This window comes from Azolla caroliniana, unplaced genomic scaffold (assembly GCF_043228905.1).
Source record: "Azolla caroliniana isolate FFs.n. ecotype wild unplaced genomic scaffold, voAzoCaro1.0.p SCAF_14, whole genome shotgun sequence".
NCBI classification, from domain to species: Eukaryota; Viridiplantae; Streptophyta; class Polypodiopsida; order Salviniales; family Salviniaceae; genus Azolla; species Azolla caroliniana.
Window position 1 is genome coordinate 3,611,478 of NW_028230449.1, and position 72,089 is coordinate 3,683,566.

At 39.8% G+C, this 72,089-nt stretch overlaps 4 protein-coding genes and 1 pseudogene across 7 annotated transcripts; 3 read left to right on the plus strand and 2 right to left on the minus strand.

The window, feature by feature from the left end:
* Window positions 1–11,464: 11,464 nt before the first annotated feature.
* Window positions 11,465–14,081, plus strand: LOC147855310 (uncharacterized; annotated as a pseudogene).
* Window positions 14,082–15,781: 1,700 nt separating this feature from the next.
* Window positions 15,782–18,579, minus strand: LOC147855311 (uncharacterized protein At4g18257-like). Its single transcript, XM_087330442.1, has 3 exons — window positions 18,280–18,579; window positions 16,823–17,140; window positions 15,782–16,617 (listed from the first exon to the last, which is right to left on the minus strand). Exons 1-3 carry the CDS (start codon window positions 18,561–18,563, stop codon window positions 16,413–16,415), a joined length of 807 nt encoding a protein of 268 aa, XP_087186568.1. The 5' UTR covers window positions 18,564–18,579; the 3' UTR covers window positions 15,782–16,412.
* Window positions 18,580–25,184: 6,605 nt separating this feature from the next.
* Window positions 25,185–29,002, minus strand: LOC147855312 (RNA polymerase II subunit B1 CTD phosphatase RPAP2-like protein). 3 transcript variants are annotated; one of them, XM_087330332.1, is made up of 6 exons: window positions 27,403–29,002; window positions 27,153–27,313; window positions 26,791–27,048; window positions 26,238–26,396; window positions 26,057–26,161; window positions 25,669–25,743 (listed from the first exon to the last, which is right to left on the minus strand). In XM_087330332.1, the coding sequence occupies exons 1-5, from the start codon at window positions 28,964–28,966 to the stop codon at window positions 26,057–26,059; spliced, it is 2,247 nt and encodes a 748-aa protein (XP_087186458.1). In that variant the 5' UTR covers window positions 28,967–29,002; the 3' UTR covers window positions 25,669–25,743. The 3 variants fall into 3 exon arrangements, with proteins under 3 accessions (XP_087186459.1, XP_087186457.1, XP_087186458.1); XM_087330333.1 differs by lacking the exon at window positions 26,057–26,161 and having other exon boundaries at window positions 25,185–25,743; XM_087330331.1 differs by having other exon boundaries at window positions 25,185–26,161.
* A 4,722-nt stretch (window positions 29,003–33,724) lies between these two features.
* LOC147855313 (two-pore potassium channel 5-like) lies at window positions 33,725–46,017 on the plus strand. Of its 2 annotated transcripts, none has more exons than XM_087330054.1 (2): window positions 33,725–35,241; window positions 45,476–45,661. In XM_087330054.1, the coding sequence occupies exons 1-2, from the start codon at window positions 33,779–33,781 to the stop codon at window positions 45,519–45,521; spliced, it is 1,509 nt and encodes a 502-aa protein (XP_087186180.1). In that variant the 5' UTR covers window positions 33,725–33,778; the 3' UTR covers window positions 45,522–45,661. The 2 variants fall into 2 exon arrangements, with proteins under 2 accessions (XP_087186180.1, XP_087186179.1); XM_087330053.1 differs by having other exon boundaries at window positions 33,727–35,241; window positions 45,493–46,017.
* Window positions 46,018–48,194: 2,177 nt separating this feature from the next.
* On the plus strand, window positions 48,195–50,836 carry LOC147855314 (pentatricopeptide repeat-containing protein At5g16860-like). Its single transcript, XM_087330052.1, has one exon. It carries the CDS (start codon window positions 48,344–48,346, stop codon window positions 50,387–50,389), a length of 2,046 nt encoding a protein of 681 aa, XP_087186178.1. The 5' UTR covers window positions 48,195–48,343; the 3' UTR covers window positions 50,390–50,836.
* Window positions 50,837–72,089: the final 21,253 nt, after the last annotated feature.

The following is a 72,089-nucleotide window of genomic DNA, read 5'->3' on the forward strand; positions in this document are numbered from 1 at the left end:
TACCCCAAGCAAGGTGAGGACGCAAGCCCAATACTTTTCCTGCATTATCCCGAAATAGAGAATTGGCAAGCATAGGTTGATTAAGTAATGCATCCCAAGTTTAAGGTTTGTCCTTTAGCAAAAATGATTTAATTGCATCCCACGCTCTTATGATTCCTAGCAAAAATCTATTGGATGCAAGATTTCTCCTTGGTGTTTTCATGTCATTCAAGAAAAACCACTTTAAAGAGGGTGACCATACTCCTCCTGCCTTAGGAGTTAATTGCATTAACTGATTTTAAAACATTCCTTTCCAAGCTTCAGATCCTGGCAACAAACCTCTTATAACAAACTTAGTCAAGAGAGCTCTTGATTGCATCAAAGGATCTATCAAACCCAACCCTCCATAAATTTTAGGTTGAATCAACACATTCCACGCAACTTTGGTTACTATAGGAGAGCCATGTTTTCCCCCCCAAAGGAAATTCCGGATCAAGCTTTTCACTTTTGTCATTGCTGATCTAGAAAATAGCCACACATATGCTATAAACCACATTGATGCCAATAGTATTGTATTTGCTACTACAACGCGACCCGCAAAAGACAATTGTTGGGCATCCCAATACAATAATTTACGTTTTATTGATAATAGCAACGGAGATAGCATTACTTTTGGCCTTAAATCTATTCCAACCATACATCCTAAATATCGAATTGGCTCACCACAATGAAGCCATCGGAAAGCATGACCTGGATACCACTCAGGATGATTTTCTACACCAACCCAAAGGCCAACTGACTTATTCCGGTTAAGTGATGCACCTGTAGCATCTGAGAAAACTTGCAAAGCATCAACATACAAGGTTGTATCATCTGCAAATTCAACATCTAGTACAATGGATTGTGTAATAGGTAATACTAATCCTTTGATACCAGTAGTTGATGATCTTAGGTAGGAGGACAAAGCTTCCTCAAACAAGATAAAAAGAAATGGGGCAAGAGGGCATCCTTGCCTAACAGACCTGGATATAAGAAATAGTGTCACGTATTCTCTAGTAAACAAAACAGAACTAGAAGCATGCCTGTAAAGGGATGAAACACCTTTTATCCATGTGGCTGGAAAACCTAATCTTGATAGCACTGCCTCAAGAAAGTCCCAATCCACTTTATCATATGCCTTTTCAAAGTCAAGCAATAATACTGCAAGTTGTTGTTTATGTTGCTGAGCTAGTGCAACCATTTCCCAAAACAAAAAGATATTATCAAAAATACTTCTATCTTGTAGGAAGCCACATTGTGTATCATGAATAATAGACAGCAATACAAGTCGTAGTCTAACTGCAATAGTTTTTGCCACTATCTTATACACAACATTAAGTAATGTTATTGGCCGCCACTTCATCACATTGAGCATCCGATTTAGGAATCATATATATGATTCCTTCTGTCCATTCCTCAGGCATATTACCCGTTGAGAATATTAAATTAACTGCTCTAGTAATGAGAGAACCAATAAAATCCCAATAATGCAAATAAAAGCCAATTCCTATTCCATCTTATCTTTCTTCTCTTGCAACCTTGTTCACTACAAATTTATCAATGCTTAGACCAAAGAGTCTAGGTGAGAGTGGATTGCTACACCCCCATGTTTCTTAGAAAGTATTTAAAAAATTCACGATTGGTTTTTAATTGGAATCTACCTTGCTCGTGCAAGTATGCAACTACTCTATGCTCAAATGAAATTCCAATCTCAACCATTCTATTCCAAAGCTCACTACTATTGGTACAGTATCAAAAGCTTGCTTGAAATCAACAAAACAACAATAGAGTGTCTTTCCTAGTACTCAACTTTCCTCCATAAGTTACTCATAGCATAACCAAACAATCCACCATGGTGTATTTTGGTTGAAAGGTGGTTTCCCGAATGTTCACTTATTTTGTCTTTCAACTCATGCACTTATCATTCACTCCATGATAACAATATACAATTTAGCAATACTTAAGCTCGCCATGATTGTCCCATATTTGATACTTGATTTTGGCCTCTTGCTTTATAGATCGGTTTAATCAAACTCATGAGCCAATCATCTGGAAAACATTATTTAATGGCTTGATCCATAATAGTTGTGATCTAACAACAAATATCTAACCGTATCCATTTTAAGAGCTCTCTTGTGATAGAAGTTACATTTGCAGTAAACATTCGGTTAAGTACGCACTTTGAACGCAAGGAAGAAGTGTGTACTTAACCGAGCCGCGTACTTAGGGCTTTTTACACAATTTTTTTTCCCCAAATTTTGTTTTGTCTGCACATTTTAGAGAGCGTAGCCCCAACAACCACCGATCAAACCCTGTTTGCTTCTTCATTGATCACGCGTAGCTGCATAGAATACTATTTCTTCACCTTATCTCTTCTCAACACACTATTTGTGCTCCTATCGTCTTCTCCGGGTACGTAGATTTTCTGTGCATTTCTAGGTTTTCTAAGACCGAGGGTTTAGGGAACTAAAAAATAATTGGCTATGGAAGAGTATGTGATGCATGTGTCTTGTTTTTATTGCTTAATCAGATTTCATACAGTGATTAAGTTCATAAATTGTGGGTTCCTTAGATCAAGGGTTTAGGGAATTCGAAAATTATTGACTATGGAAGAGTAAACGATGTATTTGTCTTGTTTTAATTGTTGAATTGGAGTCCATATGGTGATTAGGTTCATAAATTATAGGTTTCTTAGATCGAGGTTTAGGGAAATGAAAAAGAATTGATTGTAGAAGAGTTTATAATGTATTCGTTTGGTTTTTATGGCCGAATTAGAGTCCATATATCAATTAGGTTTACAAATTATGGGTGTCTTAGTCCATGGGTTTAGGGAATTCAAAGATTATTGACTGTGGAAGAGTATATGGTGTATTGGTCTTGTTTTTATGGCTGAATTAGACTCCATATGTCGATTAGGTTCACAAATGATGGGTTTCTTAGTCCGAGGGTTGAGGGAATCCGAAAATTATTGAATGTGAAAGAGTATGTGATGTATTTGTCTTGTTTTTATGGCTGAATTAGACTCCATATGTCGATTAGGTTCACAAATGATGGGTTTCTTAGTCTGAGGGTTGAGGGAATCCGAAAATTATTGAATGTGAAAGAGTATGTGATGTATTTGTCTTGTTTTTATGGCTGAATTAGACTCCATATGTCGATTAGGTTCACAAATGATGGGTTTCTTAGTCTGAGGGTTGAGGGAATCCGAAAATTATTGAATGTGAAAGAGTATGTGATGTATTTGTCTTGTTTTTATGGCTGAATTAGACTCCATATGTCGATTAGGTTCACAAATGATGGATTTCTTAGTCCGAGGGTTGAGGGAATCCGAAAATTATTGACTGTGGAAGAGTATGTGATGTATTTGTCTTGCTTTTATTGCTGAATTGAACTCTATATGGTGATTAAGTTCATAAATTATGGGTTTCTTAGGTTGAATGTCTAGGGAATTTGAAAATGATTAATCGTAAAAGAGTATGTGATGTTATTGTCTGGTTTTTATGGCTGAATTAGAGTCCATATGTCGATTAGGTTCGCAAATATTGGGTTTCTTAGTTTGAGGGTTTGGGGGAATTAAAAAACAATAGATAAGTCAATGTGAAATTAGCTAATTAGCTTTATTACAGAGATGAATTCAACCCACAAGCGAGGTGTTGGACCTCGTTTGAATGATGAACAAAGGCTACAAATTTTGGAGATAGTGGAACAACTATCAGCTCCTTCTCTTCGCAAAATTGGCAGAAAATTTGGTGTGAGTGAAGGTGCAATTAGAAGTTTGATCAAGAAGAAGGATGAGGTACGAATGTGTGTCCAATTAAAAGATCATAATACAAGGAAAACAACTTTTCGGGGATCTAAAGGGAAATATCCAGAATTAGAGGAGTGCTTGTATGCCTGGATTGATGCATCTCGTAGATTGTCGATTGCATTGCCTCCATCAGTTATTATGGAAAAGGCTCGACGACTGGCTACACAAATGAATATTTGTGATGATGATTTCAAAGCAACTTGGGGTCGTTTAGGAAATTTCGTCATCGCCAGTGTTTGAATACTATTAGTTTGTATGGCGAAGTAGGGGCAGTTGATCAAAATGACCCTCAATTGTTGGCTTCTTTGGAAAGGTTCTATGCTATAGTTAACGAGTATGATCCTCATTGTGTTTACAATATGGATGAAACAGGCTTGTTTTTTCGATTAGTTCAGAGATACACAGTGCTTTTGCCTAGTGAAGATCCTACAACAATTCGGGGTAAGAAAAAATTGCTAGATAGAGTTACCTTAATTGTTTGTTGTAATGCGACTGGAACTGAAAAAGTTCCTATTACAATGATTGGAAAGGTTAAGGAACCTTCTTGTATCGTTGGAAATTCTTGGCCATTACCTTATTTAGCACAAAAAAATGCTTGGATTGATATCCCTACTTTTAATAAGTGGTTTGATCATGTGTTTGTACCTTTTGTTCGTTCTCGAACTAATCGCAAAGTGCTTCTAATCCTTGATAATGCTCCTGGACATGCCGAAGCATTTGAGCGTGATGCTATCAAAGTGATTTTTTTCCCATCAAATGTCACATCATGGAAGCAACCAATGGATATGGGAATTATTGCAGCTTTGAAAAAGAGGTACAAATATCATTTGATAAGAGAAGTTTTGACATATCATGATAGTCCAGAAAATGTTAAGATTCGTTTGGAGGATGTAGCTAAACGAATGAGAAGAGGTTCTGTTGGTTTAGCTTTTGGAAAGTCGGCACATTTGCTAGATGCTACCAATCTCATTGTTATTGCTTGGAATGAGATCACACAAGAGACACTTTTTAATTGCTATAGAAAGGCAGATATTATTCCATCATTCCGTATTAATGATGTTGAAGTTGTTGAAATGGAAGATCAATGCCTTGATGATCTTGTTGCTTTGTTATGTAACTGCAGTTTGATTGAAAATGCACATAATGTAGAAGAAATTCGAGAGGAAATCATGGAATACTTGAGTTCACCATGAGTCCGGTATCAACAATATTTTGCAATACTTTAGGAATAATCACATTGTCTTCCTTTAAGCATCCATGCATATCTTGCATCTCAATAAACTCAGAATCTGAATCGTTTTCATCATCTGCAAGTGGTTCATTAGTGTTGGATGCTTTTGAATTATTGGAACATAGTTTCAATTTGGTTGAATGTATTTTTTTGCAAAACAATGTAATTTTTTTGAACAGGATTTTGCCATCTATAAAAAACGTATTTAATAGAATGGAGTACTTAATTGGACACGTACTTAACCGAATGGTTACTGTATTGCTTTGACAATAACCATCTTTTTAGTTCCTTTATAGACATCTCAAATATCCACACATATATTGTTAGGCCTTTCAATATTTACAACCAAATGGGAGAGAAAGAGAGAATTTAACAATATATATGGGGTGAAAGCCTATGTTAAGAAGGTGAACGACATTCCTATGTGGAATTTTTGGATGTTGGGGCATGCAAAGATCATTTGCTCAAATGTACATTCAAGTTTTCTAATGGCTTTACAAGATGTCCCTCTGCCTACATCATAGTACGTAATATACTCGAATGCATTAGCAAACATTCTTTTTCATACAAATGCAAATGAATGTGTATGTTATCAAAACATTATTGTGTTTTTTTTACACTTTTTACCTTAAAAAAACTACCTTATAATAAATAATGAATATAAAATTATGGTATTTACCATACTTCAAGGGTGTTTACCATACTCGAATGCAAATGTATGTATGGTACATATGGTTCATACTATGGCCTATATAGCATGGAAGCAATGGTCCAAATGGCAGACAACGAGATAGGCTCTGACATGTATCGATGTCTATGGTTTCCCCGTTTTGCGAAGAATACATTTGTAGTTAGGTGCAACATGTGTAGTATAAATCTTTCCTTCGAAGAGAGAGAGAGAGATTATATTATCTTCTTCGGAGGTCAAATATGACCTATGGGACCAAAAATATTACATTTCACATGATACATGTGAAAGTGGGTAGTGACTCTTGATGTTCAAGAACTTTACCAATGAATGTTGCAATCGAGAGTGCACATTGTGGTTGTGAGAGAAATTCGTGCAAGGATTGGGCTTGGTTGAAGAGATGTGGAAAGCATGGTCGAATATGATCAACGGCAGAGAGCATTGTATCAAAGTGTGATACTTGACTCTTGAACTTGTTTAGGGCAAAGTGTGCATAGCCGACCACTCTCATCACTTCTGCCCCAATGCCTTGTCTCACATCACAATGCATGTGAGCTAAGTCGCATGGAAGCAATGGTTTGAATGGCACATAACATGATGGGCTCTAACATGTATTGATGTGTACAGTTTCCTCGTTCCGCAAAGAATATGGTCTTGTAGTTAGGTGCAACATGTGTAGTATAATGTGTGAAGCGTGAGCCTCCACATTTGTCCCATGTCATGATACATTGGTGTTGCAAAAATGCCTCATTTACAGAGGAATCTAATGATGCATCATGAAGCAAGTGTCTCGCATCCCATCTACCAAACCATTTTTCTATATCTTGCATCCAACCGGAACACAAACTTTTGCTTTTATGCGTCTTTTGGATCTTTTTGCTTGCTTCCCATGCAATTCTAGCAAGTCGATGTGAGGGACTTTTTTGAAACTTGAGCATGTATTCAACAACCCCTTCCATGGCCATGATCTCAATGGGAAGTGATCTCGTCTCAAGGAGCAGGATGTAGGGTGTTTGTTTCTTAACTTGTAGAAACTTTGTAAGAAAATGTTTTTGGACATTTTCAAACTCTTTCCACGTAGATTTAGGGATGCTACCGCCCATACTTCCACCCCATAGAGAAGAACCGATGTCACCAAAGTGTTGAAAAGATATTTCTTGAGGACCCAACACTTAATATCTCCATTGCATGTGTTCTCAAATGCATAGTATGCTCGCTTACCCGCCTCTGAGCGGCGTGTAGCACATTCATTCCATCTATGATTTGAAGGAACTTCAAGGCCAAGATATTTGAAGCTTTCCACACATTCAAGTGGCTCATTGTTGTACATAATGCATGATTTATCTCTTTTTTGGCTCTTCACAAGCATAATCTTTGTTTTAGAGCTATTGACACTTAATTTAGTATCCATGCAAAAAAATTCCAATGCCTTCATAAGCTTTTGTGCATCTCCTAAAGTATTTGCAAAAAGCACTACATCATCTGCATATATCAAAAGCATAATCACAACATTCCCAATGGCAACTTCTTCAACACGTTCTTCCTTTGCAAATTTGGTAACCATTTCTTCCAATTCATCAATGCATAGACCAAATAGTGTTAGTGAGAATGGGTATCCTTGCTTAACACCAATAGTGTTATTGAAAAAATCTTAAAGTCTATCTCTTATACGCACACAACATATAACCTTCTCATAAATTCAGGAAATTGCAAGCATATATTCACTTGGCACCTCAAGTTCTTCCATTCGCCTCCAAAGATGCTCACGAGGTACCATATCAAAAGCTTTCTTAAAGTCTATAAAGCAACAATATAAACCTTTACCTCTTAAGGCGACTTTCCTCCATTAATACTCGAAGGGTGACAAGGTAATCAATGGTACTATGGTGTTTTCGAAAGCCAGCTTGTCCATAAGCTCTCTTACCATTTTTTACAGCCCATACATATCTTTGATTCCATTATACATCCAAATAGTTTTGTCATTTATGAGCCAACCATTATGGTTCGATAGTTGTTTACATTATTTACATCTCCACCTTTATGTAAAGGTTTGATCCAATTTGTAGTCCAATCATACGGCATACCATGTTGCAATGCATCATTAAACATATCACTTATCCATACATATGCTTCCTTTCCCGTCCATTTGAGCATTTCAACCTTTATACATTGAAGATCGCTTGCCTTTCGAGAGGCTAATTTCTTGCATATATCTTCAATTGTAAAGAAGGGAGACATATGTGAAAGAGAACCATAACACGTCATCTTTCCAGTAAGAGATGACGCATATAAATTCTTACAATGCATAAACTAGTCGTGAAGAGTTAAGTCACCATAACTCTCAACACGTTTCCCCTTTAGATTTCCTTAAAATTTAGCACATGCATGTGCTTTCTCTTGCATTTGGATAAATTGTTGAGTAACTTCCCATATTCTTCTCTTTCTTTGAATAAGCCTTTTATACTCATGCAAATGCTTTTGGTAATTCTCTTTATCCTTAACTACATCCAAAACCATAAGGCACTTTCGAGCTTCACGACATTCTTTATCATACCATTTTTTCCTAAGTTTCTTGGTGCATTTCCAAGATGTGCAGTTAGTCGAAAAACATTTGTTTGTACATGAGAGAATGACTTTCTTGGAAGCTTCCCATTTGCATTCTAGTGTGGCACCATGTTGTATCTTTGTCATTTGTAACATATCCTCAACCATCTTGGAATACATGGGCACTCACTTAAGGTTCGTGCTCAAGTGCAGTTGTTTATTATCTTCAATAGCCTTCTCACAATCAAACCTATGCATACACTTGAGATCAATACATAAAGGCCTATGATTGGATTCTGGTGTCTATTCACCAAGTGAGAATTTATGTATACGATCCAAAATACCTTGGGAAAGTAGCACATAGTCAATCACACTATTTCCACTGTGTTTTCTACAAGTAAAACCATTAGTGTTGGGCCATAAGGAAATATCATTTGCAATAAGCAATCCGGTACTATTGCACATTTGTAGGAGTAACTTCCCAAATTGGTATGGATCTTTTTCATGGCTAGAAGAGCAGTTATACATTTGCATATCCTCTTGCATCCTTGAGATATGTGGCATGAAAGATTGTTGTGAATCAAGTTGGAAACGTCGTGCACGAGCATTCATGTCACCAAAGACAATAACTTCCCCTTTGGATTTGAAATAAGCAATATCATCTTCTAGATTGGCAAAAGGTTGATCTTTATCCAAACAAGCATAAAAGTTAGAATCTTGATAAGGAATGTAACATCCAACTACAAAAGTAGGAAAATCATTAGGTGTTTTTATTTTGAGCCATATGTAGCATTTATGTTCATCATTTTTTATGATTGACACATATTTCTCTATTTCCTTCTTAATCAAACATGCCACCCCTCCTTGTCCTCTTCTTTGTCTTGGATTTTTCTCCCATATCAAAGAGTGTACATTATAGTTTCCTAAACATTGAATCCTTTGAGTATCATGCTCCCATGTTTCAACAAGAATTGTGATATCTAAGTCATTGGGGAACTCCTCTATGCTAAATCCCGCATTCCATGGGTATCCATTGTAATTCCAAAAGCATAGTCGTAAAAGGCGTGGGTTAGTCTCATAGCTCATCTGTCCCTATTTGCTTACATTCCCATTTTTAGGCACATCCTTAACCTTATTTTTCTTCTTCATATGCTTTACGACGAGCATTTTGTTGTGAGATAGTACGATCTTCACTCATAAAGCATTGCGTACCTTTGAGGTATACCCAACTATTTTCGAGTATGATCCGCCACTTTGCATCATCTGTCATTGTGCATACAATAGGCCTTTCTCCGAAGCAAGTAACACCATGTTTCCCAACTCGGTGTGCCCCATATATATTCACATCTGACATCCCATAATGCATGCTAAAAAATTCACCAATGGCCTTTCCGAGGGATGCGGGTGTTTCCATACATACTCTCCTCTTTAATCCCACGGATGACAATGTTCTTTGATTGACATTCACGTTCTTTCAATTCTTGGACTTCTATGCTTTCTATATTCTTCTCTTGATGCATGGACCAGTGTTGGGCAAAGTCCCAGGAACAGTGTCAACCTTCCGGTTGCATTGGGACTTTTGCCGGCCAAGGTGGGGGAATGTCGGAATTGATTCCGGCCAGGTTATCCTACCAACAGGAATCTAGCCGGTTGATATTTTTTCAACCGGCTAGTTATATAGTTTTTTAAAAATATAGGTATGTATATATAACAAAAATATAGTTTTAACTTTCCCCCTCTTTCCCCCTCTTTCCCCCTTTCTTCCCTCCTGAGAGTCAAGAGTCGAGACTCGAGACCTTACGTTTCTTGATCCCTGTTCGCTGCTCACAGTCGCTATTTGCTTATCCCTATTGTTGCTTCCCGTTCCCTGCTCCCTATTCCTTGGTCTCTACTCTTTGATCGATACTCCTTGTTCCCTGGTCACTGCTCCCTACTTGTTCTTCCCTATGCACAAACCACCACTCTCAGGTATGGATTTTGCTCATTTTTCTTATGAGGTATGTATTTTGGCTTTCCTCTAGCTAAACAATGTCTTGTCTCTTGAGGTTGTGCTCATTATTGTTGGAGATGAGCTATAATAAAACATTCAATTATCTAATTCTTTCATAATTATATTGCATGTTGAGGTCTTTATGCATGGCTAATAAAAGCTCTATTTTTGTGCAAAAATGAAGAAATTAAATCCCCATTGTTGTATATATGGTAGTAGACTTCATAGGTTTTTTCATGTAAGAATAACAATCATATTGTTCCTTCTCTTCTTCTTCTTCTTCTTCTTCTTCTTCTTCTTCTTCTTCTTCTTCTTCTTCTTCTAGCATTACATCAAGGCCTTCACAAGATTTGAACCTCCTATGTTGATGGTGAGGATGCTGCATTTTAGGTTTTTGTCTTGTGAAGTCATTATAAGGTTTCCATAGAGGTGAATTAGCCTCTCGATCAAAGCAAGATTCCAGATCATGGATCCTATTAAAACATAAAGACCTTTCTATATTTAGAGGCTTTCCTCCTTCTTGACCAAGACCAAGACCATGACCATCCCAATGACCATGACCATCATCAATATCATCATCATCATCATCTAATCCTTCCATTAGCTCCCATGCATTAATAGTTTCCAATTGATCTACACCATTATCAGCATGAATGCTATGTTGATCAGGGTGACCCATACCTTCTTGCTCTTCCTCTTGTTCTTCTTCAATGGTCGGATTAAGCTCTATTCTGAATGATTTGAGGTTATTATAAATGTGGCCCAAATCATCCTTTTTGTCACTGAGCTTGAGAAAACCATAGCTTGATCTAGAAGCAAGGGGAACGACATGATGCCTGTCTTTCACTCTGTTTCTCTCACTTTCTTCTTCTTTTTCTTCATCTTCTTCTTCAATATGATGATAATTTATGGGTTCTGATACAGTTCTTGAAACAGGGGCATACCAGCTTTTATTCATAACATTACTAGAGTTAGTAGTAGTACTAGTACCATTAGTAATGGCTTTTTGTGGAACAAAGTACTCTGTTCCTCTCCTCTTTCTTCCTAACGACTTTGAAGATGAACAACCCATACTTATAATATGCTTAAATCTAGTATGTATGATAAAAAGACAGATTTTTCACTAGATTACTAAGAAAGTTTAGTCATTGCATAGATGTATGGATCTCATTAATATCAGTAGTTATGATTAAGGTTAAGGTGGGGCGATAAGTAATAAGCCCAACTTTAGCGTGAGGGAAGATCATGGATGTGAATCTATGAAATGTAAAGTCCAGTAGATTGAGTTGGTCGCTTGAGGCTCCTATGTTTAGCATAATTTTTAATCCTTTTTAGAAACATGGATTGTGTATGTAGGTTTCGCCTTCTTATATTATGTTAGTCAAACATTCTCTGCATTATTGTTACAGACTTACAGTATGTCCCAAAACAAAAATATGAAAGGCAAAGGAAAGCAAATTAGCCTCTTTACAATGCCCGGCTTTAGGAAAAACTTGCCATCTAAAGAAGATGTGTCTCTAGAAGAGCCTATAAAGGACCATCAACACTTTGAAGAATTACTTCATGAGATGAATAGAATTAGTAAGGCCAAACTAAAATTTCAAGAAGATTGGCTTACTAAATTTAAGTGGCTTCAAGAGGATTTAGAAACTGATCTTTTATGGTGTAGTTATTGTAGGAGTGATCCTCATAGTAAGTCTTCATTTGGCAAAACAGGTGCCAAAAACTTTAAGACTTCCGCATTAGAAGAACATGCAAGAAGTGTGGCCCATCAAGATGCCATTTTGTTACAAGAACGAGACAAGAATGGTCTTGAAAAATGTGCATCCAAAAAAAAAGCAAGTGTGGATGTAGCAATTGAAAAATTGTTTAAATGTGCATATTTTATAGCTAAAGAGGATTTAGCATTTAGAAAATTGGAAAGCCTCTTACGATTGTTAAGAGAATGTGGTGTGGAAGGCCTTCCACGAATGTATAATGATAATAAGGCTTGTGCAAGCTTTATCTTGCACATTAGCAAGGCTCTTGAAGTTGAGATCTATGATAGGTTGAGGAAAAGTCCTTGGTTTGGGCTTATGGTAGATGAAGCTACCGATGTAAGCGTAACCAAGAACTTGATTCTTTATGCTACATTTGTGGAAGGAAGGCAAGTAAGAACCTCTTATTTGGGGTTACTTGAAGTAGAGGATGGTACATCAAACACAATAATAGAAAGCACTTTAGCATTGTTAAAAAAGTGGAACTTAGATGTTAGAAAAATGATGGGATTCGGAAGTGATGGAGCATCTGTTATGGTAGGTATGTCTACAGGTGTTGCTACAAGATTGAAGTCATATAACCCATTTATGACTTCCTTACATTGTTGTGCACATCGAACAAACTTGTGTGTGCAAGAGGCTTCAAAGAACATTGAAGTCAAAGAAACATGTAAGCAGTTAGATGCCCTTGTGAATCGGGTGGCTGCACATTTCTCGAGGAGCTCACTACGCCAAGGTGAATTAACTAAGATGCAAGATGCACTAGAATACACACATTTGCATATTCTTGGGATTGTGAAAACACGATGGCTTAGTCGGCATGGTGCTATCATGAGGGTATGTGATGTGTATGAACCCTTGATGAAGACTTTACAATCGCAAAGTGATGCATACAATATATTCTTAAGTTTAAGAAACTTCAAAGTAGTGTATATGCTTCACTTTCTTGCAGATGTACTTAAGATCATGTCAACGTTAAGTATGGAATTCCAAAAGGAATATGTGGATGTGACATGCATTGGAGGTTTGGCTATGATAGCAATTGGGGAGATCGAAGAACAATTTCTCCATCATGTTATGATGGATCTAAATGGTTTTGAGAAGGATAGCTATAATTATCCAATTATTCCAGAATATGGTAGAGAAAAAGGAATGCTTTGAGTTTTAAGAGATGCTATTAAAGGTAATATGTATAAAAGCATCCTCATGGATAGATGTATTAATGGTGAGGACTTGATTGAAGCCATACAATTCCAAACTTTGTTTTCTAAGGCATTAATAGAGACAATAAAAAAGAGGCTTCAAGATCCGGTAACTCTTTGCGCATTGAAAATGTTATCACCAATGAACATGTCTACCGGATCTACAAGCATTTTAGCACGAAAAACTATGGGTCTTAATGAGTTGAAAACAATTGGAAATTTTTATGGCATTCAAAAAATGGTAGATGGGAAAGCGTTTTCTCCCATAATTGATAATGATAAATTGTATGATGAATATGCAATTTTCAAAAGGCAAGCTACCACGGAATGGCTTGGAAGAGATTTCTTAGATGTTTGGGGTATGATAAATTGTAATGATGTATGGAAAGAAAAGGTACCCGAACTTCTAAAGATTGCATTGATAGGTTTAATCCAATGTGCTTCTACAGCAGCATGTGAGAGAGGCTTTAGTCGCCTAAATCTAATAAAAAATAAGTTTAGAAATAGGCTGAAAAACAATGCGGTTGATGCATTGATACGAATCTCTATTGAAGGACCTGAACTAGAAGAACATGACTTCAATGCTAGCATTTTGTTGTGGCGAGAAAGCAAGGCATATCGTCATATTTTTACAGGAACTTCTCATGAGCATGATGATGAGATCGAGGACTTCATAGAAGATATAGATTAAAACTTTATAAATGTGATCGATTTTGTTTTGGAACTTTCTATATATTACATCTAATTTGATCTAATATGTTGTTAATGCTACTTTACAAAGGTTTGAAAAGTGAATTATGTTTATAAAGTTAGAAATTTTTTTGGTAAATATATATCTTTAGTTTTTGGGTTCCAAAATTTTGTGATTGATTTGATTTGGTATTGCATTAGATTTTTTTTGGTTATGCGGCCAAAAAAAATTTCAACATGTTCCGGTTGACATTGTCATTGGTAGGAACGTGGCCGGCCAAAATTTTAAAATTCCGGTTAGGTTCATGAGAAGCAAGAAAATTTCCGGTAGAGGCTACAAACTTTGCCCAACATTGGCATGGACTATAAAAAAAATCTTTCCTTCCCCATGGACAAAATCGAGGCATATATTGCATAAATAGGATGTTAAAATTATCTAGGAATCTAATGCTATAATAATGGGTAAAAGTTACAATATCATATATTAAATGCTACAAAAGTCAAGGCTTCCTAAGAGTATGAAGAAAGTCATGTATTAGAGTGTCCCCAAAATCTAATCATGGCAATGTAAGTGTGTGAGGGGTGGAAACAAACCACAATATAATGTTAGAACTACAGCAATATAAATTATAATGAATGCAACATGGAACCTCAATGCTTAAGTAGATTTACCACTTAAATATTGTCATGTTCATTAGTGGAAGATGATATATAAGTCTCTTAAAATCAATTTAATTAAGCACAGACAAGGCAATCCTATTTCACACTTGTCTTGGTGACCAATGTGAATCGAGTTGGAAATGAAGTGTCATTGCAAAAGCAACAAGTGGAAATCAAGTGTGAACTAACATAGCAACAATCAAATAGAGAAACATAGCCTCTCATGTCAACACACAATTTCCCCTTGCAAGAGTGGCAATATGGTTAAGTCTTCCACACTATCCAAGATGCGTAATGGTCTAGCTTCAATAAATTTGGCTTTTACTACTTGTAGCCCACTCCACCCTGATGCTCCTTAATTGTCAAGAGCTCAAACCCTACTAGGGGCGATAGAGGGAAGACATAAACCTCAACAAGCATAATATATGACCAATGAAAAGTTGTCATTACCTTAGATTCATCTCAATTAGATTAGGGTTACCTCTTTATCCTCCTAGAACTAAGACTCATGGAAACACGGTACAATATATTTTCAACGGCCAAAAAGATGAAATAAACATTTCAAAATATTTGCCCTTACATAAACAGGCAAGTTTGTATATCTTTCTTTCGACAGAACTAATATATACATATCAGAAGTTGAATTTCCTATGATGCACAAGAAGGAATCATGCAAAATAATGATAAACTCACAGTTTCAAAGATGAAGGAAATAATATTCAAAGCTCAGGCTATTTTTAGGCAAAATGTATATCTTTCTTTAAATAAAACTAACATATACATCTCAGAAGTTGAATTTCCTATGATGCACAAGAAGGAATCATGTAAAATAATGACAAACTCGCGGTTTCAAAGATGAGGGAAATAATATTCAAAGCGAAGGCTATTTTTACTCGGTTATTCACAAATGTACTTCATTTCAAGTTTCTCAAGTTGTTTGCAATACAATTTTACACTTGAGGACAACTGAAGCGGACCAAAGCGGATCAGGAATGCATCAACGTATTTACTTGATCCCTTGCCCATAAAAGCATACTTGGAACTTATGTTTCGGAGTGGCAATTATCAGTCTATTAGGTTGAACTAAACTTCTTTTGAAAGACAGAACAAATTTCTTATCTCATAACAAATTCTCCAATTTCTTGATAATCTACTTCCCATGAAACATTTTCCAGTATTCATCGCCCTCAACTATTAAAAGTATTTCTTCATTCAGTGTGTGTTGCTCATACAAGTAGCCCCACGTCTAAAGAAATGGAGTAGTAAGTATTAACAAAGAAAAATAAATCTAATCCGGAACAGTAATTGACCTAGAGCTTCAAGATCTTGCAAAGTCTTCACAAATCCAGACATCGAATCCTAAGATTCTCCACAAGGAAGTATTTTAATCTTGCTAATCCAAATAATACGAGTATGAAAGGTTTGGTCACCAATCGTTGCTCTTGTTAAAAATGAACATTGGACTTTACCAAAGATCTGCATGTATATTGTTGTTCCCACTTGCAAAATGAGTCATCCCAATATATGACACTTGCCTTCACATTGGAAAACAAGTATACACCCCAATCAATGTTACACTGGCCTCTCGGATGAATTCATGCCAGCACATTGTCAACCACCACCAGTTTCATGGCTCACAGTGTCTGCTTGTTCATATGATATACCGAAGACCACATGCATGTACTTCAGAAAACTATCTTCTTGGCAAATCTCAGAAAGTTTAGAGGATTTTGTGGGTATGCCCATTTGATTATGCTGATCAAGAAAGGTTGAGTAATCACCAGAATCTGGAAGAGTTTCCAATCATAGTAACTTAATAGAATATTAGCCAGTTTGTTCCATAGTTCCTGAGTTACTCTCATGTTTCTCGGATCCTCTTTCTTTTAATTCAGCTGCTTTCAGCTTTTCTAGCTTCTTCTTCAGAAATGCTTGCTTTAACTTTTCTCTATTTTTCTGAGCTTGGATCTGTCGACGTTCCTTCAAGATCATTGTCTGCTCTCTTGCCTCAATGGTTTCCTCATTGACTTGTCTAGATATCACAGCAATACAGTTTTTAACTTAGACACTGTATATGCATATTTGTACTTCTCACAAAACCATAGGTTATTGAGAAGGTCAATTCAAAAGGCTAAAAAAATGGAAATTTCTATATAAGTAGCAATCATCTTTTTTTAACATGATGCCATTTGGGTTTAGTCAAGCAACACAACATTTGCTGAGGGAAAACTGCATACCTTACTAAGAGCTTGTGTTCTCGAGTGATGCCTCCAACTTTATCAGTATTCCAACCAATGCCAGTTCGCCTATCAATAATTGACACTTCAGGTGACCCATCTTCCCTCAGTTCACATTTCTCCTCTCTTCCCTCAGTCTCGAGTTGTTTGAATTCATCCTCCAGATACCCTTTCCGTAAGAAATCTACATTGTATCTTTCTCTCTCATCTTCATCAGAGAGTTCACCCCTCGCAAGCTTCTCGTAAAGTTGAGCTTTCTTCTCGAGGGCAGCATAGCTAGCAGACCCATCAGTTTCAGCTTTTAACTGCAACTTATCTCTGCAAAGAATTCTGGATGTAAGCCTTTGAATGCTTTCATTTTGAACTTTTATTAAAGAGGACAGAGTACAGATGAGAAGAATCTATTGTTTCTTTGTGGACTTAAAAACATTCGATACAGTACTAGGATCTAGGCTCATGCAGAGACCAGAGAACATTGGCATCTGTACCAAACTGCACGAGAAAAGGGAATTGAGTTTTTCCCCTGTAAACCCTAAATCTAAAGAAGATAAAATAGAATCTATACCAGAAACCCTTAAAGAATTTCAATAAAAACCTGTACTCTCATCTCATTTGAGAACTTATGGAGAGCAAGCTCAATCCAACTGTCATCAACAAAAAAAGATAAAGCATGCGGATCTCAGGCCTCTGACCTAGAGTAACCTAAATCAAGTTCATGCCTTGAAGCACAGCCACCTATAAACTCTTGCATGTATCATTCTTCTATAAACTCTTAAAGAGCATCGCATGGAAAGTTATGAGGCGTCGTGATGCTTCAAAGCTCTAGCATGTCTCCTCCATTCAGGAGCAGAGTTTCCCTATGCCTCTACAGTCCAAATTGAAACCCATTGGAAGTTGGATTATAGACAATATAGTACTATATATGTATTTACGAGTGATGCATAGAAAAAATCACATCGGGGTGCATGCATCTTATTTTGGCCATTCCTACTCAAAATGGTATCATGTACAAGGTTCAAGGAATTAATTGGCCCTAGCGAACAAGTAATATTGTTGGAATGCGAATGAATTCCTTACAAATCTGTACATACCATTGCATGTGCACAGATCGGGCCATAATGGATATATGATATTGTGCTCATTTCTGACTCTCCTGAGGGAATGAAGTTTATACCTATTCTGACATTGCACTAGTTTCCAATTCACAGAAGACATTCAGATGTTTCGCAGTCATTTTGTATGGAGAGAGATATGTCGATGAGTCTAAGGAGAACATCTCTCATGGTCTTTAAACACAAATCAAGCGAGCATAAACTGAGTAAGACCATCAATCTCCAAACAAATAGAGACATGTGGTCAACATTTACATAACATCAAAATTCAGCTTTCAACAGAGGCACTGTCTAAATGTGATAACTGTCTCAAATAGGTTCTATCCAGAAAAAAAAGGGGCCTACCTGTTGGCTCGCTCTTCCACCCCGACATTCTTCTTGGAGAAGGAATCAATCTTCTTCCTGTGGGATCGAGCTTCTTTAGGTTCTATCCCACCTCCTTCCTTGATACGTTTCGCATCTTCCTGGGAGCGGAAGAGCTGGGCGCGGAGCTCGACGATGGAGGAAGCGCCAACGCCTTCGATGATCCTCTGCTTCTTGGGCATGACAGATGATTCGGTGAGCCATCCTAAAGACTCTATGCGCTGCTGCGCTCTCCCGGGAAACCCCTGTTCCTTCTCCTCCGCCATCGCTCCTCTTCTCTTCTTTCTTTCACACAAAATCTCTGTTTATACACAGATACATATACATATACATATACGTGTATACATGTATACATATACGGTATACATATACATGTATACATATACGGTATACATATACATGTATACATATACGGTATACATATACATGTATACATATACGGTATACATATACATATGTATACATTATACATGTATACATATACAGCATATACATATGGATTATACATATCCCTGCAATCCATCTTTTCCTTAATCGCCCACATGCCCTCCCCTCTTCCCTTGTGTTTTGAGTTTCATGAGTTATCTCGCACTATTAGAAGAGATGGGTGTGTGCTGGCATCGATCTAACATCTCTCGATGCCTCTTGTTCGCGTAACATATGGATTTTACGTGTTTCGTAAATGGTCATCCGGCATTGATTTACCAAATCTTGTGGCTCGATACTTTTGAGAGATTAGCTCTTCTGCCAGAGGTAGATTCGCGAGTCATTACTCTTGGGTAAACCCTCAATCTTCTATGTTTCTCTCTCTCTTTCGTGAAGCATACAATTGTATTAATTTTCATGTTACAACCATCATTACAACCGTGTTAACCCTCTCTCTCTCTCTCTTAAGGTAGAGGAACATTTTGAAAGAGGCCCCAAGTGCCGAAAAATAGAGCCTTTTTCCAACCACAAATTCTAAACATTCCAAATCCCTCTCAGTTCAAGAGATGAGATATTAGTCCACGTTGCTTTAGAGCTAATACCAAAGGCAAACCCCCAATCAAAACTCTCCAAATGAAGACCTTTGCTACAGGTGGCAATTTAGATTGCCAACTACGTTTTAAGATCAGCCACCATCCATGATCAGAGGTATGTATTTTCCATTCTTCTCTCTCTTTCTCTTTCCAAGTTAAGAAACAAACGTCATACACCCTCCTCCTTGAGACATGATTACTTCCCATTTAGTGAGGCATAAAAGCAAAATTTTGTGTTCCAGTTGGATACAAGATATGGAATAATGGTTTACTAGATGCAACACACTTACTTCATGATGCATAGATTCCTCTATAAATGAGGCCTTTTTGCAACGCCAATATATCATAACATGAGACAAATGTGGAAACTCATCATTCATATATTATACTATACATGTTGCACCTAACTACAAAACCATATTCTTCACGGAACAAGGAAATTATACACATCGATACATGTTAGAACTTAGAACGCATCCCATTGTCTTCCATTTGGACCATTGCTTCCATGCGACTTACCTCACACACACTGCGATATGAGACAGGACATTGGGACACAAGTGAGGAGAGTGATCGACTATGCACACTTTGCACTAAACAAGTTCAAGACTCAAGTATCACACTTTGATACAATGCTCTACCGTTGATCATATTCGACCATGCTTTCAACCCATCTTCGACCAAACCCAATCTTTGCACGAATTCCTCTCACAACCACAATGTGCACTCTCAATTGCAATATTCATTAGTAAAGTTCTTGAACATCGAGAGTTGCTTCTCACTTTCACCTGTATTATGTGAAATGTAATATTTTTGGTCTCATAGGTCATATTTGACCTCCAAAGATAATAATAGAATCTATCTATCTATCCATCTCCCTCCTTGAGCTTTGACTCGCTTCCCTAATCTTGGATATACGCTGTTAACATTCATCTTAAGTACTTAAGCTCCATCCTATTGGAAGAGCCTCATTGGCCTAAACCACTTGTATGATAATAGAGTTGTAGACTTTTTCATTTCCTTGTGTGTGGTTGGTTGATTAAGTGCTTAACTAATACCTAAATAGGTTAAATCTTTAATCTACTTCTTTTGATTAAATGCTACTTGAGGGTGTTCCCCCTAATGCTATTACATCCACATATGGTCTTAAGATATGTAGTAGAATAAGAAATGGAGAGAGAAGAAAACAATTACATATCCAGCTTAAAAAGAAGGGATTGTTGGAGATAGATCGGGTTATTATTTCATTCATAGATTCTCAAGAAGTCTTCAACGTGATTCCACAAAAGAATGTAGGCTTGTGGAACAATCTCATTGCATTTTACATGAAATATGAGCATTATGAAAGGGCATTGGAAATTTTTAAACAAATGTAGCTAGAAGGTATTACTCCTGACACCATCACATATGCATGTAGCTTGATGGCTTGTAGCAACATTGGCGTCATTCAGAAGGGCAAAGAAATGTACATTGTGTGATCGAAAAGGCATCATTTGTAGACAAACACCCAGTTATTGGCAACATATTGGTTGATATGTATGCAAAAAACGGTTTCTTAACACAAGCACAAGAATTGTTTGACAAGCATCCAATCCAAAATGTAGGTTTGTGGGAATCCAATGTATATATTTGGATATGTTGAACATGAAAATGATTAGGAAGATTGATTTGCTTGGAGCATATGCAAATTCATGGTATTTCTCCAGATGCTATAACTTATTGTGGGCAAATTTCTCTCTGAGATAGTGATTTTGGCCTTCAAAGGGAAAGCTCACCCATGGATTTAGGTTAGCTTCTTGGTCTCTCTGAGACAAGATTATATGCATTTTGCAAGCTTATAGGAAAGTGAATAAGATATAAAGGTACTAACTGATGATAGAAGTGAGGAACGGAAATTTAGTCTTTTGACAACATGCCAATCAAAGATGTGATCCTATGGGCTACACTAATCACTGGTTATGCAAAACATGAGCATGGTGAGGAAGCATTAAACCTCATAAAGGAGATGCAAACACATTATATATTGCCAAATACATTTGTACTTGTTTTCATTTGAAAGTTTGTGGTGATACCAGAGGCATCAATCAAGGTAGTGTAATATATGACGATATTGTGAAGAAAGGGTTACAGACTAAGACCTTCATTGCCAATAACTTAGTGATATGTATGCCAAATGTGGTTTTCTCTCAACAACATAGGAAATTTTCAATGATCTTCTTGTGAAAGATGCAATTTCATGGAATATATTGATTGCAGGATATGTGGAACATGGATATCTCTCCCTCTTTGAGCAAATTCAAAGATTGGGCATCCTGCCAAATATTGTCACACTTGTTTGCTGCCTGAAAGCATGTCATAGCATTAGAGCTACATTAGCAGGCGATGAAATTCACAAGGAAATTGTACAAAAAGCTATTGAAAGAGATTATTTCATTGGAAATACATTAGTAGATATATATATGCTAAATGTGGGTCACTTGTCGAGGCACATGTAGTATTTAACCAGCTTTCAGTCCAGGACTACATCTCGTGGAATGCACTAATTGCAAGATATGCTAAGAATGAGAAATTTGAGGCAGTACTCAATCAAATCTATCAAACGAATGATTCATGACTAGCCATTGTCTTACACAAGGCGGGCTTGGAAAGGATAGTCATTTCCTTTCCATCTATTTTGTATTTTATAGCTGATATGCTTTTTAAAACTAATGGAAGGATTTTTTTTTTTGAAAAAAAAGTATTTATCCTACTTCTTTATTTCTATTTATGTTGTGAGTAAAGAGTGAGAGAAGGATTTTAGAGTTTTTTAAATTGAACTAGCTAATTTTCTTGTGTGCTTAAGAGGAATAGACACACTTTCTCTCATCTAACTCGCATCAAGAGGGTGTTACCCTACCCAATATGGTCTTGGTTAAGTGTAGGTATAATTAAGGTATTAGTTAACATTCTCGCACTTAATTCCAAATGTGTTCAATTATTTGAGTACCCACGATCAATGATGAACAAACATTTGATACCAATAATATACAATTTTCATGACTAATACATACAAATTTATACATGAAAATGTGTGCTACCTCCATATTGGTAAGTATACTTTCGATGCCAATAAACTTACTCATTTTGGTGAGCTTATCCACCATAACCCAAATAGAGAGTCCAACTCGACATGGGATTTATTCTTCTCACATCCATCCTATATTTACTCACACATGGGGGCTATACATTGACCCTTAAACATTCATGTAAATATGTGATTGTCATGTTGTGACTATCTTAGTCCTCACAATGTACTTTGCATAAAGAGGTGTTGAAAATATTAAGGGATTTTATTAGCAATCTATTTATTAATAGTAGGTATGATGATGCTAATTGAGGAGATGGCCAAAGGTCAAAAGCAATCAGCGCATGCAACTTGCTTTATAATGGATGAACATCTAACAAATGTAGTAAGGCAACATATGGCGAAGGCTCAACTAGTTAAGTAATGTCAACCAAACCAAGGTTATGAAACAAGAAAATACAAATGAAGGCTCAACTTGTTCGTAGGAAATTCCGAAGTAGCATCTTTTACTTTATAAATGTGGAATGATGATTAGAATTAAAGCAAATTTATGCATTATATGAGACTACTCAATTATTGGGTTCATTGGTCAATTTTGTTTTGAAAGATAGTAAACTAGAATTGTGTCAAGAAGTCCAACAAAGTTTAATTCCTTCCATTCCCATCCTTGATAATAACACCTTCTACTAAATAGGGCACTAATGGGATGAGCATTGGATTATTATTATTAATGGCGGAACACGCCTATGGTGACACAGGGAGGAAGTGGCCCGAGGTGGAACTACCAGCCCCCACTCTGGCTGTTTCCGGCTCACTTACCACCCTCCCTCGATTGTCGACCCCGAGAGTTGTCTCGTACTAGCCATCACTGCAAGGCACTGTTTTAGATGTAGGTACTTACACTAAGTAGTCACTCCGAAAGGCAATGTAACTAGTCTCAATTTCTTGAACTTGATCAGAGGGGGATTCCCCGATCTCTGTTGAAGCCTCCTTGTACAGTCTCTTTGTAATAATCCTACCTAACTAATGGGAAAGTAGCTTCATTTTGGAATATATATATATATATATATATATCTAATCAATATATCTAAGAGGAGTTATATGTGCAACATATGTAAAGAGTATGATGCTTTAAAGAGGCAATCTTTCTTTTAAGGAGTAGTTTTAAATTATTTTGTGCATTTTTGTTTCACTATTCTCCCCAAAAAAACACGAGTTTTTAAACATAGCATCAATACTCATAAGTTATAAGCCAATAGTTTAATGTGTTGATCGATATAAGACACAAATCCATCCAACATATATATAATTAGAAAGCAAGAGTTAGGACATCAAAGTAAAAATTGTCAAATGATGTTGAATCAAAATTACTAGCTAAATCTTTTAGTCGCAATTTTTCCTTTTACCCCATCTTATATAGCAATAAGAAACTGCTCTTATCCAAATACATTAAGTCTTGTCATATCAAATAATTCACCTTTAGTTGCACATTTTTTCATTATCATAACTCATCATTGATTAGTTAGTGCCAAATCTCAAGTTGTGTTGGACTTGGTTAGCCCAATAACTCTTTGGATTCTATGGAAACAACGATGTAGACGGGTCTTCTCCAACCAAAGTGCGCAACCAATAATGTTAATGCAAGAGATATGGAGTGAAGTTGTAGCCACTCTAAAGAGTCAATATGATGTCCTCAAGGGCGGCTCTGATAGGGTTGAAAGACAACGACTAGCCTTTATCCAACAATGGTCGTCCTCTCCCTTTCTTGAGGCAGTGGGTAGGGATCGGCAACGGCGCAGCTCAAGCCTAAACTGTTTGACTTAAAGCGGCTTAGCGGCCGCTCGGTTTAGGCTTGAACTTGCCTTAACTGTTTCGGCTCGGCTCGGATTGGCTTGAGCCTCACCAAACCGGCTTAGCCGTTCAAAAACTTTAGAGCAAGAGGGAGGGAGACAACAAACAGGGGGAAAGAGAGTGAGTGAGTGAGTGAGTGAGTGAGAGAGTGTGTGAGAGTGTGAGGGAGAGTGAGGGAGGGAGACTAAACAGGCGAGGGGAGAGAGAGTGAGGGAGAACTACACAAACGAGGAGAGAGAGAGGGAGAGGGAGAACTACACAGATGAGGAGAGAGAGAGAGAGAGAGAGAGAGAGACTACACAAAGGGGGGGGGGAGAGAGGGAGGGAGGGAGCTTGTACAATGTATACTATATAGTGGATCATCTATGTGTGTGTGTGAGAGAGAGAGAGGGAGGTTTCCAAACCAGTTTGGAAACTAGTTTCTAAGCCGTTTACCAAACCGGTTTGTGAACCGGTTCAATTTAGGTTTGAGATCCCCAAAATAGTTTAGGCTTAGCCAGTTTGGCTTGGTTCGAGCCAAACCGGCTAAGCCTAAACCGAACCGTTGTTGATCCCTAGCAGTGGGCATCTGCATAAGATGGACCTATGGTGTCCCTATAGGGATTTGTATATAATAATCTCATCTGTAAAATCTTTATCACTAATGGAAGGAGTTTGTTTTTGGAAAAAAAAAGAGTCCTATTACCTTATAACTCCAATGTTGTATTGTCAAATACTTTGCAAAACTCAAGGAAAAATATGTTACGAAATTATGATGCGCAAATATTTTCCATAATACAATGATAAGCAAACAAGATAATGTGAGGAAATTTTCATGTGCAAGGGAGAAAATATCAAATTCACAAATATTTTCAATCAAAATACCAATAAAGTTCTCGATCGTAATTGTCCTTTGCAAGACAGAAACAACAATAGTAAATGCATATATTAATCTAGACTATAAATAAAGTATGTGAAAAAGTTCCAAAGGTAATCCCCATAAATTCAAATGTGTCAATGATAATACACAAGCATTTTCTACATTGAGATAATCTTTTGAGCCCTACCATTATTTATATCATTGTACCAAGCTTAGAGGAGATTTGTAAGCTTGTGAACTATTCTTTTGATTTATTCAAGCTCTTATTTTGTTAATGATAATACTTGATCCTCTTGGCACCTATTTCAAGTTGCTATTACATTTTCTCTTTCTCCCTTCCTCAAATGTCCTTTATATTACATTCGAAGAGTATACCGATTCACGATCACTCATCATATGTGACAACCCCAAAGCTCACTATGTTGTCACCATGTGCCAACAATTAAACTTTGCAACACAACTTAATATCTCCTTATGTCATCAAAGTCATCAAGGGCTTTCCATGTCATCTCGTGAGTTAAGAGCAATAATAGAAGACTTTACATAAACCAAATTAACTTCAAGTAAAAGTTCTACTTGTCCAGTGCACAATAAGTATTCTAAAATCTGTATTCTGAGCCATGTGATAGCCTTGTAACTATCTGGAGGAGTTTCTGCATAGCCATTTAAAACCATGAGAAAGAGTTGAAAACCATCTTTTGTAGATATTCCATCTAATCCGCGCAGAAAATGTGATATCATTGTCAATGTTTTTTTCAGATAGAATTGTCTTTTCTGGTATCAGTAGACATTACTGTAAGATTTGAGTTCATCCTCTCATAAAACTTGAAAGATCGGTTTTCCTTTTCTTTTCACCACAATGGTATATGTTTGCCATGAAGAAGGATACATGTGCTCTTGATGGAGATAATTTGCATATAGGGACCAATGCAACAAGCATTACAAGAAACTTAACAAGATCCGTACTTAGCCTCCACAATGTGCTGCAAATTCTGGATGCCTTCCCAAAGGTAAAAGAAGATCCCTAAAAACCTCATATTGTTCCTCACTGAGATCCGAAGCATCTAATGCCTATGTGCACAAAAAACTATCTCAGCTTGACAAAACTTTATGTATAATTTATCAGTGATATATGGAAACTCACTACCTTCTGAAACTGTAAATTGCTGTTGAGGATTCGAGTCCTTAGAGCAGGTAAACGATGAACTGATAATGCATCCAAAAGAAGAATCAGAACAACTCTCCATTGCTTTGAGCTGAATGGAGGAATTGCACTAACAAGAGTCATTGTTCTCAGAAGACGGCCCTGTACAGCAGAAACAAACAGATTTCTCTCGTCATTTCTCCAAAAGATGCCAATGCAGCACAATGCAAGGTATATTAGACAGCACCTACATAAGTATATGTACAATATACATCATAATCATTATGCAATAGCAAATGTCATTAATTGACAACAATTGATGTTGCATTGATTCAGCAAAGTACTTAAGAAAAAAATCCAGGAATGCATTATCATTTCGTATATCAAACAAGCTGTATGGATTTTCTTACAATATTGTTTTCTAAGGTATAGAGAATTCATTTCTTTCTTATTTGTTTACGATATGCACAATTAGCAATGTCGATAAGACCAGAAAAAGGGAAAACAATGAAAACCAGAAAAAAACAAAGAGTGATGTATGGAAAGATAATAATACCAGAGCTTGTTCTAAGGTAGAGACGGCAAGTGGAAGGCGAAATGTCTCAGCAAGTGCTGGTAAAGCTCTTGAGATACATCCACCTAAGGTCCTCTCAATTTCGGCCGATACACCATTAGCAATGACCACTTGTCTGAGATATTCTTTTCCATTTATGAAGGAAAAATTGTCTTCATCACCAGAACCATACAAATGTGCTATTGATGCTGCAGAAATCCACTCATCTAGGGCCATCCACATCATACCAAAGGTAGAAACCTGGAAAAGTACAATGAAGTTTGTTCAAGTAGAAACTAAAGTAAACTTGAGCCTTAACCAAATGTGGCAGGAATGCCAAGATAAAGATCCTGACTCCTACAAACCTCTGGTTTGAAGTCCTTCGGTGGAGCAGAATACCAACAACTCTTTGGATCACCATCTTCAAGCTGGACTGCATCTGCTCTATCTGATTTTTTCAAATCCCTTAGAACACATTCTACAATCTCTTCTTCACTTGATTTCACTACTATACCAGCCCTTGCAACTGCAAAACATTGTTGATTAAGCTAAGTTTAACTTTACACCATATAATCGACATAAATGACACAGCACAAGAGTTTCCAGCACCAAAACCTGCTTCGTCCGAATCTAGTCCACCAATAGCTACTGCCTCCGCCGCCTGTGTTAACGCATTGATCAATTCCTTTGCCGATTCCAGCTTAGCATTTTCTTGTTGTAAAGCATCTTCTTGATTTCTGAGGAACTTATTATTATCTCGACATTCAATGACCTCTCCAACAAACGTTGCATTTTCAATGCATGATACTAATGATGGCAAATCTTCTGACACTGTTTGAGAGCTAACAGATTGCTCTGTAACCATTTTATTGCTTGAATTGCTCAATGAGGATAATTCCTCTACCAACTCTTTGTTGTATTGGTCAGCCCATGATACTCGAGTTCTTCTTTTCTGATGTTTCTTCGAGTCTGACGTTAGACTTGCATCAGCATCATCAACCAAGATACATGAAGTAAAATTGTTTTCTAACTCTAAACTTTCTTCATGCTTAGTGCTGGTTCCAAGGCTTTGTGTACCTGTTGACAATGGTTTTCTTCCTTCATTGAAGATTATATCTGACGAGAAATTATTTGCTAAATCACTCTGGTCAGTTGCATGCTTGCTTATACCATTCCGAGACAATTTCTTACCACTAAGTGATGCTATTTCAGTCCCCTTACTAATTACATGTGATCCTGTCTGTTTCTGTGCAGAAAAATGGCTCACTATTTTACGATCTGAATTGCTGACCTTCTTATCTTCTTTATTCTTTCCATGAGATGTTTTTCCATATTTCTTATCTGCTTCATTCTTTTCACGTGAGGTTTTTCCATACTCTTTCTGTGGTATGTAACCTTCAATGGCATCGGAAGGTCCGACCATGCTGAAATTTTGAAATGTGACTTCGTTTTGTTCATGTATAAGAAGAGAAGTACTTGCATCATCTTGCTTTGGCTGAATCTGCTTCTCTGAGGTGGTAGTAGTATCAGTTTCATGCACCAAAAGTTCTGTCTTTCGTTTCTCAATTTCATCTTTTCCATCTTCTCCAATCTGTTTTACCAAATTAACAGTAGTTTCAACCACAAACGTTTCCACCTGTTGCTTCCCGGGTGCATTCTTTTGATCACTGCCAATCTGATTCGATGGAATGGCAATGCTTTCATGCACAGAAGATCTCTCTGATGCCGTACTTCCACCTTCTTCCCCAAACTGACCACACTCTTGCCACACCGAATCTTTGGTAGAAAACAAATGGAAAGCAGAAACGAGCTCGATAATCTTCTCGTCATGTTCTCTCTCATCGGCAAGGGAAGAGGCAAAGATCTGGCTGGCCACAACGCAGTCGCTACAACAGAAAAGACGAGTTTCTCGCAGATCATAGACCTTATGTTCACGAAGAGAGATCCTGTAGCGTCCTTTACGATGAAGAGGAGCAGGGGGGGTGATCTGATCGGGGAGGAGAGGGTTATTGCAGAGGGGAAATCCACAGAGGTTTGCGAGGGATCGTTCTGTGACAACATCGGAGTACTCAAAGTGGGTGAGGATTTTGGCTGCAGAGGTGAGCTGCTCGTGGCTGGAGATGCCATCGAAGAGGCCTAATTGGACGCTGTAAACAGACGACCTGATAGACGCCGCCATCGCCAGACTGCTCTCTGCTCCTCTCTCTCTCTCTCTCTCTCTCTCTCTCATATACTCTCTCTGCTTTATTTATTTATTTATTTATTTATTTATTTATTTATTTATTTATTTATTTATTTAAATTTGTTTGCTCGCTTTACATACATATTTATCTGCTTATTAATTGATTTATTTGTTTTCTTTATCTACTTATGATTCATGTATGTATGTATAATGTACCTATCAATCTATTTATGTTTTTATTTTTGTTGTAAATGTTTTATGTATTTATTTACCAATTTAGCTCTAACATGCTCTAAGATCCAATAATTCCACATGAAAATACCTTTGAGCTTCTTTATATAAGTCTTTCACCCCATGTCTATTATCAAACATGAAAACATGAAAGCATTACGCATATTCCAACTGTGTTGTAGTCCCCAATATCGTAAAATTTTGAACAATATCTCCATCTCATCATTTGAACTATTTTGAACATATTGAGAAAAAACACATTGTTGAGGTTTCAAACAACAATAGGTTAAAACTTATCAAATGCCTGATAAGTAGTAAGGGTGGTCTGTAGAACTCATGCTCAAAGTAGATTCTAGTCTCTTAAATACTTGAGTCCAAAAGTCACTAGCAAACTTAGTATCTCTATCACTCACTATATTAATCGGTAACCCGTGGAATCAAAATAACTCATTGACGAATTGGTAAGCCAAATCCCAAGTTGTCACTGTGGATTTCATTGCAATGAATCTGGTCATTTTTGTTAATCTATCAGTTACAACTACCCAAATGGCATCATGACCTTTTCTGGTGCATGGTAAACTAACAAGGAAATACTTTCCCACTTGTTATTAGGAATATCCAAAGTATGTAAAAGACTTGTAGCCTTAAAGTCATTGAGTATTGTTAACATGACATTAGTGACATTTAATCACATAATATTCAACATTATGACGCATTTTTAGCCAAAAAATTGAGTAGAGATAATAACAAGTGCACGATGTATCCTAGGATGCCATGTTGAAAGTGTGTCATGACATTCATAAAGAATTTTCTTTTTTACCTTGGACAAATTAGGGACACAAACCTTTCGATTATAGTAGGCCAAACTGGCAGAAATGTAAAAGGGTCCTTTCAAGGATGAAATGTTTATAACATCTTTTCCAAATTGAGCTCTAGCCCTTAATTTTCCAAAATAATTGTCATCAAGGTACTTTCCTCAAAGTTGTTCATACAAATAAGATTTATCTGTGAAGCTAAGCATGTTAACTTCATGAATACGACTCAATGCATCAGTGACTATGTTCACGGATCCTTTACAATATTGTATAGGAAAATTGAAGTCTTGAATGAGTTTTACCCATTGTGCTTTACAAGTCATGGACACGACACTAATCATGTCAAGATTCGAACTCTTCGCCTCTTGCATTATAATCAAGTGTTATGTTTTAACCAACACATCCAATACATTATTGTGTTACGTAAATCTTAGTAGATTATCTATCATATGTCTCACCGGAAACGGGAACATTCTAGAAGCTTCTACATGAAATTTGGTCTCTACATGGAACTACATGCAGAGCCCACAAACATGTATAAATACAAGGCCTCACCTTGACGCTAGTCAAGATTAACAATGCCATTTATGGAATCCTATCTTCTGCTTTGTCCATCTCTTGCTTCTCACTCTATCTCTTAATATCTTACCTTTTGCCTATCTTTGTTTTGCTCAGCTCTATCTGTCTATGACAGTTTGTTCACCTTGCATCTCCAAAGCCTCATCGTGTTAGATTCCGGTCAGACATGTGATAGATAATCTACTAAGATTTACGTAACATGATAATGTATTGGATGTGTTGGTTAAAACATAACACTTGATTATAATGCAAGAGGCGAAGAGTTCGAATATTTGTGTGAGAGAATAAATCACCTATTGGAAGCCATGCAACAACTTCAACTTGAAAATGAGAATATTTGGGAATCCTTACAATAACTCCAAGTTGGTACTCCGATGGAACTGGAGGACGAAAAAACCAAGTCCCTTCCTACATCAAGGAATCTCCTATCTGTAGAGCATGGTCCCTCAGCAATCCTCACTCCAATTCCTCTTCACCCTACTTCAACTATAGAACCCAATGTCAGTTTACTTGACAAGTTTGATGGCAGTTTACTTGACAAGTTTGATGGCACAAGGGCGCAATTCTGAGGGTTCATAAGTTAGATCAAACTTATTATCCGACTATAGACCCAAATATATGTGCATGATTTTCGCCAAGTTGGCCTCGTTGGGACCCTTCTCTCAGGAGCTACACAAAGTTGGTTTGCACCTTTGGTCGAAACATCATCACCACTTCTAGAAACTTTTCCTGCTTTCTTGGAAGAGTTTGAGGCGATGTTTTGGGATACGGATAATCATCGAACAACCCTTACCAAACTCTATTTGTTACATCAAGGTAGGTGCCTAGTGTTCGTTTATGCCTCTAAATTTAGACAATTAGCATGTGGCCTTTTGTGACCATTTTTGTCGAGGCCTTTGAAGTGATGTTAAGAATCTACTATTAAACTTCCCGGAGCCTATTTCATTATTGCAAGCCATCACTCAAGTAGTCATTTGTGACAATTGCCTTTTTGAACTTCGTCAAGAGGAGCAAGCGACTTCCAAGTTGCCGCCCTTTCTCCACATTAAACCTATGGTACAACCTTAATTATACTTAGGTTGTCTTGGCTGAAAGCCAATAACCCAATTGTAGATTGGTGCAACTAGTTGCTTACTGTAAAGAATCAAGAGTGATTTTGTGCAGCGAAAGAGATGTGTGTGTGTGTGTGTGCGTGAGAGAGAGAGAGAGAGAGAGAGAGAGAGAGAGAGAGAGAGAGAATACGATGTATACAGAAAACATGAAAACTGTATTAACGAGAAGCAAGAATGAAAAACAACTAACTGTTACAAAGAGGAGGAGAGGGTGTTTATGTAGTCACCTCCTCTTTATGTTCTCTCACCACAACCACTATGTGGAAAAGAGGTGGAGACTTAACTACCTTTTAAATATGTGTCATAAGACTTTAAGTTCTATGACACACTAGTTATTATACTAGGAGGTGGGGTGTTCACACACTTGAGTATATGAAGGTGTGTTCCCACACTAGAAAACTTGAGTTTGATTCTCAACATACCCCTTCAAACGTAACTTCTGGTCGCTAGATGGTTGGTTCGGACTAGTCTTTCGGTCAGCTTTGAGTCAACTCCGGCTTCAGCTTCAGATGGCCGACTCACTCATGTGTTCGTTCTACTTTGTTCGACATCATGTCGGACGACTCCTTATCTATACTCCCCCTCAAGCTCGGCTAGTCGGTAATAGAAAGACCCAGTTTCATCATGAATTGTCGCAACTTGTCGGCTCCCAAGGCCTTGGTGAAGATGTTGGCCATATGCTGGTTCGTGCTAATGTGTTGCAGTTCACCATCTCTGGCCAGGACATGCTCTCAAACGAAATGATAGTGCACCTCAATATGCTTAAGTCCAAGCGTGAAAGAGAGGGTTCCGAGCTAGATGAATGCTGCTAATGTTGTCACAATAGAGGAGAATTGGATCCTTGATGGGAACACCCAAATCCTTCAATATTCTTTTGAGTCAAATGGCTTCACATGCGGTAATATATTCGGCCTCACACGCCCTTATATTCGGCTTCTGTGCTCGACAGTGAGACTGTCGGTTGCTTTTTGCTGCTCCAGGATATGGCTCCATTGCCGAGGGAGAAGATGAATCCCGATGTTGATCGTGTGTCAGCTTTGTAGTCGGCCCAGTCGGCATCAGTGTACCCTTCGAGTCGAATTATTGTGGCCGATTTGCAGAGGACGTTGTGATCCATGGTTCCACACACATAACGTAACACTCGCTTAACACAGTTCAGGTGAATGTTTTGTGGTGTTTGCATAAACTAGCTAAGGAGGCCAACCGAGTAACTGAGGTCGGGTCGAGTAATGGTGAGGTAGATTAGGCTTCTGACTAGTTGACGATAGAAAGTTGGTTCACACTGTCGAATACTAGTATATAATGGCCGTATTCACATTGTATCTTGGACAAACTAGATTTAGGACAATTCTGTAAATATGTCAAAGGGCATTCCAATCAACGCCCATTAGGCTTTTACATCTATCAAAATATCAAAATCCCAACTCCTTCCAATGTCTTGAATCTCCCATCCGATAGCTATGGACCTTCATCAAATTCCATATCCTAACCAAGCACCATCTCTTTTCTAACTAAATCATATAGTCTTTATGGCTTACACATTAATCCATGTCCAATGAAGATGTGTCCTACACTTGTAAGAGGCACATGAACCTATCATGGAAAATCAAGCACACACAAATGCGTGGTAGACCATTTCTTCCCTGAGCATTCCTCCAATGGAGTTCTATGCATCACGACAAGAACGATTGTGAAGCTCATGGCCGAGTATGTAAAAACGTGGCATTAACCACCTCTCCCCCAGAAAAGGATTCTGGTAGAGCCACGCTTCTGTGCACTCCTAGGAATGTAATGAGGCAATCTCTCTATTCTTCATCAGGTTCCTAGTATCAATCAGACTCTATGTGTTCTTTCGTGTTTCATTGGAGGCAATCTCTCTATTCTTCATCGGCTTTCATGTATCAATCGGACTCCATGTGTTGTTTCGCGATTCATTGGAAAAACTTATAGGAGTGGAGGTTGAAGCTTGGTAATCTAAATTAGCTTTGTTTTCCAAACATAGAGATACATAGAGACAGAGACACAGAGATGGATAGACAGAGGCAGAGATAGATAGATAGATAGGGACAAAGATGGAGGTACCTCTTCTGGGGTCCATGAAGAGAACCTTTAGCTATCTCAATCCTATCTCAGAAAAAGAAAAAGAAAAAGAAAAAGATGATGATGATGATGATGGTGATGGTGATGGTGATGGAGATGGAGATGAAGATAAAGCTTTAAAAGAAGCTGATGATGCGGCATCATCATCAGCTCCCCTCTCAGCCATCTTGTCTTTCAAAGAGAGGCTCATCTTCGGCTCCCCTGATCAGTCTCTGCTTCCATGGATCGATAGTGTAATAGAACCATGTAGGAATGAAGGTGACGAAGACAAAGTTCTTCTGCATTCTGCAGAGAATCTTGTTGATGCTTGCAGGGATGGAACAGGAAAGGAGAAATCGGACGTGGATTTTTTCTATGATTCAACTGTCGAGAATCAGAGGATTGGCTCTCATAGAAGTGGTCTACGGTTAATCTTCCAGGATCTTCTAAGTGTAGAACCACCTGAAAGCTCAAGGCTTGAATCCGTATCTTCTAATAAGGATACATTATTAGGATTTGAAACAGATAATCATGACACAGAGGAGAAGAAACCCTATCATCACACCATTGGCATGCAAGACAAGTCAGGTGTTTATTCTGAGTTTGTTCCTCCTGTGAGAAAGCAATTGAGAAGGATAAGAACAGCCCCCGCCATAGCTACCAATAGAAGGAGGTCTACCCCAGATATTTCAGGAAAGGAGAAATTAGATAACGCCCTTGGATCGGTCCCATCGCCATCCGTGTCAGTTGTATCGCAAGCTTTTGTTGGTCTCCTATTGTACCTTGTAGTGGGCATAGTTATCTATTCATGGAGACAAGACGATTTCTCTGGCTCCTCAACACATTCTTTCAGCGATGCTATCTATTTTTGCATTGTCACGATGTGTACTATTGGATATGGTGACATCACTCCAGTTACTCCCATGGCAAAGATGTTTTCGTGTGCCTTTGTGCTTGTTGGGTTCGGGTTTATTGACATCTTGTTAAGTGGGATGGTGACCTATGTGTTGGAGAGGCAGGAATCATTGCTCCTTAGTTCTGTTGCCTCCGGGAGACATGAAGTTGCGAAGAATTATCTAGTGGATACTAAGAAAGGAAGGATGAGGATACGCTCCAAGGTGGCACTTGCGTTTGGGGTGGTTATCATATGTATAGGAGTAGGGATGATTGTAATGCATTTTCTTGAGAATATGGGCTGGTTGGATTCTTTCTATTTGTCTTGTATGTCGGTTACAACTGTTGGCTATGGAGACCATGCCTTTACAACTATTTCCGGGAGGTTATTTGCATCGGCATGGTTGTTAGTAAGCACCCTAGCAGTTGCTCGATCTTTCATCTTCTTGGCAGAAGCACGAATTGATAAGCGGCATCGGCTTATAGCGAAGTTCATGCTAGAAAAGGAGATGACAGCCAGAGACCTCGTTGCTGCAGATTTGGACAATGATGGATGTGTGAGGTACTGATGAAAAGTACACCTTTATTTCTCTTGTAAATATTGTTTTGTCAGTGTCGGTTTTGAACTCTTCATTTGTTATATTTTTTGTTGAGTAATAGAATAAAACTAAACCATAATCTCCATTTCTTTATAAAGAGTATTTTCATCATATGCTACATTTGAGACTGAACCTGGATGCATGTAGTTTTCTCAAGTAGTGGTTATAGGTCAAGGAATCTGTATTATAAGATGACTTCAAGAGTTTTTCCTTTTGTCTTTGGAGCTCTCGTATGAACTCTCTTACTGCATTCATTACCAATATTACTCAGTATCAGGCAAAGCAAAAACGTGGGATGAACTTTTAGCCCATGATGTGACGATAAATATTCAATCCGTGAATATCTTGAATCCATATCATGCTGGGAGACACCTCTCTCGCTATTCCAAAAATGAGACCCAATCGGTGTGCGCTTTCTCTCAAGATGAAACTTCCATGTACATTTCTTAGATAAAGGAGTGTTGTTTGATGATGATTTGATAGGATGGTGCATCTCACTGAAGAGCATAGAGTTTATCTCGTTCTGTGTTTTAGAGACATGGATTTCTTATATCTTACGTGGTTTTGGATGTTGTAAAGATTTTGTTTGGGTTTGCACAATTATTGTCAACCCTATGCATGCATATTCTGAAACATTGTACATAAGTCTATTGTTAGAGTTACAACCACAGAGATGGATATATGAAAACAAAACTTCTATTACATATGAGAGTAGTTCACAATGGTAGTTCACCCATGCGCTCACACCTTAGAGCTTAGATGGGATTTGGACCAACTCACTACAAAATTAGTGGGGACTGATGATCAATACACCACTGTGTAAGAGAGTGGATTATATTCTCTGTTTGGTTTGAGTGTAACATTAAATGTGCATGTCAGTTGATAGTAGTGGAGATATTCCTTTTTTGTCATCTGACTTGTCATTTAATATGGCCCAACTCCCTAGATACAGGCTAGTGCTAGATAGTACTTATCTTGAAGTCAATGACACATACTTCAAGACCAAGTACATTGTAACTTGCCCACAAAATGTTCTAGTTGACTTGATTAGCCAATCCTATTACGTATTTTGCTCTTTCCTAAATCTATTGTGTCCTAAGCATCTATGGTTTCCTAGATTAACACCTTATTGACCCATATGGTCGAGTTGCACACTAGCCGCTCCTCATTTGGGGCACTATCACAAAATGTGCACTCTAAGAGCACATATGGGGATAGATTTACAACTTGGGGCTGATCATTGATTATATCTAACATCTATATGTGTGTGTACACTTTTGTGCCATATCCTAGTTTAAAGGACTTGTAAATAATGTCTTCATTGTTTGGTTTCGGTCTTAGGAAAGTGAGAGACAAAGATAGAGGCACCTACCTTATGAGCTTTCCTCCATGCATTACATGTAAATAATCGCCACCCAGATCAGGGGTGAAGGGAACTCACTCTAATTGATTATGGAAACGGAAGAGATGTGCTAGATCATCCACCACTTCAGATGCTGCTTAACTTGGCATATGGTGCTTATTTGGAAATGCCTTAATAGAAGAATGGGACATGGTTTTTGTTATTTTCTCTCATTTTCTGGTATTTTCTTCTTTTCTAATTTAGTTTTTCTTTGTTGTCCTGTGTCTTTGATGCAATTTAATGGCTGATTTCATTTAAGGCAGGAGGTTAACCAGGTTAGCAGTTTGCTATCCTATGCCATGTCTTATTCACAGTTTGTGGATAGATTGAGCTTGCGCTCCATTGTCCTGTGAATTCTCTATAGTATAGATTTCTATTTACCTACTGTAGAGTTTATGTCCTTTTTGTCAAGATATAGGGTTAAGATTCAGTATTGTATTTCCATTGTCTTGTAACTTAAACTCCTCCTTTTACTCATCCATCCATGCATGAGTGGCACATGGTCCAATCCAATAGTTCCAATAAAGATGGAGAACCCATCAAGTAATCAACTGTGCTCTCATCACCTTTTGTGAAAGCTATGATGACATCTTAAGAGGGTGTGATGACTAAAGTGTCACACTAAAGAGAACACCCAGAAGGTTGAGCTCATATGTGTATGTCTTATTCACACGTTGAGACTTTGGGCTTCGAAGTATGAATATCCCTTCTTAGGAAGGAGACACATATCAAGAAAACTTGTGTACTTAGATCCCATGGGTCAATATTGGTCTCTATGGATGCTAAAAAATATATATCTATCTACCATGTCAAATTCATAATCATTGTATACTACCTATGTGATAAACTATTGTATGTAACCAGTTGATTAGTACTGCCCAAAGCAAGAAGATACTCACCATATTCTGGAACGTTTTCTTAATCCAAGCAAGTCTTTTTAAGCCAACTTCAGCTGCAACATTTTTTCATAAATGCTCATTCTCATGTCAAACAATGTTGTGTATTTCCAGTATGTGTTCTGAATATGGTGATTTGCAAGAGGTGCAAACCTTGAGTAGGTTGGTGGAACATATACACATAGCTCTATAAGATCCCATTTGCAAGTGTGTCACATGAATTCTAGAGTTGTGTATAAAAGCAAACCGTTGTGGATGTTTAGTGCATATATTAGAAAATATGGTTTAGTTATTTTAAACATGGAGATGCACAAGTGTCTTCTAGAACAATCCAAATGTAGAAGTTTGCAATTTGGGTGTGCAAGCCCAATTCATTTTGGATCAACCTATGCTAGAGATCTTTTGAAGACAAAAGTATAATATATCTAACTTGAGAATCTCACATGTGCCAAAAACCAAATTCTTTAGTCTTTTTTTATCTTATTTACTTTTATATTTACTTAGTAATATTTATTTTATTTTGATTTGTTGCTCTCAAAGATGAGACAACACTTAAGGTGCAATCTCTTGTTAGGTCTTATAGGCCATTTTGGCCTCTTAAAAGATATTAATATATCTTTCTTTCTTTCTTTCTACTCCTATTATTTCCTCTATTGCAGTGGCATGACAAAATATATTCTGTTCGGCATTACACTTGTCGGATTCATCATTTAAGTCACCTTAAGTTGTGAACTTAATCTCCATTGGAGTATCTTGTCAAGACTCTCATCCACCCTCAATGACACAATGCACACGCATCTTATGAACAACACAATATTTCCTTCTTCGACAACATGTAGTGATAGGTTCATCATATCCCATGTTAGCCATGCTTTAGGGGATTAAATGTTTTTATTCCTGCACACTTTCAACTTTCACACATACGAATCTTTAAGATTGTAAAACAGGCCTCACGGCCACTTTTAATGGAGAATGTTTACATGGGAGCATGGGGTTGTGAAGTTCACACTTCACAAGGTGAAATTAGTGGAATTTCACCTCCAACACCTAGGCTTAGAGATAAGGGGCTCAATAGAGCAAACAACGTGTGAAATGTGGCCTCTTGAATATTTGGGCCATTTTCTAAATTCAAGAAAGGATTGGTATAAAAGTAAGGAAGACCATTTTCATAATATGACTTTGCTGAGAATCAAACTCAACTAGAGTGTGAACACACCTTAAGAATAGTCAAGGGTGTGAACACACACCACTATGTAAAATAACTAATGTGTCATAGAATATAACTTGTATGATACATAGTTAAATGACGGGAACTCAAGGCTCCTTATGTCCAACGCTCGGCCACAACCGAGCTTCTTTTCGTACGCAGAAAACGGGAAACAAATACACGACACAGTGAAGAAGAAAAATAATAATACATAGGAGGTTTACGTGGAAAACCCCATACTAGGGGAAAAAACCACGGCAGCCCACAGGCTGCAAACTGTCACTATGTGAGAATGTACAACAGTGAGTTCACTGAGGCAACGACCTCGTGCTCACAGATCTTCGCCACACGCGGCGGTTACAACAGAGGCAACGACCTCTTTCTCTCTCTGTCTCTCTGTACACTATTACGTGCTCTCTCTTCTTCTTGCACCAACAAAGAAAAATGACAACAACTATTAAAAGTTTGCCCTAAGTCATATTTATACTAATATGACTTTTCGGCTATTTACAAATGTAGCCACGATGGGCTCTTAGAAACATATTTACGAATATGTCTCTTCATCCGGTTCTCACCGGGTCTGTACCATCCGGCTCTCCGTAGCCGGGTACTCCTCATCCGGTTCATACCGGGCCTGCACCATCCGGCTCTCCGTAGCCGGGTACTCCTCATCCGGCTCATACCGGGCTTGCACCATCCGGCTCTCCGTAGCCGGGTACTCCTCATCCGGTTCATACCGGGCCTGCACCATCCAGCTCTCCGTAGCCGGGTACTCCTCATCCGGTTCATACCGGGTCTGCACCATCCGGCTCTCCGTAGCCGGGTACTCCTCATCCGGTTTCGGCCTTGGCCGAGTTTGTTCATCGGCACTGTTCTTCTTCCTTCCCATCCGGAGGGACCTGTTTCCCAACATTAAAGAGTTAGTTAAGGTTTCCCCACTTTCCGGAGAAGGTCGTTTTAGTGAGAGAGTATAGAGAGAGGGTGACCTTATAAGCACCCTCCTCTCTCCCTTTGTAAAGTCTTTGGTTGTTATTGTTTCTTGTGAAATATACAATTTCGGTTTTTCTGTCTATCTTGTGTCTATTTTCTCTCCTCTCATACACACACACACACCACTAATCTACTTTGTAGCACATAATCACACAGTTGATTATTTACATGGTATCAGAGCGATTTGGTAGCTTGATCTAGCCCATCTGCACAAGTTGTGTTATACCCCAACGTTAAAAAAGAATTGGCTCATCTGAAGAAGAAGACGAAGAAAACCCATTTCGACCATCATGAGTACTCAAATGGGCAGCTCTCTCCCTACCGAATAGTTGGACCGAAACAACTTTGCATCTTGAGAATACAAGATCCACCAATACCTTGTCGGCCAAGGCTATTGGTGCTACATTGAGGGTGCACAAGAAATGAAACCCAACCCAACACACGCCAACTACTTAGCATGGGAGTATGCGGCAAGTCCGGTGTTATATTGTTTGGCGTCATGTGTTCACGACCACATGCTCAGCTACATTCGAGAAGCCAAGATATTTGAAAGAAGCTTTTGAGAATGTCAAGAAGATTTTCGTGGCTAATACGACTGCACGAAAGCTTCAACTTCGACAAGAGTTGAACAATGTCCAACAGAAGGACATGTCGATCACAAGCTACACCTTGAAGATCAAAGAGCTATATGATTCACTCAGCTCAATCAACGTGAACATTGATGACGACGAAATGGTGCAAATATGCCTTGGTGGCCTCGCACTATGGTTTAACACAATGCAATCCGCCATCCTAACAAGGGAGAATCCTCCTTCCTTCTTCGACCTTCAATCAATGTTGCTGGACGAAGAAAACCACGTTTGAACAAGCAGCACCACCTCTGAATGTCATATGCTCTACTCACATTCGGATGGTGGTAGAGGACGCAGTTGATTCGGCCAAGGACGAAGGGAACGAAGCCCGTCCCATGAGGGCAACTCCTACTTCCAGCAAGAAAGCAGAAACAGCCGTGGAATGTTCGGCAAAGGGGGGGGTTTTCATGCTGGACCAAGCCGACAAAACAATCCCGTGGAATGCGGCTATTGTGGCAAACTCGGCCACCACGTGGAGCAGTGCTGAAAGAAGAGGAGTGAGTCGGCTTCCACAAGTCAGCAACTCACCAACTACGCCACCAACTCTGACTATGAGGATTATGGTGGAATTGTTTAACAAAGTGTTTATCTAAGACACTTCATCAACACTGACTTGAGCGAGTGGGAGTTGTCTAGTAGAGTAACCCAGCTCCTTTAAGTGGGAGGTTGTTGGGATTAAAGGCCCTTTAGGTTTCTCTAACTAAACTAGAAAACGAGTTTATATTATTTAATATTTTCTAATTTTTGTTAAAGTTGCACAGTCTCGTTTTCAGATTCGTACACATCTAAAAGAATATTTTGTAATTTGAATGGAATCCTTGTACAAGATTCCACTCATAGTATGAACCATACGTACCATACGTGCATTCACATTCGCGAATGTTTCAATCATTCGCGTAAGAAAAACACCCTCAAAGAATGATAAATACCATACTTTTGGAGTAACTATTTATTATAAGGTAAATAAGCCTAAATGGAAAAAAAAAACATTAAAAAATTGGGGAAGAAACAAAAAAAAACACAAGAATGATTCGCATTTGTTTTCCAACGTAGGAAAACGAATGTTATGCTAGACGAACACGAATTTTACGTACTATGATTCCACTCATAGATTGACAAATGCGTGATATTCGTCATATTCTCTATGCGTGATATTCTCAATATTCGAGAATACGAAATGGCCCCAAGAATATTATAAAACCATTCGTTTTACAAAAATATATAAAATATTAATTAAATAAATTTAATTCACTAAAAAAAGAGCAATCATTCATTAATAGATTATATACATATGATTAGTATTAACTCTCTTTTATAGTGTCAAATAAAAAATGGGGAAGTTTATGAACCTTTATTTTAATTAATTAATTGTTTTTTAAAAACAAATATTTGTATATTTATTATAGAAATATGATTAGTGTGAAGTCCAATTTTTAATGTCAAAATAAAAACATCTATAAGTTTTGAGAGAATAAAAAGTGAGGAATTAGTGAACCTTTATTGTATTTTATTTATTTATTAAAAATAAAACGAATACTTTTATATTTATTATAAAAATTTATTAGTGTTAAGTCCCTCTTAATGCCCCTTTTTATAGTCCCTCTTTTAATGTCCCTTTTTATTGTGAAGCCCCTTTTTTTTATCCTAGTAAAATAAAAAAGGAGGGAGTTCTTGGACTTTTTTTTTTTTTGGGATAAACGTATACTTGTCCATGCATTCGTATACGTATTCGTATGCATTCGAATGGGAAACCCCACGAATGTGAATATGTCAATCTATGATTCCACTCAACATGAATAGGTATTTATGAGGCCATAACTTAGCTATCACATCAACATTTCGAAGACCATATTCTATATATCTGTGTGTGTGTGTGTGTGTGTGCACACCTGGCTTGAATCTTTCTTAAAGTGGTAGGTTTTGTTTCGCAGAACTGCTTCTACTTTAATACCTCCTATGTGTTAAACCCCATAGTTTTTGGTTCCTATATCTCTGCCTTTAGATATTTCAGAAAAATGTCTTTCTATCTTCTACTTCCTTACTATAACTTTTGTTTGAAAGATATCTAGCATAGGTCAATCCAGAATGGAGACATCTAAGAAGTGAGGGAAGTACATTGTGATGGTGAGAGATGTTGACATATTTTGGTAGAGATGTGTGTGAACACACTTAGGACAGTGATGTGTGTGAACACATTTAGGACAGTAATGTGTGAACACACTTAGGACTACAGGGGCATTTTTTCCCTCTTTAGGAGGTTTTTTCCCCTTGTCTAAAAATACTCTTACAACCCTAAAGTGGTGTAGGTTTTTGGGATTCAAAATAAGAATCCAACAAGAGATAATGGCCTTTATATGTTGATTACAAGGTTGCCGAGATCGTGGTCCATGGGGCCGGGGCCTACGTGCATGACAAATTGCTATTGCGCGATCTATGTAACCCCTTTGTTATGTCGTGGTCATGAGCCCATTTGTGTAGCCCTTGATTGACTTTTAGCATTAGGAGTGATGGAGCTAAAGAAAGTTGTGATTTTTCTTTGTGGATGAGCTTGTGTGGCTGTATTGTTGTCCAACAACTTTTCCCTGTGTCTCTTGCGTTCTATCAAGAAAAGTTCTAGGCACCGTTGGTCCTCATATTCCATTACCTTGTGTAGTGGGCCAATATCTCATCTTATTTCATAAAAGGCACTGTAATGACAAACATAGTGTTCTTCAGATTCCACTCCTTGATGACACAATTGGCAAATTCTTTCTTCTAGACGTATTCGTGCATATCTGCCTACCTCAATCTCTAACTGATGTGATGAAGTTTGCAGCTGCCCTATCACACGGCGCAACGCATTGTATAGATGCATGCCCATATAAGGTGGCATGATGATGAATCCATCCTCCAATGTGTGTAAAAAGTGTCTTGTAGTGGGCCATCTTTGTACCAAGTGATATTTTGGGGCTGATCCATGTCATCTTGTTTTCCAAGTTAAAAATATCAGTTCGGATCACGGGTAGTGCATTTATGCTTATGCCATGTGACTCGAACCATTGCTACATTTCAGCATACCAACAATGAACATCTCCATGTTCAGCCAGTTGTCTTGATGACATGAGTGCCAACCTTGAGTACCTTCCTTTAGGGAGCGCCCAAAAACTTTAGATATAGGTCACTGATCAGAATAATGCCTCAATGATTATAGGGGTTGCTACCATCTCTGCCCGAATTATATCATGGGGCACCGATGCTTTGCTCCTTATCATGTAGCCAATCATTGACACTAAAGGTCTACCTAAATCTTTCTAGTAATTTGCCTTGTTAAGACTCCGTTCCCACGTTTCTACTTTTAGAGAAGAGTTGGTGTCACAAGTGTATCAAATTGCCATAGTTTAGTTTGTGGAGGAGGAGGAGGAGGTTTAGGGTTTAGGAGGAGCAGAAGGAGAAGAAAGAAGAAGAAGAAGAAAGAAGAAGAAGAAGAAGAAGAAGAAGAAGAAGAAGATCAGGGAGAATAAGAGGGAGAAAAGGAAGAGGTGCCCGTGACAAGGAAAAGGAACGAGGTTCACAAGGATGCAAGAGAAAAGGGAATAACCTATCACGAGACCTTTCGCTCATCAAACGATGATCGAGAGTTCAAATCTCCTTCCCAATACATGTATGAGAGGTGTAATTTAATTCATCTTACATTCTCAAGACAATTAAAGTGTTATTCAGTATTCACTTCATCCTTTCGGCATGTATTCTGCATAATCCCATGCTCTTTCCCCCAACCATCTCGTTTACTTCTACGATCTCCCCTTGATTAAAAATCCCAGCAATTTGACATGATGATCATGACCTACCTGGCAACATGAGAGATGTGATGGTGTGGTCAGTTGCTCCAAAACACCAAGGGAGTGGGCTGTTGTGTGAGGAGAGAGAAAGTAGAGAAAACTTTGCAGAAAAATGAAGAGGAAACCCTAGCTACTAAAAGTCCCTATCTCATTATGTGAGATTTGGGACCAATTCTTATTTGTAAGTAAATTTTTGGGCACGATCACACACATCCAATGATCAAAAGTTATAAATATAATGTAAATGCTGATAACCCCCCCAAATTGGGGCCAAAAATATAGTAAAGATGTCTAGAAAGCTCTCGAAGGGAGCTTGCTCATGGAAGGGTTAAAAATATACACAAAAGGAAAGTCCTTGGGGCCTTTATCCCCAATACCATCACACTGGTTCTTGCATCTGATTATCTAGGGTATGTCTAACCCAAAGTGAGTTTGAGACGCCCTCTAGTTGTAGTAGGGGATGCACCACTGGAGAGCCAATGGGCCTTGACCCAAGATAAATCTTATTGTTTGACTCTAAGAGTTAATATCTAAGCCATCCATTTGTTGATCCCAATTATTTACAATTGCTGTTACTACTCATCCCAACAATACTTCACCCAGTCCATACTAAGGGTTTTAAACAATGGCACTAGTTATTAATTTGACAATATATTTGAGTTCGAATTACAATTTGCAGTATCCTTGAACAGGAGTTCCAAGTATTGAATGGCTTGTGCATAAAATATAAAGCAATTTTTCTTGCCACCCTTGTTGAATGGTTCCTCGCCTCAAATGAATTTCAATGCAGTTCTCATGAGTACTTGAAGCGTTACCAAATTTCAAGGAAAACTTCAGCAGTAAAATTTCCCCAAATTATATTCCCTAGTTTTTTACACTCTAGAGATATATTGCTTGTACGTATGGTAAGAGCTACCCTAGTTGTAAAGGACCTCCATCCTGTTGATGAGGGGAAATTCTGCATCTACCGGGCGGGAATTGGCTTTTCTGAATCCTTTCAAACTCTTAAGGTTTTTCTCAAAATCTGCTCTGGTCTAATATTTAAACAAATTTAATGCATGGTTTCATGTTTATTTTCAGTCAACTCAAAGAAGAGCCTTTATGTTGAAGGAACATTATAATAATGTCATGATAGTGTTTAAATTTCCGAAGATATGACTTACAATTTAGTGAAATGTGTGTTGTGTAGCACTATAACCAAATATTTTATTTTGAAGAATGCCAATATATTTTCTAATCTATATATCCGTAGTGGTTGCACTTTTGCAGCAAGTCTGATTTTGTGGTGTACAAACTGAAGCAAATGGGGAAGATCGTAGAGAAGGATATTTCGGAAGTGTGCAAGCAATTCAATCGGTTGGACATCGACAACTGTGGGAAGATCACATTATCATGCCTCATGCGGCTGCATGAGGCTTCAGTGCCGCTTAAGACATGATGGGGCCATCATCTCTTCAATTTCATCACATGTGCAATGTGAGTCTGTAACCAGAAAAAGAGTAAATGTTCGGCAATTTTTTTAGTTCTAGGTTAAGCAATTTTGACTTTGATATATCACATGGCAAGTGTTAGGATGGGCACCAATCAGTACATTGGTGGTTGTCTGAAATGAATGAGAAGCTACAAGAGACCATTGTTTACCATTCAAACCTCTTAAGAGTACCCCTTGATTTGCCTATGGCTTTCTTTTCCATGTATATCCATGTATAAAAATGAAATAAATATGAATGGAAAAGAACAAAAATTCATGTGTATCATTTAGTAGTTTTCTTTATTTAAGTTTTTAAAGGTGTGCATGCACAATAGTGTCAATATGCTTCTTGTCTTTTTATCCAGTAAACTAGCACCTAAATAGAAAGACCCAATCCAATGCATTCCCATGATCTTAAGCACAGGTAAGCACTAGTATAATGTGTTAGAATCCCTTACATTTGAAACGTGTTAAGGTGCTTGGCATGTGCCAATGCAAAGGGATATCTACCAATCTCATCATTAAATTAGAATGAGCTCATACAAAAACAAATCCAATTCAATGCAGGAAAGGACATCTAGATATTATAATGGTGTTATAATGCCTTCACATTGTATCATATACGATGGTAAACAATGAATTAGCATACATTTTTTGTATTCGCATGTAGTCATTTCACAATTGTTTTTGTGTTGGGTGGTGTGACCTATCCATTTTTATCTATTTCGCATGAGGAGTTCTTACGAGATTTAAACAATATAAAAGAATTAATTGCATGTTGTACTTACTGTTAATTTTACCAGTTACATATAAGATTACTCAAGGGCTTATAAGTTACGCATAGGAAGCACACAATGTGCCTAAATATGGTTCTCACCGAACTCATTATGATCACACGAGAAATCATAATAACATAAATGAATATGTCATGGACTACCATCCGTTAAGTCTAAAGTTATAAGGTTTACATAGTGTATAAGTGAATATGTAGGGTTATGTACAAACATAGCATAACAAAGGGCAATAATTGGAATTGGAGTATGTTGTTAACAAAGGCTAACAAATCCCACATATGTGCTCAACGAAATGTGGGAGCATTTAATATTGGAATGGGTTAATTTTTTGGTTACTAACCTGACGTGTAAAGGGAAATTTGGTAAGACATTCTAGGGTAACTTGAGGAATTGTATATGTAAAAATCTTCTCACTTACAAGAACATAAGCTATAGCTCTTATTTGTGTCAAATCACCATTGTAATCATGCTTGAGTGCCCTTAATATAAATATAGTACGTGTTTCTTGCTCCCGCCATTGTATGCTTTGTTGAAGTAACTCTCTACAAATTCCTTGTATTTTCCACAAATATCAACATGCACTACCCTTTTCAAGATTTTGTGCATAGTAAAGGAATGTCGCACCTACATCTTTACAAAAGATTGACATAACTTTATTGACCCAATACCATCAAACAAGAATACATAAGATGTTTTCCTTTTGATTATGATTGTGCAGGGTTCATAACATGTGGAGTCCGATAACAATAATAATGTGTTGTAAGGTGTATAAAAATCTTAGAAATGCATGTAATAGTTTTTTCAAAACAAGGGTAATACATGCATTATGAATCACTCTCATAATAATTTCACTCTCACACGTTGACAAGCAACTTATTTATTTGGGGTCATGCTTTTAGTCTCACGCTAGCTTGAGTTGCTTCTTTGATCTCCTGAAGCTAGGTAGTGAGTATGAATTGGTGATGGGGTCATGTAGAAACATGTTGTTCCTCGACACTATTTCATGGCTACAAGTAAGATTATTTATGGACATCCACTCGAGCCATACATATTGGCATTCCACATAGAGGTGGGGTCAGTCTCTTACGTTCTCCCTACGCAAAATGTTCTTGTACAAGAAGGCCCTCTAGTTGTTGCAATAGTCTTTATCGAGATTCCAGAATTGGTGGTGGTGGTCAGAAGGAGGGGGGATACTATGAAGAGGTTGGATATGTGTCTCTTGTCATGATGAGAAAGTTGATTGCCAAGTTTGATTGAAAAACAAACCTTTCTTTTGTCTCGTCAAAAAGACATTGGTTAGGATGAGACACAGAAGGAAGGAATGTTTAATGGGAGTTGTGAGGAGGGGACCAAAGTATTTTAGATCTAATTTTTCTATATCCCTCTCTTAGCATGTGCCATGTATGAAGTTGTTTAAATCAAATTTTTCTATGCCCCTCAGACCCCATCTCATAGCATGTATCCAGTATTTTAGATCTAATTTTTTTTATGTCTCTCTCATAATAGCATGTATCCTAGATTTTCCATTTGAGCTTGGCTATGGGCATATGATTGATCTCTCTCAATGTGGAAATGGTGTCTTCATAACTAAAATTTAGACTTGGACTTAGACTTAATCCTTATTTAACACGGTTAATGAGATAATTGTGAAAAAGAAACCTAATATATCGATAACAATCTGTATTAGGGTATTGTCAAGCTAGACTCTAAACACATTTGCTCCGATGGATCCTCCCGGTATATGCAGACAGTAGTAGAAAGCAAAGGGCAACACAAATTTCTCTGTTTTTGGTGCATTGTCATCAGCTACTCTCCATTACTTGTGGGCAAATTATAGAGTATAGAATGAGGATCCATGGTGACCAAATTACATCATCTCCCCTCCAGGGTTCAAGCTCAGGCAGCCCATCTTGCCAAGCTTAGAGGCTTTTGTGAGAATGGGCAGCTTCATGATGCCATGGCCGCTGCCCAAACCATGTTTCATCACCAACTGCCCATCTCCTCCACCATCCTCTACTGCCTCATTCAAGGTTGTATTCAGAACAGAGACCTCGATACAGGGAAAAGACTGTATTCCCTTGCTCTCGATGCTCGTGAGAATCTTCTGGATTCCTTCCTTGGTTGCCATTTTATCCATATGTTCTCTTTGTGTGGAAGCTTGTATGAAGCTTCTTCTGTTTTCGATAGGATTCACGAACCTAGCGTGTTTTGTTGGAGTGCGATTATTCAAGCAAATGTAAAATATGGACAAAACCAAGAAGCAATATATCTATACGAAAAGATGCATCGGAAATCTGCCTGTATCTCTCCAGACAGCCATGTTTTTGTGGCTATCCTGAAGGCTTGCTCCAATGCATGTGAAGTGATGCAAGGGCAAGTTATTCATGGTAACATAGTTGAATTATCGTTCCAATGTGATGTGGTCATCACTAATGCTCTCATAGATATGTATCATAGATGTGGGTCCTTACAAGATGCGTTCAGAATGTTTTGCCAATCTTCGAAACGAGATTTAGTTACTTGGAATTCGATGATATCTGGCTTTGCTAATCATAAAAGATGCAAAGAGGCCTATAGTCTCATGGAACAAATGAGATGTAATGGTGTGGAGCCCAACCTTGTGACTTGGAATTCGGTTCTTTCGGGTTATGCCCTAAATGGAGATTATAAAAAAGCTCTTGAGATTTTGGAACAAATGCAACAAGCAAAGATAGAGCCAGATTGTTTCACATTTACAAGTCTGCTAAAGGCATGTGGGGCCAAAGGAGCTTTGAGTGAAGGAAAGTGGATACATTCCCAACTGATAAGAAGTGGCATTAGATTAGATTTACCGATAAGCAATGCCCTTGTTGACATGTATATTAAATGTGGGCGATTAGAGGATGCATGTAAAGAAACACATAAATTGTCGAGTTGTGATGTAGTTACATGGACCTCTATGATTGTTGGATATACCCAACATGGGCATAATCACACTGTATTGCAAATTTTTCAAGAGATGGAACAAAGAAATAAAACGCCTGACCATTTTGCTTTCGTTAGCCTTCTCAAAGCAAGTACTAATTCAGGAGCTATTGATCAAGGCAAAATCATTCATGCGTATGTGGTTGAAAGCAGTATGGAGCTAGATGAGTATATCAGAAGTGCAATTATTGATATGTATGCAAAATGTGGAAGCCTAGAGTGTGCATACAGTGTGTTTGGAAATTTGTTAGATAGAGACGGTGTTTCCTGGAGTGCGATGATTGGTGGATGTTCCAGTCATGGTGAATATAAGATGGCATTGATACATTTACAACACATGTTGTGCACAGGTTTAGAGCCAAATTCGGCTATTTTTCTTTGCCTTCTTTCTGCATGTGGACATCTGGGTATTGTTGATGAGGGGAAAAGCCTCTTCATTTCAATGACAAAATTTCATGGATTAATGCCGACAGTTGAACATTACAACTGTATAGTCGATTTGCTTGGCCATGCCGGATGTTTGAATGAAGCTGAAGAAATATTGAAAGGCATGCCCTTTCGTTGTAACATTGTAGGATGGATATCTTTGCTGAGTAGCTGTAAATTATATACTGATGTGCAGTTAGGTAAACGGTGTTTTGATCAAGTAATTGCATTAGATGAGAAAAATGCTTCGGCGTATCTTCTAATGTTTAGCATTTATGCTGATGCCGACATGCCGGAATCTGCAAATAGAATTCGTAAAATGAGGTATGATGTCTTTACACAGAAGGAAGCTGGAATATCATGCATTGAGGTAGGAACTGAGGTGCATAACTTCCGTGTCGGAGATGAAAGTCATCCTCAAAATGATCCAATATATGCCAAGTTGAAGAATATAAGTGTATTTATCAAGCAGAAAGGATATGTGCCACAATGTGGATTGCAGGTATATTGATGCTGTATGGATCGGGTGTATGAGGATGCTGAAAGGTGTAACGGATGGAGAAAGGATTCAAAATTTCTGTGCTGAACATTTTATCGGTCAATCAATGCATGCAGATAAGTTCTATTTGTACAAGTTCAGTTTACGCACTGGAAATGTATTTTGTACAGAACTGGTGGTTAAGAACTTAGACGGAACGATGGAGGCTTTCTTCCTTTTTCTCTTCTAGTGATAGCTTATGTTACTAGTGAAAAGCTCAGGAGTGGTAAATAAATGTTACTGCATAAACTAGAGTTTGGATGATATGATGCTCAACTTAAAAGCACACAAAGGGCTTTTTGAAAGCTTTCTAATGGAAGTTCATGGAGTTTGACTATCATACAAAGATGGCCAACTGAATGCTTGAAGAAAATGAATGCATCAGGATTGGGTTGATCGTAGACTACATTACATGGTTGATCATACTGCTCTACAGAGAAGAAGATCACTTGCTGCATACTACGACGACACTACTGCATTGAATATTACTCCAAATAGAAGTTTCCAAGGTACATATCACAGCCCTTATTGTTTTACAAAGGAATATCACTTTATTTTCTCATGAATTTATCTTTGATCTTATTACAGATGGCGAACACTACTACATGGTTAAGAGTAGATCTTGCTTGAGTTGATTCAATTATATCGAAAGGTTTCTTCAAAATAACTGGAGGGAGTGTAGACTGAAGGAGTTGAGCTTGACACGACGATCTACATTCTCCACCATGACTATTAGAAGCTAAGTACAATAACCATCTCCGTACCATTCATGGACAATGTCATAAACAGTACTGTAACCATGACATGTGTAGCTTCTTCAATGGGTTAAGTAACTATAATAAGATTCAAATGGTTGCTTCTAACCAAGAAAAAACAGGTTTCCTCATTTAGTGGGGGGTGACAATGATTTTTGGTCTCACGACAATATCAACAACCTTTCAAGGAATCATCTTCGAAATATTTGAGCCATCGCTTTCCTTGATGATTTTCGGGTGTTAAAAAACGCCCAACTAGACCATCTATGGTATCACACCATGTCTCGAGAAATGTTGCACCAACCACCTAAGACTAAATTTATAGCAATGCACCTTAGGAGTGTCAAGTGGCATGCTTCTTGAGCGCATTATCAACAAGAACGAGATTGCCATTGATCTTGGCAAAGTAAAGACTATGTCTATAGTCACTTGCCCTAGTCAATACCGAGAGGCTTGTTTAATTCATCATGGTAGAGTTGATGCCTTGCTATCTCTCATACTTTGCCACAACAATTCATTACGACAACCACCGAATGTCGTTCTTTGTATTCAAATTGGGAATCGTACCTCACAAGTAGTGAATGTGATGATTGCTTAGATGTCAATCATCCAATATGTTTTTGTTGATGCTTCCACATGACCCCAAGTAACGTGTTCCTGTAGTTGCATGTTCCTATCAATTGGTCTACTACACCAATGAATGTGATGCTTTCTTAGACATCAATCAATCATTCCTATAGTTGCATGTTCCTATCAATTGGTCTACTACACCAATGAATGTGATGCGTGCTTAGACATCAATCAATCATTCCTGTGGTTGCATGTTCCTATCAATTGGTCTACTACACCAATGAATGTGATGCTTGCTTAGATATCAATCAATCAATATATTTTTGTTGATGCCTCCCCATGACCCTAAGTAGTGTGTTCATGTAGTTGTTGTTCCTATCAACTGGTCTACTACACCAATCACAATGATCTAAAGCAAAGTGAAATTACTCCATGATTGAGTGTGAGGTTTTGGGGGTGATTTATTGCATCAACTATCTCTAAGAGTGGAAATGCATTTGTATTTCGTGGCGATTCAACACTTGTATTTCGTGGTCAAGGCCACACTCGATAAATGATATTGATCCAAAAAATTGAATTTGCAATATTCCATTGTCCCAATGCACAAAATGAAGTTGCTAATTACCTATCTCACTTGAATTTGAGGAAGCAAGCACAAACATCACTCATAGTTGTAGAAACTTAGCATACAATACACATGCTATGTATTGTAAACATGTTCTACCTATTACATAGAATAGATTAAATACTTCTTATATTTGAAATGTTAGATTTCTAATTTTTGTAATGCGGCTTGTTTTCTGGCCTTATTTTACAATATTTAAACTCTTTACATTTTTTGAAACTGTTAAATATGTGTTACATACATTGAATATGTAGAATACATTAAACATTTCAAAGTAGTAGTTTTGAAACCTAAAATATGTTCTTTATACTTCATAGTATTCTAAAACGTATTCTCTCCATAAAATATGCATTTTTTTATCAACTATGGCTTCATCAATGATTTTCTTCATGTTGTAATCCTACTATATTTGTCTGAACAAATGGCCCACACTATGTGAAAGGTGCATTGGGCTAATGATCCTGAAGGTATAGTTTTCCCATTTTAGTAAAAATTCACAAGTTCTAAGTACCATTGCACATGAATTGTGGTGTAGACGAGTTTGAATTCTTAGTACCTTCCATGGATCCATTTGGCGATCGTGGAAATCATGCTACTCTTCGGTCTTGGAGATCAAGATCCCATCAGAGAAATGAACATGAAGATGTCCAAGAAGTCTATCATTGGAAATTTGTTGAAAAACTATTGGTGCATTTGTGATGACATCATTGAGCACTCGAAATGTCCATGTCAAGAAACAAAATGCGTTAATCCACTCATCATTTGGACGGATACAAACATGATTTTAAATACCTCGAAAAGCTAACTTTTTGAAGTATATGGCTCTACTCAATAATTCCAAAACACTTGAGGACAAAGGCAAAGCATAAATATTGTGAATATTGACATTGTTTAACCGTATATAATCTATAACCAAGCAAAGTGTGAACCATCTTTCTTCTTAACAAAGAATATTGTTGCACTAACGGGGGAATTACAATGCCAAATGAATCCATTTCACAAATTTTCATTTATATATTCTCGAAGAGCATTGCGATTTGATCATGAAAGATTATAAATTGGCACCCATGGTGGTTTTGTCTCCTGTTGAATATCCATTGGACAATCATCAAGTCGATGGTTGGGGAGTGTATTAGCCTTGACCTGGTCAAAGACATCTACGATTCTATTTGTCATTGGTTGGTAATAGGGACTCTAAATTTTGTGGGTTGAGAGATAAAGTTGATAACACTATGAATATAAACATTTCCTTGTCCCATCCCTTAGAGTGTATTAGCCTTGACCAGCCTTGACCTGGTCAAAGACATCTACGATTCTATTTATCTAAGTCGGGGACTTATACTTGGGGTATGACCAATTCTAACTAGCCGTCGGAAGTAGGGACATCACAATGATGCGAACCCCTCTTGGCCTACTTCGGATGTGTACCCTACCGCAAGGAGGGACCAATTTGATGGCGCACATGGTGAATGCGATGAACAAAGTGTTGAGGGACTGCATCCCGGACATCACCATGCCATTCCTGGATGACATTCCAATCAAGGGATGTACGGAAGATGTGAAGGATGAATCGATCGGAACAAACATATGCCGTAGGTTTGCCGCGGATCACATCTCCGACTGCGAGAAGATACTGCAGAGGCTCGAGGGCGCTCGTCTTACCTTCTCCGGGGAGAAGTCGGCTTTCAGACAATCGGAGATCCTGGTGGTCGGCCACCTATGTGGTCCATACGGCCGGAAACCATCCCTGGGAAAGGTAGAAGCTCGGCTATGAAGGAAGAATGCGGGTTAGTAACCGAAGTCTGATGATTCTTGGCAGTGTGTGCCTTCTACCATATTTGGATTCCGCACTACACGCATATCACCGAGCCACTCTATGGCTTGCTCTCCAAGACCGAAGAGTAGCATGATTTCCACGATCGCCATGAAAGGTGCATCACCCATGCATTTCCACACTTGTATTTCGTGGTCAAGGCCACACTCGATAAATGATATTGATCCAAAAAATTGAATTTGCAATATTCCATTGTCCCAATGCACAAAATGAAGTTGCTAATTACCTATCTCACTTGAATTTGAGGAAGCAAGCACAAACATCACTCATAGTTGTAGAAACTTAGCATACAATACACATGCTATGTATTGTAAACATGTTCTACCTATTACATAGAATAGATTAAATACTTCTTATATTTGAAATGTTAGATTTCTAATTTTTGTAATGCGGCTTGTTTTCTGGCCTTATTTTACAATATTTAAACTCTTTACATTTTTTGAAACTGTTAAATATGTGTTACATACATTGAATATGTAGAATACATTAAACATTTCAAAGTAGTAGTTTTGAAACCTAAAATATGTTCTTTATACTTCATAGTATTCTAAAACGTATTCTCTCCATAAAATATGCATTTTTTTATCAACTATGGCTTCATCAATGATTTTCTTCATGTTGTAATCCTACTATATTTGTCTGAACAAATGGCCCACACTATGTGAAAGGTGCATTGGGCTAATGATCCTGAAGGTATAGTTTTCCCATTTTAGTAAAAATTCACAAGTTCTAAGTACCATTGCACATGAATTGTGGTGTAGACGAGTTTGAATTCTTAGTACCTTCCATGGATCCATTTGGCGATCGTGGAAATCATGCTACTCTTCGGTCTTGGAGATCAAGATCCCATCAGAGAAATGAACATGAAGATGTCCAAGAAGTCTATCATTGGAAATTTGTTGAAAAACTATTGGTGCATTTGTGATGACATCATTGAGCACTCGAAATGTCCATGTCAAGAAACAAAATGCGTTAATCCACTCATCATTTGGACGGATACAAACATGATTTTAAATACCTCGAAAAGCTAACTTTTTGAAGTATATGGCTCTACTCAATAATTCCAAAACACTTGAGGACAAAGGCAAAGCATAAATATTGTGAATATTGACATTGTTTAACCGTATATAATCTATAACCAAGCAAAGTGTGAACCATCTTTCTTCTTAACAAAGAATATTGTTGCACTAACGGGGGAATTACAATGCCAAATGAATCCATTTCACAAATTTTCATTTATATATTCTCGAAGAGCATTGCGATTTGATCATGAAAGATTATAAATTGGCACCCATGGTGGTTTTGTCTCCTGTTGAATATCCATTGGACAATCATCAAGTCGATGGTTGGGGAGTGTATTAGCCTTGACCTGGTCAAAGACATCTACGATTCTATTTGTCATTGGTTGGTAATAGGGACTCTAAATTTTGTGGGTTGAGAGATAAAGTTGATAACACTATGAATATAAACATTTCCTTGTCCCATCCCTTAGAGTGTATTAGCCTTGACCAGCCTTGACCTGGTCAAAGACATCTACGATTCTATTTATCTAAGTCGGGGACTTATACTTGGGGTATGACCAATTCTAACTAGCCGTCGGAAGTAGGGACATCACAATGATGCGAACCCCTCTTGGCCTACTTCGGATGTGTACCCTACCGCAAGGAGGGACCAATTTGATGGCGCACATGGTGAATGCGATGAACAAAGTGTTGAGGGACTGCATCCCGGACATCACCATGCCATTCCTGGATGACATTCCAATCAAGGGATGTACGGAAGATGTGAAGGATGAATCGATCGGAACAAACATATGCCGTAGGTTTGCCGCGGATCACATCTCCGACTGCGAGAAGATACTGCAGAGGCTCGAGGGCGCTCGTCTTACCTTCTCCGGGGAGAAGTCGGCTTTCAGACAATCGGAGATCCTGGTGGTCGGCCACCTATGTGGTCCATACGGCCGGAAACCATCCCTGGGAAAGGTAGAAGCTCGGCTATGAAGGAAGAATGCGGGTTAGTAACCGAAGTCTGATGATTCTTGGCAGTGTGTGCCTTCTACCATATTTGGATTCCGCACTACACGCATATCACCGAGCCACTCTATGGCTTGCTGAAGAAAGAACGGAAATTCAAATGGGGCGTAGAACACTCGGAGGCAGTTTGAAGACTAAGGGAGATGATGACGGCTACATCGGTTCTCTGGAAAGCTGTATACAAGTCGGACACTCCGGTTTACATTACAGTGGACACAAGTCCGACTAGAATTGGGTGGGTCGTAAATCAGGAAGATGAGAACGGCGCACGGTTTCCCATCCGGTTCGGCGTGAAGGTGCTAAGCGAGCAGCAACAAGGATACGCCAAAGTTAAACACAAGCTATTGGGTATCGTTTCAATGGTTAAGGCCGATAAGGACTATTTAATCAGGACAGACGTAATTATAGAGATAGACTACTTACCAATTCTCGGTATGGTTTCCGGATACACAACTCTAGACCTGACAATGCTCAGATGGATTGCGTACATCAAGTCCTTGAATCCGGAAATATGGCATATCTCCGGGAAAGACAACGCCATGGCCAATATGCTTTCAAGAGAGAGGTTTGAAAACGAGGACGACATGGTGTCAGAAAACAAAGAGGTTGGTGTGGACTTCTTTAAGTCGGCCCAAATGACGGCAAACAAGCGAAGCACTCTGCCCCTTAACGAGTTCAACGAGGACGAGGACGATGGGGAGTGGATGCTGATCGGAAGATTCCTCAGCTTGATGATGACGGATGTGTCGTGGATGAAAGAAGAAGCGAGTCGACTCTAGAAGAAATCTTACAAATTCTTCCTACGAGGTGGGAAAATCTAGCGGCATCCGAAGAAGCGGAATGGCGCACCACTCTGGGTGGTGACGCGAGAAGAAGACCAATCAGTGTTGATGATGGAGTTCCACGACAGTCCTTGTTCTGGACATCGAGGGACATGGGCCACTTTCGAGAAGCTGAAAGAGAAGTACTGGTGGCCGAGAATGTATAAGGACATGCACCACTTCGTGTCGATGTGCGAAAGCTGTTGGATGCACTTAGTGATCCGACACCGCGACAAGCTGCACCCGACTTACCTGCCAACCATAAACTTCAAATGGATGGCCGACTTGGTGATGATGCCAATGGGAGTAGGGCATATGCGGTAGCTAGTGTTAGCAAGGGAAGATTTGACAAACCAGGTGGGAGGCCGAGCATTGATGAACAAGACAACTGCGACCGTATGCAAGTTCCTAATAGAGGATGTCATCTGCCGATACGGGTGTGTGGGGAAGATCGTGGCCGACCAGGGGGAGCTGGACACGGAAGAGGCTGAAGAGCTATTTGGCCGACTAGGGGTCAAATTGCCCCTCATGAAGGCGTACAACCCAGAGACGAACAGGAAGGTCGAGCGAGGGCACGGGCCAATCGTAAAAGCTATAGTATGCGCATGCGATGGGCGAGTTGGTAACTGGCCGAGGTTCTGTCAAAGTAAATGTGCGGAAGCGTTTGACAAATCGGCTCAGCCGGATAGCAACAGAAAATGAGAGAAGGTTTAAGGGAGAACTTAACACACATAGAGAATACGCGTGGGAGAGACAGAGAGAGCAAAACATAAACTCAATTCAAAATAACACTCTAAAACTCTGTACATACAACATGCTAAACACTATTTATACTAGTCCTCAAAAGAACTGACAGAAGTACTATGTACTTCAATGCTCATATGAGCGATTGACACTAACTACGAGACAATGATTACCTAGTAGTCTAGGCTACTATTAGGCTTCCGGTTCATACTCGAATCTGGCTCTCCGATCCGTCTCCCTGATCCGGCCGGTTCTTTCTGGATACCATCCGGATACCAATTCGGCTTGTCCTTCCGGATGCCAATCCGGCTCTCCATTCCGGATACCGATCCGGCTCTGGCTTATTTAGCTGATCCGGATCCAGTTGAGCTTGCTCGCTCAACACTCCCCCTCAAGCTCAACTTGAGGTCAGATCGTGGTGTTAGTGTATGTGACAATCGGTCCTTCCACCCAGCTCCATCTGGTGTCGTTCCACCTTGCTCGCGCTCCTCGTTCGGTCCGGTTCCGCTTCCTGTGACCCGTTCGGTACTATGCACCTCCACCTCCTTGGTCGGCTTGTATGCTCAACAAGCCCATTTCAGCTCCTTCGCTGTTATGACTCCGACACTTGTCGATCCATCGATTCCTCCGTGTCGATGTCGACTTCCGCTGCCTTCTCGTTCGGTTGGCCTTTAGTTGATCTGGCTTCTCCAAATCTTGAACCGAATCGTCTTCCTCTGATTCCTTCCAGCTCTTGTCCAAGTTGGTAGTCCCCAACTCGTCTTCTGGTTTTAGGCCCTTCACCACATCGTACCATGCCCGAGTCTTGGCCTTCTTCCAGTTGGCTCTGTCCTTCTTGACTCTGCCGCCATTTCCGCTTGCTCCGACTTGTTCGGATGTGCCGACTCCTTTGGTCAACTCGGCTCCGTTTTTCTGCTCATCTCCGCCCTTGGTTCTTTCTTCCTCTTCGGGTCCTTGTCCAGTGTCATCATCGGTGCCTTTGCCCGTTCCTATTCTCCCCCTCAAGTGTGGCACGTCGAGATGTTGTACACCAAGCATTTCGGTGAAGTGCTGCAACTTGTCTGATCCGAGTGGTTTGGTGAAGATGTCGGCAACTTGCTGATCCGTCTGAACATACAGAAGTTCTACTTCACTGCTCAAAACCCACTCACGCACAAAGTGATAATGAACTTCTATGAGCATGGAACATGGGGTTCTTGGCGAGATGAATGCTGCTCATGTTGTCACAGTAGATTAGGATTGGGGTCAGTACCTCAATTTGCAGGTCTTGTAGCAGTCGTTGAAGCCAGATGGCTTCACAGGTGGCAATGGTAGCGCCCCGATATTCAGCCTTAGTGCTCAACAGAGCCATTGTTGGCTGCTTTTTGCTGCTCCACGCAACAACCACGCTACCAAGAGAAAACATGTAATCAGAGGTGGATTGGCTATCCGATGCATCACCAACCTAGTCGGCATCGGTATATCCGACTAGCTTCCCAGCTATACCGTGTCCGTATAACAATCCCTGGTCCTTTGTGCCGCTAACATACCAGAGTATCCGGTGTGAAGGTGCTCGACGATCGGCTTCTGCATGAACTGGCTGATCACTCCGACTAGATAACTGATGTTGGGTTGGGTGATTGTCAAGTAGATAAGGCTTCCAACAATTTGTCAGAACCGTTTCTCATTGCAGGCCTGTTCGGAGTCGGGATGTAGCTTCAGTTTCCGGTTCAGGGGTGTAGAGATCGGTCGGCATTCCGTCATGCCGAACTTGTACAACATATTCAACATATAATGACGTTGTGAGAGCAATATGCTGTTGGGGGTTCAGATCACCTCGATCCCAAGAAAATAATGAAGGTCCCCCAGGTCCTTCATTTCAAATGTGTTCGACAGTTGTGACTTCACTCGGCCGATTTCAACGAGTCCGGGTTCGGTGATGACCAAATCATCTACATAAAGCAAAATGTAAACCAGACCATCTGAACCGTTCCGGATGAACAATGAAGAGTCAGACTTTGAGGCCACAAACCCCATCTTATGCAACCGGTGCGTGATCTTTGCATTCCAAGCTCGGGGGGCTTGCTTCAGACCGTAAAGCGACTTCTTGAGTCGGCACATTGCCAACTTGTTCATCTCTGATTGGAAATCGAGGAGTTGGATCATATAGAGCCGTTCTTCAAGATCACCTTGAAGAAATGCATTCTTCACGTCCATTTGGTGAAGATGTCATCCCCTTGCTGTAGCAACCACCAATACCACACGAATTGTCGTCATCTTCGCTACCGGAGCGAAGGTCTCATTGTAGTCGATTCCGTGGGTCTGCGTGTATTCCTTCGCCCCTAACCGGGCCTTGTACCAGTTGACCGATCCGACCCTCCACTTCCGGTATCGTATTCCGACATCTTCTTCTTCCCCTTCTCTTTGCACGTGAACTGACGAGTAGTGGAGAGCACGACAGAGTCTCCACTACTCGCCGGTTCTTCATCCGACTAGTCATCCCGACTCAGCCGCTCATTCAACCCACTTAGCTAGAATGAGATCAGAGTCTCTTCTAGAGTGTCAAAGTCTTCATATTCTAGATGGACCTCCTCGGGCTCACTAGCCTCATCTTCTGGAATCGGGTCTTCGTAGAGAGTTGGAGTCGGTAGGGTGTACCATGATGCTGACTCATCAAACTCGACACCTCGACTTAATCATACCTGTTTAGTCCAGGGGTTATAACACTTATACCCCTTCCGCTCATGAGAGTAACCGACTAGGATGCATTTCTTTGACTTCGTATCTAGCTTCTTCCACTTCGCATCCGGTACATGAACATATGCTAGGCTACCGAATATCCGAAGGTGTCTCAAATTCGGTTTCCGCTCGAAATACAGCTCATGTGCTGACACCTTGTCTCCGATCCGGTTTTGGATGTAGAAGGCCGTCCGGACCGCCTCAGCCTAGTATGCTTTTCTCCTCTAGCATTGCCCTTGCCGCGTTGACAATCAACCGGTTCTTTCTCTTAGCCACACCATTTTGTTCTAATGTGTATCGGCAACTAAATTCTCTCTGAATTCCATTCTACTGCAGATAACTATTGAATTGGCCAGAAAAGTATTCTTTTCCTACATCTGACCGCAGGCACTTGATCTTTCTCTCTGTTTCCCATTCAACTAAGCTTTGAAGGTTTCAGAAAGAGATCGGTTGCAGATGGATCTACAAGGTAAAATATAATGTTGATGACTCAATCAACCGCTACAAAGCATGACTCTTAGCAAAAGGATACATTCAAACATACGAAGTCGATTACGAGGAGACCTTTGCCCCGGTGGCAAAGATGACAACTGTTCGAACAATCATTGCATTTGCAATTGTTAGAGAGTGGCACCTCCATCAAATGGACGTGAAGAACGCCTTTCTTCAAGGCGAGTTAGAAGAGGAGGTGTTCATGATTCAACCACCTAGTTTCGAATCAATCAATCATTCGACCGCAGTTTGTTGACTTAAGAAGCCATCGTATGGACTCAAGCAAGCACCACATGCTTGGCATTCGAAGATTACTCAGTATCTTCACCAAATCTTCTTTCGAATAAAAAAATCAGACAACTCCCTCTACGTAAGAAGTGAGTCTGCCAGTCTGATTGTCATTATCCTGTATGTGAATGATCTGGTCATCGGAGGAGAGAATCTAGCCGACATCAATAAGGTCAAATCACTTTTTTCTGGTAGATTCGAAACGAAAGACATGCAGGAGCTCCATTACTTCCTCGTTATAGAAGTAATTCGGACACCAGTTTGGATAATGATCTCCCAAAGGCACTACCTCCTTAACTTGCTATACAAATTTGGGATGACAGAGTGCAAACTTGTGTCAATTTGTCTTGATTGAAACCTCCAGCTCAATGCCTACTTTGGAATAGAAGAGTGCGAGCCGACTTAGTGTCGTCAACTGGTCCGTAGCTTAATCTATCTTACCATCACACGACCCAAACTCAGCTATTTGATCGGTCTACTTAGCCAATTCATGCAAAACCTAGGGATATTCATCTAGATTGCGCTAAGAGAGTACTCAAGTACATTAGTGGGACGATGAATTACGACATCTTGTATAAGACGGAAACAATCATTCGACTCGAAGGGTACACAAATGCAGACTGTTACGGCTACAAGGACGAGAAACGATCGACATCAGGATTTGTCTTCTCCCTCGGTAGCGAAGCTATCTCCTGGAGCAGCAAGAAGCAGCTGACAGTTGCACTATTGAACACAGAAGCGAAGTATAGGGGTGCGGTCATCGCAACATGTGAGGCCCTTTAGTTGAAAAGAATATTGAAGGATTTGGACATTCCCATCAAGGACCCGATTCTCCTTAACTACGACAACATGAGTAGTATTCATTTGGTTCGGAACCTAGTCTTCCATGCGCACACGAAGCATATCAAATTGCACTACCACTTCATCCGAGAGCACGTTCAGGCTAGAGATGTCGACCTGCAGCACATCAGCATGGACCTTCAAGTAGCCGACATCTTCACAAAAGCCTTAGGAGTCGACAAGCTCAAGAAATTCATGACGTACCTTGGCCTAACGATAACTGCATTGCCAAACTTAAGGGGGGGTACAACAACCGACGAGCATAATGCAACAACCGAATCGCAGTCGACTAGTCGTTCAAAGCCGACCAGAGGAGTATTCGAAGTAGCAGCACAACCTGAAGCACGAAGTCAAATAGATAGGCTAGTTGAACAAGGAACACGAAGTACTCGGACGAAGGAGAACACATATTAGTCGACCAACTGATCGGACCGAACATCCAGACATAGAGCCGAAGAATTTAGAAAGTAGAAACATACCAAATAGCAAGATGACTTTCCGGCGACTGGAAGTTGTGTTTGAAAGGCGTGTTGAGAGTCAAGCCCAACTTCCCCAATGGAATGACTTTCACACTAGCAATGAACACTCTAGGTTCAGGCTAGTTTTGTAAATAGTAGAAAGGGTAGTAGCCCTAAGTTAGTTGGTATTTAAACCAACTCTTCTGTAACTAAGTGTACATTGGATGTATTTTGTTAGTAACTGTTTTCTTTCTAATAGAGCTTCTTGTTCTTTGTCTCTAACCTCTCTCTCTCTCTCACTTTTTTTTTTGATGAAAACACACAATTATATTAATAAATGTGTGTGAAAAACACTACTTACAATACGTGTGACAATGGAGTATGGTCACACACTAACCACACTACACTACATGGGTAGTGGAACATGTTGAATTGCCAATAGGCAAGACGAACACTCCACCGAGGAAAGAATTTCCACTTGTTCTAATAAAGAAAATTGCCACATTAGTACTCCCTACAACTTTCGTAGTTATGCTTTCACTCCATGTCTACCATCGAATACAAAAGCGTTGCGCATGTTCCAATTATGATGCAATCCCCAATATCTCAGAAATAGGAAAACAATCTACATCTCTGATTTTGGGTCAGCTTGTGTAAATTGTGCAAACACCCATTGTCTAGGTGTCAAATAACTCTCTCTCTCTCTCTCTCTCTCTCTCTCTCTCTCTCTCTCTCTCTTCGCGGAACGGGGGAAACTATACACGTTGATACATATTAGAACCCATCCTGTTATCTATCATTAGAACCATTGCTTCCATGCGACTTAACTCACATGCATTGCGATGTGAGACAGGGCGTTGGGGCACACGTGAAGCGAGTGGCCGACTATGCACACTTTTCCCTAAACAAATTCGAGACTATGAGTATCACACTTTGATACAATGCTCTATCTTTGATCATATTCGACCATGCTTTCCATATCTCTTCGACCAAGCCCAATCCTTGAACGAATTTCTCTCACAACCACAATGTGCACTCTCAATTGCAATATTCATTGGTAAAGTTCTTGAACATCGAGAGTCGCTACTCATTTTCACACGTATCACGTGAAATGTAATATTTTTGGTCTCATAGGTCATATTTGACCTCCGAAGATGATAATATAATCTACCTATCTATCTATCTATCTATCTCTTTGTTTGTCTTACTCACACACACACACACACACACACACACACACACACACACACACACACACACACACACACACACACACACACACACACACACACACACACGTGTCCACAGTCTCCTTCCGCTGCACTAAGATCACCCACACTCTCCATTCCTTTACATTGAACATGTGTGAGATTCTTGCGATCATTATGGACAATAATTTATTGGTAAGAATCCTCAAGTAGATGATGCCACTACAAAAAAATCCACAATGGCCAATAGTTCTTTGTTGTGGATCTCATAATTGATTTTTCCAACTTCAAACTTCCATGAACGAAAAGCAAATGGATTTAGTGGTTCACCACTTTCTATTTGTGACAATATACCCCCAAATGCAATATTTGAAGCATATCTTTTCATATGAAGGGCTTGGTTGAATCACCATAGACTAGAATGGGAGCAAAAGCAAAGGCTTATTTCAAGCTTTCAAATGCTTCAATTGCACTTGAAGTCCAAGTAAATGGTGTTGGCATAAAAGGAAACTCCCTCCAACTTGTATCCTTAAGTGTGAACACATTCTCGAGTTAGGGCTTGAGTATATAAGCCCAACTGTAACATTGTATAGAGAGATTGTTATAGAAGAGAATAACAAGTTTCCATTAGAGCCTCACATGAGTTCTCTTGCTTCTTACTTTCCTTCACATTGTGCACATACTACTTCTCTGTCTTGTACACGTTTGCTTGGCATCACCTTGCAGGTCCTCACTTATTCTTCCGCATATCACCTTCAACATTTGGTATCAAAGAGACCTTACTTTCTGATGGCAACGAACAACAAAAAGTTGAAAGAAAAGACAAGGCCAACAAAACGTCACTTCTAGAAGATGGCTTCTACATCCGACACAAACGTGGAAATTCGGAAGTTCGACGGAAAGAAGTTTGCCCTATGGAAGGAGATGATGCAGGATGTATGATCATCCGATGTCAAATCGAGGCAATATAGCACAACAATAAGCCAGGTCGACCATTTGAAAGCACCTGGCCGAAAACGTCTATTTCAGCATGGCCAACTAGACAACGACATTCTCTTTGTGGGAGAAACATCACACCATTTATGAAAAGAAGTCTTCCTCGTCGAAGCTCATATTGATTCGATAGTTGTTCAATATGAAGATGAGAGAGACGGATCCAACGACCTCCCACATCAACAGATTCAGCAGAGAGTTTTCTAAGCTCTCGTCCCAAGGGATTAACTTCAAAGAAGAAGTTAAAGCCCTTGCCCTCCTTTCGAACTTGGTAGCGAGTTGGGAGGTATTCTACACGACATTCACCAACAGCTATCCAAAATTGAATTTGGACAAAACAATCGAACAAGTCCTCACTAAGGATATTCGACGAAAATCGATGGCTCTCACCATCGACGATTCAGCAAAATCCCATCACTCGACTGAGTCAGCCAAGAGAGCTGACCAAAGTCCTAACCAGCCAAGGAGGGATAATCGACAGCGGTCGAAGTCAAGGAATAGTTGATCAAGTGTTTTCTGCACCCATTGCAAAAAGATTGTTCACAATGTTTTCAATTGCTAGTCAATAAAAAGAAAGGAAAACAGTCGACGGTTCAATTGGACACCAAGACACACCGATTCAAACCTCTCTACTACTAACAACCAAGTAAATGTTGCCAACTCCCGATCGGAAGAAATCCTTTCTCTGGAGGACTCTACGATCGAAGAAGTCCTATATAGTGCGCATGATGCACGAACGTGATTGCTGGACTCCGGTGCCGCCTTTCACATGACCCCCGATATCGAATGGTTTTCGAACTATTTGGTTTGAGCCAACAACATAGTCAGACTCAGTAAATATTTCGTCGAAATCAACACCCTTTTTCTGTTGAAAGCCTTCACCACAATTCAGGCTTTATACCTAGGTGGGTTCCCGCCATCTCCCGGTTTCAACTTGTATACCCACTTATTCCAGAGTGCCCTCTTTCCTTTTGACAACTTGGTCAATTCGTATGTGTGGTTCTCATGCAAGGAATCCATCTCCTCCTGCATGGAAGTCGACCACTTTCGGCTGTGGGCATCGTTCTTAGCTTCTACAAAGCTTTCCGCCCCCCCCCTCACCGGTTATCAGTAATGTTCTTCATCCGGAAATCTTGGGGGGGGGGGGGGGGGGGGGTGTTCTCTCTCTTAGGGGATATCTTCTACCTCCACTTGGCATAGTCGGTTCTTCTTCGACTTCTTTGGCCGAGTCGAATTTGGTTCCTTGTTCGGTTGGTTCCCCTTGTTCCTCAGCCGGTTCTCGATTTTGCCAATTTTTTATTCGGCCGACTTGTTTGTATCTAATTTCGGTCAATTCGACTGACATTCGATTCAAGCGATCATCAACTCGGCTTGAATCGGTATCGGAAGATGTATTTTTTATCTCCCAATCAGTTATCGTATTCTCTTCCATGAAGATGATATCTCGGCGCCTAATCACCTTCTTGTCGATTAGGTCCCATAGCCTATATCCGAATTCATCTTCTCCGTAGCCGAGAAATATACATGGTTGGCTCTTGGGATCAAGTTTCCCCCTTTGGTCCTTAGCTATATGTACATAGGCTAGGCAATCGAACACTCTCAGATGCTTGTATGAAACCTCCATGCCAGACCATACCCTTTGTGGTATGTCACCTTCCAAGGGTACCGCGGGAGACCTGTTTATCACATAAATGGCTATCGCCAGCACCTCGGCCCAGTATATGTTTGGCAATTTCGCATGTGCCAGCATACATTGGACTCTCTCCATGATAGTTTGGTTCATCCTCGTGGCTACCCCGTTTAACTCCAGGGTCTTCAACATTGTGTACTCTAACCGAATACCTTGCGTTCAACAGTACTCTTCGAATTGCTCTCGGTATTCCCCGCCATTGTCTATCCGGACTGCCTTCAATTTTTGGCCGATTTCTCTCTCGGCCCTCGCTTGGAACTCCTTGAAAACACCTAGTACTTGATCCTTCGTCTTCAACACGTAAACCCAAAACTTACAACTGTGTTCATCAATGAAGGTAACAAAGTACTGTCCACCAGAATGAGACTTCCCATCTAAAAAGTGTGAAGTCAATTCTTGCTCGTAAGAAAAGACCGTGGAAAATATATTGGAGCTAATGTGTATAAGAATAAAGCACAATATGAAAGGATCAAGTGTTAACAAAGGAAGGAAATTGAAGGGATCTAAAGTTAGAGGTGTTTTTCAAAAGTAGAAAAAGCAAGAAAAAAGAAAAACGAAAAAAAAAAGCAAGGTAGAGAAAAAAGCTCATAACTTCTTCATCTCATATCCAAATTTCAAAAGAAAAGATTTGTAAGAAAGCTGACAAAGAGAGCTAATGATATGAAAAACACATCACATAAACTCGAGGATATGTAAAAAGAAAAGAAAAGAAATAAATAAGAATAACGCAACTAAAAACCTATAAATAAGAAGGTATTCTTAGCAAAGAAGAGAGGAGGAAGAATAAGAAGGCTAGAAGAAGTGAAAGGAGTATTAGTAAAAGAAAGAGAGAAGAAAGAAAAACTATTATTGATTAGTGTCACTGAGATTAAGGTTGTCAAGAGAGAGAGAGAGAGAGAGAGAGAGAGAGAGAGAGAGAGAGAGAGAGAGAGAGAGAGAAAATCGAAAGGGAAATATTATATTGCAAAGTAAAACGGATTGCAAAGAGTAGGCAACAGAGTGCTATAGAATGGAGTTGAACCAATTTAGTTTTAGGATGATTGATAGATCCCTATTTATAAGTAATATAGAACACTCTAGAATATTCTAGGTCATTCTAGAATGTAGAGTAATCTAGAAGGTTTTTAGAGTATTCTAGAAGGTTCTAGTATGTAGAACACTAGAACATTCTAGGTCATTCTAGAATGTAGAGTAATATAGAATATTCCTATGATATTATGTTATATATTCTAAAAACTATACATATAAACATATTATTACAATGGTTAAGGATTTGACATGTGTATAACAAGGTTGTGGGTTCAAATCCTTTCGAGGCATAATGTGAGTGTCATCATGACAAATGTAGTTATTCTTTTTAGAGTCCAAGAAGATTGTATTGTTTTCTTAATAATATATTGGAGTATTCTTTTCTCTTCCTCTTTTCTTCTCTATCATTTTTCTATCTCTCCTCATCACATAACATACATCGGTGTGTACGAGTTCCAAATTATTTTTCCTTCGAATAGGAGGCCTCGGTCGGAACGCGACTCTGTTCTATTTGCCGACCATGCAATCAACACATTTGACCACATGCACTTTCTTCATCTCAGGCAGGAGATCTTTCTCAGCTAGCATCTGCAATCCCTTCTGGCTCATGTGGTACAGCCTCTTATGCCACAACTCATCGGTTATGTCGGCTGCCACGTTTACCTCATTTCAGCATAATCGAGCATGCATCAGGTGCAATGTGTTTGTCTTCCGGGATCGGACCACAATTAGGCTTCCTTTGCAAAACTTCATGATGTCGTTCTAGATGCTACCGTGTAGCCTTCATCATCCAACCGGTCGGCTAATATCAGATTCAATTTGACTTTCGAAACGTGTTGAACATCTCTCAATACTGTTGGGATTTCGGTCCCTCCGGATGGGATGTCCGGAGATGAATGACGGCAAGCCCGGTTGTGGTTACGGAGCCGGATGATGAATACCCCGGCTACGGAGCCGGATACGGAGCCGGATGATGAATGACCCGGAGGGAGATCCGGATGCGGGGACATATTTGTGAATATGTTTGCCAAGAGCCCTTGAGGCTATATTTGTAAATAGCCCGAAAGTCATATGTGTATAAATATGACTTAGGGCAAACAGTTTATGTTGTTGCTCATTTTTTCCTGTTTTCCACTAAGAGGGAGCGAAGTGAGAGCAGCCGAGAGAGAGTGAGAGAGAAGGAGGAAGGAAGAGGTCGACGCCTCTGTGTAATACCGCCGCCTGTGGCGAGGACAGCGAGCTCAAGGTCGTCGCCTTGCAACTCGCCATTGTACATTCCCGCGCATAGTGATAGTTGGAGTCTTGCACTCCCGTGGTTTTTCCCATTTAGGGTTTTCCACGTAAAACATCCAGTGTACCCTTCTCTCTATTGTTTTTCGTGCATTCTTGTATTTCCCGTTTTCTGTGAATCGATCCTGTTCCTCGGTGGTGGCCGAGCACGGAAGTACGACAAAGTGGTATCAGAGCAACGGTAACACAGAAAATGGAAGGCGGCAGCAGCGGGCAGCCGGGGATGATGGTGCTGAATGCGCAGAACTACGCCGATTGGAAGATAAAGATGGAGGATCTGCTCATTGTTCGAGACCTGTATGAACCGATCGACAGGTCGGAAATACCCAAGGGGGTACTTGAGACGGAGTGGAGGCTTCTGAACCGGAAAGCCGTTGCAACCATTCGGCAATACGTCGACGTGAGCGTTCTACAACACGTGGCGAACGACACCAACGCATATGAGATGTGGAGGAAGCTGTCGGGCCTCTACGAGAGGAAGAATGCGTTGAACCGGACCTCCCTGATGAGAAAGATAGTGAACCTCAAGTACCGGGACGACGAGAGTATGGTGGAACACGTAAGCACGTTCATGGGATTCGTGAACCAGCTTGCGGCGATCAAGTTCCCGTTGGAGGATGCAATGCAAGCCATCATCCTGATGTGTACATTGCCGGACAGCTGGGAGAACTTGGTGGTGACTCTCAGCACCTCCTGCGCCGAAGATAACTTGTCCCTACAAACGGTAAAGACAAGTATTTTGAACGAAGAAGCGCGTCGGAGAGATAAAGAACCGGTCTCCGACTCGAAGGCGCTGCTTACCGAATCGGAACGGGGAAGACAATGGAACCGGAGTCCGCAAAGACGGGAGAAGTCGGGGACCCGGTCGCAGTCAAGAGGAAGGCCAACATGCTTCCACTGTGGGAAGCCGGGGCACTTCCGGAAGAATTGTCGGCATTACCGAAAGGACAACGGAGCCGACGACACCGATTCGAAGAAGTCACCGGAGAGAAACGGTGCATACCGGGGAGCCACGGACCGGAGAGATCCGGATCGGCGAGGGCAGGACCGGAAAGGAACGACGGCACTCGCGGCAAGTGAAGAAGAGATAATGCTTATTACCGAAGAGAGGGAGCTGAACCTTGCCGGTGTAGAGATGACCTGGGTGGTCGATTCCGGAGCGTCGTTCCACCTGACCCCGGAGAAGAAATACTTCTCATCCTACACAGCCGGTGAGCACGGCTGTGTCCGGATGGTAAATGAAGGCACATGCCGGATTGCCGGCATAGGAGACGTGTGGCTGTTGACATCAACCGGATGCAAGATGCTGTTGAAGGATGTGCGACACGTTCCGGAGGTCCGATTGAACCTGATCTCGGCCGGGAGGCTAGATGATGAAGGCTACACGGGTAGCATCCGGAACGGTGTCATGAAGTTCAACAAGGGGAGCCTGATAGTGGCTCGGGCCCGGAAGGTCAACACCCTGTACCTGATGAATTCCCGGCTATGTCCGGAGGAGCTGAACGTGGTAGCCAACACTGCCGGTGAGCTGTGGCACAAGAGACTGTGCCACATGAGCGAGAAGGGGATGAAGAGGCTTGCAGAAGACAACCTCATTCCAGTGAAGCATGTGCATCTGGAGAAGTGCACCGATTGCCTGGCCGGTAAGCAGAACCGAACCTCCTTCCACTCAAGGCCACCGACGAGACGTAGCGCACCATTGGAGTTGGTGCACACGGATGTGTGTCAGGTAGAAACGAAGTCACATGGCGGAGCCCAGTACTTCGTGACTTTTATTGATGATCCCAGCCGGAAGCTGTGGACGGCGCCGTTGAAGACAAAGGACCAAGTGTTGTCCGTCTTCAAAGAACTCCACGCGAGAGTGGAAAGGGAATCCGGCAAGAAGCTGAAAGCAATAAGAGCGGATAACGGAGGGGAATACCGGGGGCAGTTCCAGGAGTACTATCGCTCGAAGGGAATCCGGCTCGAGTTTACTGTGCCGAAGATGCCAGAACTAAACGGGCTGGCCGAGAGGATGAACCGGACCATAATGGAGAGGGTCCGGAGTATGCTGGCGCATGCGAAATTACCCAAGGGGTTTTGGGCTGAGGCAATGTCGACGGCGACATACGTGATAAACAGATCACCCTCAGTACCTTTGGACGGAGACACGCCGCAGAAAGTGTGGACCGGTAAGGAAGTGTCCTACCGGCATCTGAAGGTGTTCGGGTGTCTCGCATATGTGCATGTGGCAAAGGACCGGAGAGGAAAGCTAGATCCAAAGACCCGGCCATGCATATTCCTCGGTTACGGCGACGACGAGTTCGGCTACCGAGTATGGGACCCGGTCGACAAGAAGATATTCAGGAGTCGAGACATCATCTTCATGGAGGACAAGACACTCGCCGACTGGGAGTCGGAGAAGAAGATGAAGAGCTCCAAGTCGACCGGTGAGGATCAACTCTACGAGGAGCAGTCCCGACCGGCAAGGGACCGGTTAACACTCGAGGATCCGGCCGAAGACGGTGAAGAAACAGAACCGGCCGAAGAAGATGAGAATGATACCGGAACCGGCCCCGATCCCGAAATGGATTCGGATGAAGAAGAATCGGAAGAACCGGTTACCGAAGCTTCGGAACGGAGATATCCTCTAAGAGAGAGAAGGGCCCCCCGGAGATTTCCGGAACCAGAGCACGTGCTGCTAACCGACGAAGGGGAGCCGGAGAGCTTTGAAGAAGCAAAGCATGACACCCAGAGCCGCAGGTGGTTGAGTGCCATGCAGGACGAGATGGATTCCCTGCATGAGAACCACACATATGAACTTGTGGAGTTGCCGAAAGGAAAGCGGGCACTTCGAAACAAGTGGGTGTTCAAGCTGAAACCGGGAGATGCCGGAAACCCCCCGAGATACAAAGCCAGGATCGTGGTGAAGGGGTTTCAGCAGAAGAAGGGCGTCGACTTCGACGAGATATTCGCCCCGGTAGTGAAGATGACCTCCATCCGGACGGTGCTGAGCATAGCGGCAAGCATGGACCTCGAGGTAGAACAGATGGACGTGAAGACGGCATTCCTTCACGGTGACCTCGAAGAAGAGATCTACATGCAGCAACCGGAAGGATTCGAGAAGAAAGGGAAGGAGCACCTGGTATGACGGTTGAAGAAGAGCCTTTACGGACTGAAGCAGGCTCCCCGGCAATGGTACCGGAAGTTCGACTCCTTCATGACCGACGAAGGGTACCACAAAACGCAGTCTGATCACTGCGTGTTTGTGAAGAAGTTCGAAGGAGGAGACTCCCTAATACTCCT

Excerpts from the sequence above, each read along its gene's own strand:
- LOC147855311 (XM_087330442.1), bottom strand. The coding sequence starts at position 18,563 with ATGGCGGAGGAGAAGGAACAGGGGTTTCCCGGGAGAGCGCAGCAGCGC. Across the intron at positions 17,141-18,279 it reads GTGGAAGAGCGAGCCAACAG|AGATAAGTTGCAGTTAAAAG; the intron begins GTAGGCCCCTTT and ends AATTCTTTGCAG. Across the intron at positions 16,618-16,822 it reads GAACACAAGCTCTTAGTAAG|ACAAGTCAATGAGGAAACCA; the intron begins GTATGCAGTTTT and ends TGTGATATCTAG.
- LOC147855312 (XM_087330331.1), bottom strand. The coding sequence starts at position 28,966 with ATGGCGGCGTCTATCAGGTCGTCTGTTTACAGCGTCCAATTAGGCCTC. Across the intron at positions 27,314-27,402 it reads ACTAGATTCGGACGAAGCAG|TTGCAAGGGCTGGTATAGTA; the intron begins GTTTTGGTGCTG and ends AATGTTTTGCAG. Across the intron at positions 26,162-26,237 it reads GCAATTTACAGTTTCAGAAG|GCATTAGATGCTTCGGATCT; the intron begins GTAGTGAGTTTC and ends TTGTGCACATAG.
- LOC147855313 (XM_087330053.1), top strand. The coding sequence starts at position 33,779 with ATGGAGGTACCTCTTCTGGGGTCCATGAAGAGAACCTTTAGCTATCTC. Across the intron at positions 35,242-45,492 it reads GACAATGATGGATGTGTGAG|CAAGTCTGATTTTGTGGTGT; the intron begins GTACTGATGAAA and ends GCACTTTTGCAG.
- LOC147855314 (XM_087330052.1), top strand. The coding sequence starts at position 48,344 with ATGGTGACCAAATTACATCATCTCCCCTCCAGGGTTCAAGCTCAGGCA.